The following is a 72,089-nucleotide window of genomic DNA, read 5'->3' on the forward strand; positions in this document are numbered from 1 at the left end:
ATGTATTTTTCAAATATGTAAATATATTACAAAATACTTGAAGAATCATTGAAATTGAGTCAAAGAAAGAGTTATTTGACCCCCAAATAGATAACACTCGTATACATTGAGACGGAGAGACTAGTGGAACAGGTGATATTCCCGAAAGGCTACGAAATAAATACTTTTTTACATTGTTTTTGTACAAATTAAAACTCATAAAAAATAATACTCTCTCCATCCCAATTTATGTGACACTTTCGTTTTTCGAGAGTCAATTTGACCAAACTTTGAAATTAAATTGGATTAGATTAACTCAATATTTTAATATTAAATTTTATATATTTGAAAACTACATGAAAAGTACTATAAGTTGCGACTTTTCCTATATCAATTTAGTGAAAAAATACATCTTAAAACATTGATCGAAATGCATATAATTTGAATCTCATAAAGCAAAAAGTGACATATAAGTTGGTACGAGTAGAAAATATAGTTATGAAAAAGGAGACTTGGAGATAGCATAGCCTCATAGAAACCCACCATCTACGCTCCCCACAAGACATTCACTAGGCAACCCAAAGCCACACAACGAGTTGCGCGCATTGCGACTGTTCCACTTGGGTGACAAGCTTGTGCTACCGAGCTCAGCATTCTGTTCAAATTTGTTGGCTCTTGTAAACCAGGTGTGTTTGTATTGGTGTGGGACAGAGAGCCGCATCTCAGGTCGCAACTTAACTGCATCGGTTTGTGGAATAAGTAGGTCCACAGAGTCCGGACCAAAATAACCCCAAAAAAAAGGGTATGGCAAAATATACGAAAAAAAAAAAAGTACAAAAAACGTTTAACGCGTAAAAATCGTACGTTAAAAGGACTTAACGGAGATGGACCCGTTAAGTCCTTTAATGCATGATTTTCATGTGTTATTGGATTGTCTTTTTTTAATTTCTTTCTTTCTTTCTTTCTTTCTTTTCTTTCTTTCTTCCTTTCTTTCACACTTTTTTACATACTTTGTATGGATATTAATCATCTTGAGACTCCAAAACTTGAATATTTTATATAGAACCCTATTTATTTGTGTGCGATTAATAAGGTAGGCTCAACACGTCAGGATACACAAAACTTCGGATTGTCGTTTTAGTGGTTGAAAAGTGCTCGAAGTCCATTTTTGTTTGAAGACTTGTTGTCATTAGTTTTAAGTTATTTATGTTTTAGGGTTTCACGTTATTTTTATATTAATGCATAACTTTATTTTTAGTGATTATAACTTTATTTTTATAATCAATTAACAAAATATCAATTCATGATCAATTATTTATGTGTAATTTTTTTTTTTTTTTTTGCGTTATACCCTTCAACCCCCAATTAATTGGAGTCCGCAACTTAAATAACCCAAAAAGTGGATTTGGGTACCAAAATAATCCATTAAAAAACCTTTTGCGCACTATTTTATTTGTAAGTTGGTGAAATTTTAAATGGTCATAACTTTGCGCTCGGATGTCCATTTGATGCGATTTTTTTTTTTGATTTTGGGTATTTTTTCGAGATCTATGCATACGGCGAGCTAGGCTGTTCGCCCGCCTCGAATTTTCCAAAAACATCCGTTATCCCATTCAATTTCAATTTTTCCCCAAATTCGTGCGCAATTTTCATTTATTTCTTTTTTAAATCTAATGGCGAAAAATATATTTCAATTCCATAATCCCGTGATAATGATGTTTTCAATGTCAATTTCAAGGTTCCAAATTCAATTTAAGAAAAAAAGTTAGATAGCATTAGTGAACATACAAAATAATAAAAAGTGTCTACATTGTTACTTTAGCCAACTTGGCTTGGCGGTAAAGCCTTAGGCTTTTGACTTTTTTTTATCTCATCCACCAGGGATCAAACCTGGGCGGGAGCATTGAGAAGATATTATTAGTAAAAAAACGAACTAATTTATTTAACGATTAACATGGGATAAACAAGTAATTAACATGGGAAAAACAATTTCAGAAATAAATATATTAACAATGACATAATTAACAAATATTAACAATGCCATAATTAACAAATAATTAACGGAGATCCATGGAGGTGTCGTATTTGTAAATACTAAATTATTCATTATTCTTGAAATTAACTAAAAAAAAAATCTCTAATTAGAACTTACTTAACTAGGATAAGTTATGGAGGATTTAATTAGTTATTTTGAATAATCCATGATATTGTATTGTTGATTATAATTTACTTAACACATGTAGTTAAAGTAATAACGAACAAAATTTTATATTAACTAACTAATCCTTCGTCAAAAAATTATGTTAACTAACTAATCCTTTTCGGAAATTCTGTTAATGATGTTCAATCCAAAACTAAGGATTTAGCTTATCGTTTGTTATTCAGGATTTAGTTTATCGTTCGTTATTCAAGATTTAGTTTATTATTCGTTAATGGATTATTTTGGTACCCAAACCCACTTTTGAAGTTATTTAAGTTGCGGACTCCAATTAGTTGGGTGTTGAAGGGTATAACGCAAAACAAACAAAAAAAAATACACAGAAATAATTGATTATGAATTAATATTTTGTTAATTGATTATGGATTATTAATTTGTTAATTTTTTATTTATTGTTAATTTATTTATTTGTGAAATTGTCAAAATAAAGTTACGCATTAATATAAAAATAACACGAAACCCTAAAACATAAATAACTTAAAGCTAATGACAACAAGTCTTCAAACAAAAATGGACTTCGAGCACTTTTCAACCACTAAAACGACAATCCGAAGTTTTGTGTATCATTGATGTGTTGAGCCTACCTTATTAATCGCACAAAAATAAATAGAGTTCTATATAAAATATTCAAGTTTTATAGTCTCGAAGCATGATTAATCTATGGCTAAAGTATATAAAAAAGTGTGAAAGAAAGGAAGAAAGAAAGAAACAGAAAGAAAGAAAGAAAAAAAAAAATAAGACAATCCAATAACGCATGAAAATCATGCGTTAAAGGTACTTTTGTACTTCTTCTTTTTCCTGGGGTATTTTGGTTCATACCCTTTTTTTTGGGTTATTTTTGGTTCCGGACCCTAGGTCCACAGGCATTTTTGCTTTTTAATATTTTCTTCATTAACATAAGCAATCTTCTTTTATTACGGTCCTGTTTAGTACAGTAGTCCCCATTTTGTTTTTTGATTCACGAACAAAGACGAGAAAAATTATACTCATTCTTGTATCACAAAGTTGCTACCTTTGTTTGACTTGGTACGAAAAGATGAGTTTGGAAATGCATGGTACCTAAACGAAGAGTAGGTTGAAATATAACAAAAAAAAATTGTTTGAGAAGTAGAAAAGTTGGGATGGTGAATTTTATTTATGTACCAATTTTGATAAGCTTGTTTTACAACTTAAATAAGTACTCATTTTTTGGAATAGATTAGCCGAAAGAAAGAGAACGTTTCCAAACAAAGGATTGGGTCATGATTAATTTATTTGGGTGGGAGATTTTTTGAGTTTTAAAATAACTTGTTTTTATTATAATAAGATATTCTTCTATGAATATTAGTCATAGTGTCACGATCCAATTTGGCTAAGTCGTGCGGGCACTTATCTTTCTCACCTCGGTAAGAGAACCTGCATAGTCTGATCAAAAGTAATTTCGGGTTGTGTCCGTGTTGGGACCACATCCTCCTCGGCGGCTTGGTCTCGATCCTGCTGGACCCCAGGTTCTGGAGATGGAGATCTCTCGCGCGTTGTCGTCCGCCGGGGAGCCCCGCCTCGGCTAGGCGACCCCGCGGCCTCTAGCTCTGCCGTGTCCTCGGGCTGTCGCTCGCCTTCTGGTGCCAGCCGCAACCGCATGCTCTGGCACCTGACCTCGGGCTATAGTAGCTCGAGTCCTCATCATCTGTCAGAAAAGAGATAAGAGTCAGATACCAATTTGATTGTTCCATATACCAATTGGAATAAAGTATCACGAAATAATGAAAGAAGTGAGATTTCCTAAATGTCCTATAGCCTCTCGCAGATAATACGGAGCTCATCGTACCGATCCATGAGACTCTACTAGACACGCTCTTGTATTATAGACTGACTAACATAGGGCTCTGATACCAACTTGTCACGATCCAATTTGTCTAAGCCGTGCGGGCACTTACCTTTCCCACCTCGGTAAGCGAACCCTCAACCCAACGATAATAAAGGCATAAATGAATAAATCAATTAAGCGGAAGAGAATAAATCACGTAAGTCTTACGATAATAATATAGAAAAAGTGCAGAAATAAGGAAATACACCCAGGGTCTGGTCTAAGCCATACAAGAGCATCTAGCTAGAAATATACAAGTCTAGAAATATAACAATACATCAATATATGTATATGTCTCGAAATGGAAAGTAAGACATAAATAAGAGGAGTCTTCAAGGTAACGAACGTTTCGTGCTCACCCTGTAAACTCTAAGTTGTACTGATAGCGACTATCAGCCACGGGAAACGGAAGCAGATCCAACCTGGAACTCTGCATTCATAAAAGAATGCAGAAAGTGTAGGTCAGTACAAAATCATAGTATTGGTAGGTATCATAGGCCGACTAAGTATAGTTAACATAATTCAGACAATAAAGCAAGATAGGCAGATAAATTAACAAGTATAAGTCAAACATAATCAGAACCAAGTATAGGTCATCACCTAGGTGGAAGCATCTAAACCCAAGTATATCAAATCTCAATATATCCAATCCAAACCAACATCACAAGTAAAACACCAGATCATCACAATATAAGCCATAATGCAATGCAATGCAATGATGTAAGAATGCAAATGCAATACAAGTTGTGTACACATGTAATCTGGACGGAAGTATCGACGTCTCGGTAGCACAACCCATGGAGGACCCATGAAGTCCATATACTCACTCAATCCACGATTCCGGGACAACTATTGGACATCAAACTCTCACATCACTCCACACAATCCACGATTTCGAGATAACCATCGGATATCAGACTTCTTACATCACTCTACATAATTCACGATTCCCGGATAACCATCGGACTTCTCACATCACCTTCATGCAAACTGAGCCTAGCTCATCATAGTGTTTCATCAAGAATCAATAATGTATCAATAGTATATCATGAGAGATGTGAATGCGTGCAATATATGAATCAACATCCATAATCAGGTCAATATCACAAGTACGAAGCATGGGTACGCCAATCATATCATGAAAGACTATACAAGTCATATGGAATACTATTCTCGTATCAACATCAACAAGTGAGGTACCACAATATCATAAACAAGATATATCAATAGTCTCCAATATCTGCTATTACCACGCGGCATCAAGCCAATAACAATAGAGCAATCAAGTCACAACACAACGGGGTGGCTAGCCCCAATCACGCAACAGGGCCCAACCTAAGACAATATCCAACCTCGAAGGTTTACATGCTTTCTCCAATAATATCATCTAAATGTATGCTTCGCTGCACGAAGTCTCACCAAGTGTAAGCCATAACCTACCTGGATGGCCGAACAACAATACACCAACAATCACTTCTTAGAAATCATAAAGATCGATACCTATATTGCTATCATTCAAATTAGGTCAAAAACCAATCCTAGAATTTGGGGAAATGGGGTCCACAAGGTCAAAACGGGAAATTCGGGGGTCAAACATCTAATTAAACCCTAGGTGATCAAAACCCATCAACTAATTGCTAAATTAACTCGAGGATACATCCAATTGTGAAATCCAAGCAAAAACCCCAATTTTGGGTATAAACCCTAACTCTTAGATTCAAGAACTCAACACTAATAAGGGAAGATATAAGATTAACAACATTAGATACATCATAATCTAGCATAAACCCAATCAATTTCATCATTAAAAAGCCTAGATAGAATATCCATTAAATCCACTTTTTATCTTTCATTACTAAGGAACTAACAAGGAAAGAGGAATTCTAAGATGACTAGGAATAATGAATTAGCAGGGAGATTAGAAGGACTTACCACCAAGGATCTTCTCCAAGAATCCTTTAGAATAGTTCCCAAGAGCTCAAATTTCGGAACGGTAATAAATGATAGACTAAGGGATTTTTTAATACACATTTTATGAAAATAACATGCCCCATACTAATATGGCGGCATCGGGACCGCCATGTCGTCACCGCCCCGACGTCCACTCAAATCGTCGGGACGGTCAGGACACAACAAGCTTGGTCGCCTCAGCGGCTATCCCACCGCTATGACGGTTCTGCTGGGACGGTAGTGGTGCCGCCCTGGCAGGCACCAGTACCAGAAATCCCAAAAATTTTCCAAGTCCCAACCGAAATCCCAACTAACTCCCGAGGACATCTGCTCACAAACCACATACATGACACATATAAAAACATGCTATGAATGCACTCGTGGCCTCGGAATTCCCAACGAAGGTCTCGATGACCAAGTCAAGCCCCGATACCTCAAATCCAACTTCCCAACTCAAGTCCTAAAATGCATCCATGTGCATTGGGAACCGAACCAGATATACACACAAGTTCTAAGCAATCATCCGGACCTCTCCGAACTGATGGATTTTCGAAAAAGGCCCGTTTTCCCAAAAGTCAACTTTGAGTCAATTCTTTTTCGCTTTAAGCCCAAATTTCACAAAAAGTTGCCCGAATCAAATCTAGACACCTCAAAAAGCGTGTCAACGGTCCCCTCGGGTCAAAAGTGAGCTAACCAAGCTCGGAAAGGGGCAAAAGTGCCGGAAAGACTATAACGACCAAACGGTTTGTTACACATAGTCGAGTGATTTATGGTTACAAAAATTTGTTTGAAAACTTTTCGCAAAAATTAACCCTCCGAAATTATAGTAAAATGTTGAAAAGGATATTTGATCAGTATTATTTCAAGTGCAGTAGTGATTTCTCATTGAAAACTTTCAAACTTTTTTCCAAGTCAATTTCGTCTCAAAATGCAACTTCAATTTTCAAGTACTCCTTTTCAACTTTAACATCAGGTAATCTTTTGTTTTTCCAACTTCAAATAAATCTGTGTAAAAAGCCTAATAACCGGAATTCTGTTGGCAATAATTATACTTTTGTAATCCATAAAAATTACGAAAGGTCACAAAATGTGAAGATGACGATTTATCATACACGTCTCCATTGTGTATTACGCAAAGATGTGTTTATTCAAAGACTTTACCAATAAAGTGTACATTGAAAGGTAAATATGTTCCTGGCAGCACTCCACCAAAACATAAAAAATAGAAAAAGAAACAAAAAGAAAAGAAAATAAGGAATTATGGATTCGTCTGGATAAGAGATTGTAAAAGATTTTTGCCACTCTTCTCTTTTTACAACTCGTGAAGCATCAAATCTTATGATGGATAAGTGCATATAATTGATTCCGACATTTGTGGAACTGATTGGATGAACAATACAAAAGGGCAAACATGGCCTGGCCCAACTTTAAGTGCTTTATCAACCCCATTAACAAAACAATAATTTATTACATGATTAGCCTCATTGGCTCTCATCCCACACCATAAAAATTTCTTAATTAGTAACTACTTCTTGTTGCTATTTTTTTCTTGGAACATTTACGCGGTGTGTTTAGGCAGTCAAAATAAATTTATACAAAGAATCTCATTTTGAAAGATATTACCCTCTATACTTATTTTTTTTTTTTTAATATTTACAAAACATACAGTATGTGCATGCATATAGATGAATAAATATTTTATTTCGCCGGAATAATCATAAAATTCCCCTTTTTTTCTTCATATAGTTCTCATGGAAGTACATGTCTTAATTGAGCAGCATCAACAAGAAATCTCTTAAGATTCAAACTCATAACAGTAATTGAGCCGTGACGATAGGAAATCACTGAAAAGCTTACTATGTATATTTAACTAGTGGCGTATGAGCACTGATTGTTCTTTTAGGTCAACTGCTAATTGAAAGATATATTAGGAGTGTACCTCTTTTTATTTTCGAATTCCCTTTTATTAATGAGAAAATTATTCATTTGTTGACCTTTTCATTAATTGTTCATTATGTTCAACGTGGCTATTCGTTTAAATTTTGCTAATATATACATTGATTAATCCACCATGGATGATTGGATGTGGAAAAAATACACCAAGCATACCCTAAGTCCCTGACGCACACTCCTTATTTCTTCTAAAAGTCATATTTGTTTAAATAAATAATTCATTTAGTTTGGTTTCAAAGATTAGAAGCTGAATTATGAAACAAATTGGAGTTCTATTCTTACATGGAAATTTTGCACAATCATTTAAGTATCGGAAAATTATAATTTTAATTCTTTTTACCTCGCTAAGCATATTTCAATTACTTGAAACATGCACTTTTGATCCTCCTCATCCTCCTCCTTCTTCTGAATTTTCACAAAATTACCAACTATTGACCATCGCATCATTTAATTACTCATATTTTATGCTTGTTGGTAATATTACATTAATATTTGAGGGCAATACTGTTCTACAAACAGTCTAGATATTACACATTCTCGATATAAAAGAATAAACAACGCACAGTTTAATTATTAAAGGTTATATTTACGTAATCATATAAGAATTTATCAATAACTGAGGAACAAAAAATGATATATTATCCTTTTTTACATATACCATAAATTGTCATTTTAAAACAAAAGGCAGAAGTTGCAAAGCTAAGAGGGAAAAGTTTGGGCTCTTGAGTAGACAGGTCAATGTCTGGGCTTTAGAATTGAGGCAGAAGGAAAGAAAAAGTTTGAAAGAGGGCCATATGCTTGGGCTCTATAATTGGGCAAAAGTTGTGCAAATTCAAATGTGGTTCAAGTTTGATGACTAAGTGGTATTTGCACAAATGGCATTACCATTTACCCCTCAGTGTGAAGCTCTTATGAACTATTATTAGACTGTAAATTTTGGTGATCATCACACTTCCTTTATAGCTTGTCATGTCAAATCTCCAAGTCTTGACAATTAATACAACCACCCTATTGGAAACAAAAAGGATCACTATGTTTACTGGAGCCTAGAGTTATCATTATTGGCAATTGGCATGATAAGATCTCTCAATAATTGATGTGCCGAACTTTGAATAAATGCTATCTTATCAACAATTAAATGCATCTCTCCTGTTCTTCTATTCTATAGAAAAAGGCTTAAGTTAAGTTTCCAAGTTTCGACATGTCTGTTTTCATGTCAATTAATTTCAAATCAAGGGTATATTGGTCATTGTTGTTATTAATTGATAATGCTAACCTATGTGTCTTTTAGTTATGTAGCCACCTCTTTCGGCCCCGCCACCCGATCACTTAATCAATTCTTATGTCTTTAATGTTCTCCAGCCTTTGTTAAACTTCACTCTTGCTTAGATCGTCTGCGGGACTTCATGGCTTTGAGGGAGGTTTAGCCTAGCCCAATGAAAAGCAACAAGTGTTATATAAGAGCATAAATTAGGCAGTTGCAAAAGATCTCAACGTTTTATGCCAAAAATGTGAACATACTGGGCCCGTGATAAGCTCGGAAAAAAAGAATTGGTCTCTATAATTTCATTAGTTAAGGCTGCGTATGGACAACGAAAGATAGTCAAGCAGAAGTAGCGTTCGAGAGAGAGAGAGTTGTTGGCTATATAAACCCAGTAAATAAGGAGTATAGTAAGAATTTTACTTCAGCTCTATGTATGCTCTATATATCCCCGTGAAAACTAAAATAGATGCGGGATCAACCATTCAAATGACTTGATCAGACACCCCTTCAAACATACACACCTCTTGAAAAACGCCCACCATTAGAGTCGAAAAGAGGTGTACGATCAGTCATTTGAATGGTTGATCCCGCATTTATTTTAGTTTTCACTATATAGTAGCATACATAGCCGAAGTAACATTCTTACTATACTCCTTATTTGGGTTTATATAACCAACAACTCTGGGATCATCACACTTTGACTATCTTTCGTAGAAGGTCTATATGTCTAATGAAATTGCACTATATATATCTTGAGAATTACCAATTCCATTTATGGGAGCTTATCGATGGAGACAAGCCAAGGAAAGAGGTGGCTGTGTTTTATGTTCACATTTTGGCATAAAATGTTGAGATCTTTAAACTGCCTAATTTATGCTCTTATATAACACTTGTCGCTTTCATTAAGAAACTAAACCTCCTCAAAGCCATGAAGTTGAGAAACAGCGAAATGCATTGGAGAAAAAGAATTGATTAAGTATTAAGTGGCCGAAAGAGGCGGCTACTTAACTAAAAGACACATAGGTTATTATCAATTAATAACAACAATGACCAATATACCCTTGATTTGAAATTAATTGACATGAAAATTAAACTTAAGCCTTTTCTATATAATAGAAATATATATTTTCTTCTTTGATAGAGGAGATTTTTGTTGGTAGTAGTTAATGCTCCTTGGATACTTGCGCAGAAGTCATAAATCTTGTACGTGGCATAATGTGACCAGTACCATATGCATTATGAAATGTTTGTGCAATCAAATTGTTGTCTTTATTCTTTTTTTTCCCTCAATAAAAAGTGATTAATAGTTGTTGGGCCCGTGCTGGGCACGGGCTAGCTCCACCCAGTATAAATAACAAGACCAACCGTACAAGTGATATGCTATTAGTGTAAGCGGAGAAACATTTAAAATATTTCAATATTTGAAGCACTGAAGTTCAATAGTATCTGTAAATAATGATTTGAACATATTAGAAGTATTTGAGAAATATTGAACATAACTAGTTTGCTGAATATTACAAGTTAAATGATTTTACATCTGCAAATCTTCAAATTTCACTTTGGGTAAGATTCATTTTTTTTTTTCTGGGTCATTAGAGATTACCATTTGGGTAAGATTCATATTCAAACACAATTTGCAATTTCTAAAATTCTTTTCAGATTGCAACTTTAAATGCTATTTTTTCAACTTTAGCTGAATATTTTCCAAATGCATCCTTATAAAATATAAAGGTCTCCCTTTGTTACGGGAATTTACTTGCTACCTCAAAAGTGAAATTCATAGAGTGATTTTCTCCTTTATAAAAGTTAATCTTTCATAATTCGTAGTACAAGGCACAAGTTCAACTACATCACATTTTTCACATTTAAGAACACATGAAATGTCGTTATTTAGTTTAGAAAAATAAACTTATATTGATTTAAAACACAATTAACAACTCTAGTTTTTTGCAAGACTTTTTTACTTTAAATTATTTTAATTAAATTAATTTTATTGCCATTGTACAAGAAAACCATTTTACACTACTAATAACAATCTTTACTTTAGAAATAGCATTATTTAATCAATTATACAATAATTTTTTGGTTAAACTATTTAGAATCGAAGCTCATTGTTCCAACTAATCCAATTTTACTTCGGATAAGTTTACTAAGAGAGTCCAAGAAGAATTGTGGTCTGATGGATAGGGTCCGCGACCCTCAATCAGACGGACCCTATCCACCAGACATCTCGCTTTCGAATCACGAATATGGAAAAAATCACATGGTAAAGACTTCCTTTTAAATGGGTGTTATATTAGTCAGGACCGTAATGATCGTACTGAACACCGGATGAAAAACAAAAATAATAATGTTTACTAAGTGAAGTATATAATTTTTTAATGAAAAAAATAATTTCAATATGTGACCTCTAATTAAAGTGGAAAAAAATTCATCTAGTCCTGATATTACTATATGTAAGGGACAACCAAAGGATATTTGTAGTCCTCACAAAGATTTTCAATAAAATGTCAAACTTTTCAATTAATTACTTTTAGGTTCTTATCTTATTTTTTAAAAGTCAAAATATTTTTTGTTCTTATGGTCTATTTTCCAAAAGCTATCTAACCTCCTATCTTATTTATCCTTTTTTTTTTTTTTTTTTTTTTTTAAATTTTCTATTTGGTGTACGTGCCGGCATTAGAGCTTGAGTAATCTAGGTTCGCATCGTGTAGGGCCCAAATGGGGGAAGCACTCCCGACTAAGGATTTTCCATACTCGAGCTTGAACCCGAAACTCCTGGTTAAGGGAGGAGTAGCCCCATCCGCCGCACTTTATTTTCCCTGTTACTTTCTTATATTGATCTTATCTATTAACCTAAAAAATAGTCACTTCTTCACTAAATATTTTTGCTTCTTGTTACTCTCTCGTTTTCTCCTTTTTCATTTGTTGGTTATTATAGATTTTTACATGTAATCATTTCTCTTACTTTATATTTGTATTATGAAATTTGAGAATTTCTAAAAATTCTATTACTTACATGTAGACATTTCTTTTACTTTATATTTATACTTTAATAAGCTCATATGTGTTTACAAAGATTTGTACTAAAATGGTTTTCAGATAGTTTTAAAAATTATTAAATGATGCCATATAGTGTTGAAAATGAAGATAATGTTATTTTTAAAATCTCTTATTTAGTTAACTAAAATTAATATTTTAAACACAAAATGAATGTGAAGCAGGACGGAGTTAGAGTGTCAGCTATGATTTTGATCGAATTCGGTAGTGCTTTGGTTCAAATTTTGTATTTGTCTTAAAAGTTCATTAAATATGTATAGATTATTAATTTAAAACTAAATAACCTAAAAGAACATATTTCAGAACTCATAACTTTAAATTCTGGCTCCGCATATGATTTGAAGTAAATAATTTCATCAAAATGAAAATTATGATATTAAATGAGTGAAATTAAAGTTTTTCTTTATATATTAAAAATGAAATGTAATTATTACAAACATAGATTATATTTCTTTAATAAAATATGTACTTTTATATTGAGCAAGCCCGATCCTCCCGAAACTAGTTTAATCAAATAAATCTGAAACAATTGTGATAATCTAAACCAAATAAAACAAGCCTATACAACAATATTGTACTTACTACTTACCTCGATTACCTCACTCTTCTACCAATAGAAGATAAGCTCACAAAACCAAGCAACAACAGTTACCTCCTTCAAAAGAAATTAAAAAACAAGCCCTTCCTTTTTCCTCAACTTTACACAAACACCCTTCCCTCCCAAAACTTATAATTTCCCTTCTCTTCCAATTCAATCCCTAATAATAAAACCTCTCTTCTTTCCCTCCCTCTTTTTTTTCTGTTAATGGCTTCCGTTACCGTCACCGACGGTGGTCCGCTTCATTCAGAATCAATCCCAACCGTTGATCTCCATCTCCTCTCTCAATCTGAACTCTACACTCTCTCCCTATGTTCCCCTTCCGCTTTTAACCCTCGCCGTGATGACGACGTCATTATCCCTAAAATCGACAAATCCGTTTTCAATGAATCTGCTGGGTCCCGCAAACAAACTTATTCCCGTCTCCGCCTTGCTCCCGCCGCCACCAACACCGCCGCCGCCACGTCAGCCCTACGTAGCCGTACACCTCACCTCCGTAACACTCTTCTCAATAATCCCTCTCTCAATAACGGACCCGAAAACTCCGAAAGTCACCAAATCGTTACGCTTCTTAAACAACTCTTCGGTTCGGGTTCGGGTACCGAACCAAGTCCCAAACCTATTCCTAATCCTAATCCGGTTGATTTAGTCCCTATTCGGGTCGATTACTCCAATGTGGGTTCAATTGGGGAGAAAAGGAAACGAGGTAGAGGTAGGCCGAGGAAGAATGAGAATGACGTGGCGGGTGAGGTTAAGGTTAAGGAGGTTGATGTGGGGCCCACAGAAGTGAAGGATATTGTGGTTTATCAAAATGTGGATGTGGATGATGGTGAGAAGGAGATATTGAATAAGGACGGGGAACGGGTTGATTTGGCGGGTTTAGGGGCGTTGGAGGATCCGTATGGGGCGGAGTTGAGGAGGAGGACGGAGGGTATGAGGAGTCAAGAGGAGCTGTTAGGGTTTTTGGGGAGGACGAATGGGCAATGGGGTAGTACGAGGAAGAAGAGGAGGATTGTTGATGCGAGTGAGTTTGGGAGTGTGTTGCCTAAAGGATGGAACCTTTTGCTTTCTATTAAGAGGAAAGGAGGACATGTTTGGTTGCATTGTCGACGCTACATAAGGTTTTTTCTTCTTCTTTGGATTGTTGTTGTTGTTTCTCTTATTGCTTATTGTCAATCCTAAATTATTGCCTATATAGGATTGACACATAGTTGATTTATTGATCATATATGGTAGGGTAGGGTAGGTAACTGGATCTTGATTACTCTAGGGAGAGGATGCTCATCAAAGCCTAACATAGATGATGATGAAATAAATGAAGTGATTTTTAGTGACCTTCTGCATTGGGAGTTTGAGTTATACTGCTGGCACTTTGTTCCTATCATATTTATCTGGTTAATATTTTTCTTGGGGATACAATTAATTGTTTGTGTATGTCTAAGACTCCTTAACTTGTGTCTAGTTCAACTTTATAGAAGTTACACTCCCTCTATTTCATTTTATGTCTTAGTTTGACTAGGCTTGAAGTTTTAAGAATGTATAGAAGACGTTTGAATCTTGTGGTCTTAAATTAAATATGTGTATAACATACAAAAAATGCCCTTTGAATCTTGTTGTCTTAAACATGTTGTATTATTCCTATAAGGAAGTTTCATTAAGGGTAAAATGATTATGTTGGAATTAGAAAATTACTAAATTTAGAAAGTTAAGTTACATCATGAAGCAGACTATAAAGGAAAGTAACAACAACAACAACAACATACCCAGTGTATTCCCACAAGTGGAGTTTGGGGAAGGTAGGATGTAAGCAGACCTTACCCCTATCTTTGTGGGGTAGGGAGGCTGTTTTCGATAGACCCTCGGCTTGAGGAAAAAAGGTTTTAAAGTACGATATCAAGAAAAATATGGCAAAAAGTAGCAAGATAAAAAGCAAAAGAAGAAACGGATAGTAGTACACCTCGAAGAAAAGAATCTACGCGATTACTAACTAATACTACTAATAAGGAGAATACTCGGCTACCTACTAACCTCTTATCCTAATCCTCAACCTCCACACTTTTCTATCTAGGGTTATGTCTTGTCTAATCACCTCCCCAGTTCTTTTTCGGTCTACCTCTACCTCTCCTAACTCTTGTTATAGCCAAACTCTCACACCTCCTTACTGGCGCATCCACATACCTCCTCTTCACATGCCCAAACCATCTCAATCTCGCTTACCTCATCTTGTCCGCCACAGGAGCCACTTCCACCTTGCCCGCATAACTTCATTCCTAACCATATCCATCCTAGTATACTCACATATCTACCTGAGCATCCTCATCTCCGCTACACTTTTCTTCTGGACGTGAGCGTTCTTGACTGGCCAACATTCTGCTCCATACAACAAAGTCTGTCTAACCACCACTCTTTAGAATTTACCTTTAAGCGTTGGTGACACATTCTTATCGCACAATATCCTCGATGCGAGCCTCCATTTCACCGACCCCGCTCCAATACAATGAGCGACATCAATCTCTCCGTCTTCTTGGATTATGGACCCATAATATTTGAAAACTATCCATCATGGGTAGGACTTATACATCGAGCTTCACTTCCACCTTTGCTTCTTGCGTCACCACTGAACTTACACTCTAGATGCTCTCTCTTAGTCCTGCTTAGCCTGAAACCTTTTTACTCTCGTGTTTGTCGTCAAACTTCCAGCCTATCGTTAACTCCATCACGTGACTCGTCAACCAGTACTATGTCATCTGCGAATAGCATACACCGCGACATCTCCCCTTGAATATGCCGTGTCAATTCATCCATCACTAAGGCAAATAGAAACGAGCTCAGGGCTCGGGTGCATCCCCATCATGACCGGTAGGTGCTCTGGGTCGCCACCCACAGTTCTAAAAAGGAAAGTAACACACATAAATTATAACATAGGGAATATTTGCTTTAAAAAGGGTTCATGATACACTAGGTGTGGCCTAGTGGTCAATGATGTGGGTTGAGCACCAAGAGCTGTCAGGTCTTTCTGTCTTTTTAATCTCTGCAGTTGGAGCAATCTATCCCCTGTAAATGACATATTACCCCTTTTAGACTTCATTAGCTCCATCAATATGGCTTAGAGACCATATTTTTGCTTTCTGGTTCACTCCCTGATTTAGATTTGAAGTTTTTGTTCTCAGGAGTTAACCATGATTCTTTTGTGTATGTAACATGCATCTACTTGATACCTTCCTAATACAACATCTTATTTCATCAAAAAAAGAGGTGTCAGATCTAATTTCCAACAGAGAGAAACACTAGGTGATTTCTTCACATTTGTTCTAGCCTTCCGGACACCACGGTTATTAAAAAAAAAAAGAGTTAAATTGCTTAAGGTATGGGTCTATCGTTGAGACAATTAGTCATGTCATGATTTTATTTAGGAGAGAGAAAGCTAGAGAAAATAAGGTGTTTTTAGTGTTTTCTCAATTGCTTGATTTAATGAAGCATCAAAACTCATTTTTCTTGAATTTCCGGTTATAAAAAATATTGGGATGCAGAAGGTCCAAATAGAGTATAATGTATATTAAGGATTCATATGGCGGACCCTAACTAACTTGATCAATAAAAAATTAAAAAATGGTTGACCCTAACTAGTTTTGGGATTGAGGTATTGTTGTTGTGTTACTCATCTTAAAATATGACCATCTTCATCCTTGGGCCTCCCATGGTACAACCAGCGCAAAACTTCTCACTGAAGTGGGTTAAATGTTACAAAATCATCTTGCAGTTGCAATTATTAAATGTAATAGTGCATCTTAGTCTCAAGAGCACATCAGCCGTCCCTCGTGTATTAGTAGTCTGTATTCTTTTCGGGTCATTTCAAGATAAAAGGAAAGTTTACCTTAAGTTACTTTTGCCAGTCATCTCCCTGGCCATTAGTTTCTGTAATAGGGTCTTCTTGTTATCATAATTTTTCAATTGCTGACTTTTGTAGCTTGAACAAAAGTCGAGCTTATCCAACAGTTTACACATGATTTTAAATTATTACTGTGATATTTGTTTACTCCTCTCTCTATTATATGCATCCAAGTTAGATGGCTTAAGACATTTAACTTTTTCTCAGCCCTAATGGACGGCAATTTGGAACATGCAAGGAAGTTTCTTCATATTTGCTCTTTCTTCGTGGTGAACAGAATGAAAATCCTCCAACATATGCTAAGATTAGTGAAACTGTTGAGACCACTAATGCATGTGCTTTAGTTAGTGTAAGTTTAGCCTTTTTTTTAAAATACATTTTTCTCTTCCTGCTATATTTTTTCCTTCTACATGGAGCTTTGATTCATCAAATATGTTTCAGACTTCGGACCTCAGAGTTCAAGATGGTGGCAAAAAGGAAAGCCCTCTTTTTCATAACTCATCCTCTGCTGTTGGTCATGGGGAGTTGCAAGTTCTATTGAATTTTGGAGAACTATCGGAGGTCCAAGTAGGAGATCTTTTGCACTGTGACAAATGCAATGTGACCTTCAATAATAAGGATGATTTATTGCAGCACCAGTTATCTTCTCATCAGAGAAAGAGATCTAGAAATGGTGGTCAATCCGTTACTGACGGGGTAATAATTAAAGACGGAAAATTTGAATGTCAGTTCTGCCATAAGACATTTGAAGAAAAGCATCGGTACAACGGTCATGTTGGAAACCACGTTAAGAAACAGGTAAAGACTGCGAACGGATCACTTCCAATCAAAATGGGAGAGTGTGTTGAACCTGTGGTGTCTAGCGGAGCCATGCTAACGGAGCCCATTATGCAGGATTCAGTTGTTCCGCCAAGGAACCTGACAGAAAATGCTGGTGTAAGTGCGGATGACGGTGACAATCCTGCACCTTCTAGTAAAATCCAGGAGGAGGGTCACATGGAGACTGACGATAAATTAGAAGGTCTGGGTGAGGCTATGGTTACTGCCCCTAATAAAACTACTTTGTGTTTAAGTTCTGAAGCGGTTACATTTAATAACAACAGAACACCACGTGACTCACTGATTGTTGATAGTGTAGCTGAAGGTACCAATAAGGATTGTCATAACCAGGAAGGGAGTTCTGAGAGCTGTTCCCTTATGTCATCGAATGAAAAAACATGTGTTGACAAAAGCAAAGTAGTTGTCTGTTCCAACATAGAAGAACCTAAACAGGAAGGTTTACTTTGTTCAAATGGCACTGTTGATATGTGTGGTGTTAGTGTGGAAGATGGCAAGTTTTTCCCTACAGTTAATGAGAGCAAAGTAGAGAGTGATAGGGGTGTGGATACTGAGTCAACAACTGCTTTATGTAGTGATGTCAGTCTGCCGGATGAGAATAATTTGATAAGTGCCAGACAAGTTCCATGCACTGAAGATCACTCTGGGAAGAACATTGATGTTCTGGATGGTGTATCCTTTCTGGCAGAAACATCTAAGGAAATAAAAGGTTTAAAGAGCAGCACAGGTACCCCATCTTGCGACAAGGAAGGATCCGTGGTAGATTATGTAAGAGTTCTTTCTGGCAGCATAGGTGAGCATAAACCTAGTAGCATGATGTCTAATGTAGAAAATGATGAGTGTGGCAGTCTTGTTGATTCAAATGACAATAAGCTGATTATGAAGGAGGATAGTTATTCATTTGTTCCACATTCAGATAAACATGTAAATACAGCTGAAAGAGACGTGACTGATGTTTCTGCTTGCTTTCTAGAGGAGCCTGAACAGCACAAAGGTGTCAAGAGCAGTCTGCTTTCTCCGGCTTGTGACAATAACAGTGAGGTTGGAGCTCATTTTTTTAATGATTCGAAAACAAGTACAGATGAACCCAAGATTAGTGAACTGCACAGTGTTAGTAGTAATACAGTGGGATTTGCTTCTAGTAACAATCATGCTGTGCAAAAATCTGATACCAGTGACATAGAGAAGGAAAAAGGTCTTGCATTCTCCTCGTTTTTTCTAGCCACGAATGTGAGGGCATCTTGTGCTGAAGATCCCAATATCAAAGTTTACCAAAGCACAATGGAAGTTAATGATCAGCAAAGCTCTGCAAGTGCATTGTTTTCTTCAAACAATGTGCCAGAAGCTTCTACCAAGGAATATACCATGAACAGAATCTATAACAACTCTTTGAATGAATGTAAGTTTGATGGTCTTGAAAACTCTAGAAATCATGATCTAAATGTTGCTTTCGGCAATTCTCATGTGGATCTAGGTGCAAATTTGAACTGTACAACTTTCCAACTTGGCATGGAGGAAACATATGGAGTTCAGGATAATCTCCATAGAAGATTGGAGACTGATAAACAAGGAGAAGTTGGGATTGATTTAAGTGATTCGACTTTCAAGGGAAAAACAGGGGATTTTGGAAGTAACTTCAACACGGTTTTTCATAACCAGTTGTGGGATGAACATAAAATAGATGAAGTTGATGAGTCTGGAAAGAAGATTATTAGTGGTTTCGGTTGTGGAGATGCCAAACCTAATGAGAATGTCATGGCTGGAAGCATTTGGAGAACAGGTGTAGAGAATGTCATGCAAGGTGGCTCAGCAGACAATTCAACCTCAGTAGCGCAGTCATCTAACTGTTTCCAGAACTATGATGTTATGTCAAAGGTATTTATTAAAATCCATTTACTTGAGGAAAAATGCTTTTCAGATACTTGTAGATTAAATTGCCATTTTCCTATTAGAACAAGATCGTAAAAAACTTGCAGATTTTTTTTTATTTTTTAGTTATGAAGATTGTTTGTTGTGAATTTATTAGTTTAAAGTTTTTTGTTGATCTATTAGCAATTAAATTTTGCTAGATGCCCTTCTGAATTTGATTCTGACTTTGACTGGAGACTGACAATAATTTAAATATGCGGTGCGAATCCGGATATAGTCGGGCTCCAATACGGGTACCGGACATTGGGTGGGAAACCAAAAAAAATAAATTTAAATTGGTTATGTTCGACAAACTTATCATATATTTCTCATCGTGCTATTCTGGACAGGTTCAAAGTCTCTTTGGAGAGAATGAGAAGTATGATGGCAACACTGGCTTTGATGGGTTGAGATCAGACAGAACTGAACCGGTGGAATATAGTTTCATGGGCACACAAAGTTTAAATTCTCTTCAAGAAGAGCCTAGAGTATTGCCTTACGATGTGGATATAGAACAAGGATTTAATTCGTCATTTTGGCTTGGAAAAGATGATTTGATGCCAAATTTAGCAGGCAGGAATCAGGTGACCTTGGTATGCGTTTGGTGCAGAAACGAGTTTTATCAAGAGCCTAACCAATTAGGAGCAGAAGCCGGTTCAATTGGTTCAATGTGTCCAACCTGCAGTGGAAGGATCTCAGGGCAGTTTAGCTTTATGTAGAACTTGTCATTGACCCTCAATGATCCCCATTGAACATAGTTTTCAGACAGAGGATTAGGTCAAAGGGAGGTATTTATTCATCCAAAACTGAAAAATAATTAGTAACTCTAGACTATGACTGGATCTAGATTGATGTTAGTTAAGTTAGCAGCTAACCTTCCCTATTCTTTTGGCTGAAACAAGTCAAACGACTGACTGTTTTAGAGAAGATAATGAGATTTTTAGCTTCTTTAGCTATGTTTCTTTAAAGTCCCAAATATCTGTTTTTCCCCCTCACTTCATACAGGATATGGTAGGATCTGTCAATAGGACCCAAAGTTTCCTGATTATTAGATTATTAGGTGGGTGCTGTTACAGATTATGCTGCATTCTGCTGAATCTGTCTCTGATTTGAGTTGTGGATGGAGAATGCAGAAGCAAACTTTGATTGCGGTTCGCAGTGATAGAGGATGGATGAAGAAGCAACTTGAAATCAGTTTGCAGAGATGAGAATGATAATCCTGCTGCCGGTATCTCATTGAGATTCTTCTTTCAAATGACTCTGTTACTAATTTGGACATTTTTAAGTTTCTGGTAGAAGTTGATTTTGCAGTTGAGGGTGATACTGCAGTTGTGTCTTCTTTTTGCCTTTTGTTACTGATGTGATTTTTAAGGCAGGCAATCGCATCAATTGTCCAGGTGATGAGCAGTACATCATCTCATCTGCATTAGCAGCTTAGCTAATTAGTGATTATATTATGAACATTACAATGTGGTAAGAGTGTATATTAATATCTAAGATCTAAACTAACACCACCCGTGGGATTACAGTACACCGAGTATGTTGTTGTAAGATCTAAACTATGTAGATTAAATCTAAGTAAGATCTAAACTAACACCACCCGTATGTTGTTGTAAGATCTAAACTATGTAGATTAAATCCAAGTAAGATCTAAACTAACATCACCCGTTTGTTGCTGTAAGATCTAAACTAACAACAAAAGAACTTAACTAAAGGCAAGTACATGCCCTGCGATTTTATTAAGAACTAAATAAACAGAGGGATGATGTTGGGGGATTGGTTTCACTTTTTTTTATTTTTTTGATCCTTTTGGACAAGAGGATATTTTTTCTAAACCAAGCTCTAGGCGTTAATATTCATGATACTATACGATTCATCCAATCATAATGCTCCCTTGACTAACTTATATATTCATGATACTATACGATTCATCCAATCATAATGCTCCCTTGACTAAGTTTGAAGTTTTACTTTGGTTTAGTCAGGTTAAATCAATTCAAAATACAGTACGTTTTATGGAGTTTTTGGTTTTCAACTCAAAATCACCATTAAAATTGCCTAAGATCCATTTCTCTTTTTGTTATTCAATACCGGGTTGTTTTATGGCAGGCTTAACTAGTTCAAGGATTAACATTTAAGATAGTTATTTAATAATTTAGTTTAAAGTTTTTTTTATTTTATTTTATTTTTATCCATCATCCAATCTATACTGACCTTGTTAGGATGAGGGTTTGGCTAGACCCCTACCGGTATATATATTTACTCAAAAATATACACGAAGGAGAACATAAATCTTAGCCTCCACAATAACATGTAAGACGAGTCCTCACCTTAGAGGAATAATGTGCAAAAGAGTGAGTTCTGGTAGAAGAGGATTCCTCTTCTACTTCTACTTTACATTTAGAAAGGATAAAGAAGGAAATAGTTAAGACGTAGTCGGATTCATCTCAGTTTTCATCATCAAAATAGAATTGCCCCTTCCTGATCTTGTTTCTGAAGTGGATGTACCTTCTTTGATCATTCTTCAAAAAAGCTTTCGCCTTCACAGGTAGAGTCAAAGCTTGTGTGAAGAACTTTTCTATTTTCTTGGTCAGACCACTATTAGCCATTGTATCAGCCATGAAATTCGCTTCTCTGAAGCAGTGCACTATTCTGATCTGTCCCTAGTTCATCAGGTCTTTAATTTGCTGAATGTAATCTCTCAGATAAGCTTGGATATTGTTGGAACCATTGATCATATTTACAAATAGCATGGAATCAGTCTCTAGAATCAGATTGTTATATCCTGCAGTGTGACACCACTGCAAACCTTTCAAAAGAGCCAATGTTTCAGATTTGTTGTTGCTGCAGATTCCAAAGTAAGAGTAGAAACTCATCACTATCTTACCTGTATAGTCTCTAAGGATGCCAACCCTGTGGCCTCCCCAGGGTTTCCTTTGCAACAACCATCAGTATTAAGTTTCCATGTGTTAATGGGAGGATTAATCCATTTGATGAGACTAATATCGATTTTCTCCCTAGCTTTTTCAGCTTTGTCAAAAATCTTAGTCCAAGTATATAAGCTTTTAAATGAAGGAAACTGACTGTTGGCAATCAATGCTATCAACCTCCCAACTTGAGAAATGATTTTGTTGGGGTTAATAGGGATCTGTTCAAACCTTTTGCTGCACCTACTCTTCCATATTTCCCAACAAATCACTGAAGGAGTACATTGGATGATTAGATCATGAATAGGGTTCTTTGGTTTAGTAAGCCCCCACTGAATAATGATGCTCCTCACACTCATGTTATTGCATTTAATCCCAGCATAATTACAGAAAAAAAAAAGCCAGATATGTTTCATGTCACCTTCCCTAAACAGATGATCAACACTTTCCAGGGAAGGGACTCTACAACAATCACAAATAGAGGGACCATGGATTCAAAATTGTTGAACTTTGTCATCCGTGGGAATTATATAGTGAAGTAATCTCAGCATAAAGAAAGAAACTTTAAAAGGAGTTGACACCCAATTTTATCCCTCCTTTATTCCAATTCTTTTTCTTGAGCTTCTAATATTTATTAATAAACTAATTATCTTATTATTATTATTATTAAAGTATTATTATTTATTAATACCTCGTACATCGCTACTTACTAATTACGTATTAATCATAAGATATAACCTGGATAATATTTTTACTATATTATTACCTTACTTATATTTTATCCACTAATAATAAGATTATCATGTAATGCTAATTGCAAAATTATTATTATTATCACACACAGATATATATATAGTATTTGTTTAATAGAAAGAAGCTCAAAGAAATACAAGGAAAAGAGGTTTAAATCCTAAAATAGGCCAAAATGCCCAGGTTTTACGACCCAAACGAAGCCCAAAATTAGTCTTCAAACCCACTCGGACCGAGGCCCAATTCTGATAAGGGTAGCCCAATCTTCCAAGAGTCAAACTAGGTTTACCCTCTCTTTAATTTTCTCTCTCCACGCCTTCACTACGTCACTTCTCCATCTTCAGCCAAAAGCCAAATTCCTTCATTCATAAAACAGAGTTTGTCTTGTGCAAGAAATGATATTACCCTCTCTCTCTCTCTCTCTCCTCTTTCAACTACAAGATTCAGTCAAAAGATGACACAGCCTTTCTTCATAAATCTCAGCAAAATCAATACTTTTCAGAGATTGAATTTTTAATTTCAAACGGCTCTACACCCGTGACTCTCTTTTTTGGTGCTCAAAATTTCAAATCTGAAAACCCTAACTTTCTCCTATAAATACCTTGTTAATGCTTCAGCTGAAGGGGGGGGATGAAAAACTGTCTCATTTAAGCTATTGTTACTTTTCTACTGTTTCTAAAAGAAAACTTTAGTATTTTATTATCCTCAATCACTGTCCGTTTCGACTTTGTTCAAAGGAGAGTAGATCTGAGACCACAAAGCCTCTGTTCACTGCACCCACAAGAGGTAATATTCGTCCCTTTCTATTTAATCTCTTCTATTCAATAATGATGCATTCAGAAATCATGTAGTAATAGACATTTGTTACTATCGTGATATGTTCGAACCTATTTTAAGATCGGTATAAATTGCTTATGTCAAAAATGACCATGTTTGAAATACTATAATCGTGTTTAGAGTATTCTTTCCCTAGCTGAATCAAAAAATATAAATGAGTTATGTTTATGTTTTGGTTGGCGTCAAATGAGACTTTAGAGCTGTTCTTTTAGGAATCTTTCTCTAAATCCCGGATGTTGTTTGGCCTGTGATTTTAATTGTGTGTGTGTGTGTGTTTTTTTTTTTCCGAATGATGTAGGATACTTATTTTTGTGGTTAAGTATGTGATAAGAGTATATGACCTGAACTTTCTTTTATTTCAAAGTTAGAGGTCCTGCGTGTACGTTCAATTAAATTGTTTGGAATATATTTAAACATCACTATAGTTGGATATGCAAATCTGGATATTGACAAGTTGTATTAGAAACAAGACTTAGGATTATATGCAATTGACTTTGACGCTCATTTTGAGTAATGCCTGATGTTATAATCTGTCTCTTACGCTATCTCAAAAAATGCAAACTTTGTTTACTCTTTACTTTATTTGTCACTTGGGAAAAACTTATTTTAGGGTCTCACTTGAACAGAGAATGAAGTATTTATCTTCTAATTAGAGAACTACTTAAGAACCTTTCTATTAGAAAGAGCTGGATTTTTTATGGTTCTAGTTATCATGATATTTACAAGTATTTGAGTTTATTTAGTCAAATTTTGGAGCCTTGGTTTATTTAGAAAATGGCACGTTGGACGACTTTAATGGTTCTTTCAACGAGGAACTTAACTTCTATACAAAACCAGATTTTAAAATATTGATTACCTTGTTTTTTTACTCTTAAACCTTGAATTCATATGTAAAAGTGTTTTAGCTCAACATCACATTTTTTTTTATAAGGTCAATTGGATTTATATATAAAGTTAGTCACCACTTTTCACTTTTAAATACTAATTCCCTCTTGTTTTATAATTAACCAATTATTTTATACATTATTACTTATACTTTACAAGGCCCTTTAATTAACATAAGTCCGGTCGGTTAACCATTGTTAATAGATCTTAAAGGATGCTTAATACCTTCCCTTTAGATTAATTGAACCCTTACCTAGAATCTTTTGGTTTTGTAGACTTTAAAACGGGGTAACTTTAAACAATTACTTTAATAAACTTTAGGTGTTCTAATTCACCATAAATAATTAGGTGGCGACTCCTTTACTTTAATTAACCCCGGAATTACCGGAATATTGTAAACCATTTTGACTCCGATTAAAATGGGGTATAACAAAAGGAAGTTTAGGGTACCGACTTTTTTTACCTGTTAGGGTCACTCCTCTGGGAGTTTTGATAGCTTTCCATGCTGATTTACAAGTGAACTCACCACTTTCATCTGCCAAACAAACAGGGTAATCCTCTTTGTCAATCTCAATCTTAGTATTGATCACAATCTTCGCTAAGCTGTTAGAAATAAGTTGTTTAACATCCACCAGCTTCCATCCTCCATCCTCTATAAAAACTAAAAAAAACAACCTTAATCTTTTTAGATCTGTTTCCTTGTAGAACTAGACTAGCTGAAGGACCAATTCCTGTCCAGTTATCCCATCAAAAAGACAGATCCCCTTTGCCAACTTTCCATAGAATATATGTTCCACTCTATTTCTAGTTTCAACAAGCCTTCTCCAAGAATGAGAATCAGCATATGTCCAATTCTTGGACACTGAATGAAACCTTTTGCAATATTTGGCCTCAAGGAAGCTTCTGAGAAGGGATGACTTATATCTAAAGTTCCACTAGTTCTTGGCAGCAAAAAAAGTCACAGTAACTCTGAATGGTCCTGAACCCTGCGCCTCGCTCATCTGTTGGCCAACATAACTTATTCCAAGAGATCCAATGATGCTTATTTCTCCCATCATTCTGGTCCCAAAAAAAGTTACTCATGACCATTTTCATATGCTTGATAGGGGCTTTAGGGAGTTGAATGACTGAGATAATATGCAAAGGAAGGCAAGCTAAGACAACCTTAATCATAATAGCTTTCCCCCCAAAAGACAGAGATTTAGTATGCCAACATGTGACCCTGTTGGATAGTCTAGCAACAAGTTCACTGAAAAAGGAAATTCTTTTCCTTCCAATGTAAATAGGACACCCAAGATACTTGAGAGGAAAAACCAATTGTTTAAAACCAGTGCTGTTTTTGACTAACTGAGCAAACATTTAAGTGGCTTTTGGGTGCACTAGGAATCCTGACTTGTTTTTATTGATGAGCTGACCTTAAGACTTCTCATAATCTTCCAAAACTTTCATCATCATGTCAATAGAGTTAGGATCCCCATGAGTGAAGAGAATAGTATCATCTGCATAACTTAGATGGGTGATAATAGGGCCCAGTGACGAGCGCAAAACACAATATAAATTAAGCGCTTCGCTAGTCAAAGATAGTATTTTAAGATCGTCTCCACAGGGATTGGTACAAATAATTACTCAAACGGAACCTTGCTCAGTATTATTCAGGAAATAAAAACTTGAGTTTGTTGTGGTTATAAACCACGATTATCGACTACAACGTAATTAAAGACAATTGACAACGAAAGCAAAGGTTACTATTAATATGAGAAGTAAGGGTAATAGACAAGACAGATGCACGATTTTAGCAGTTAGCTTTGATTCGTTTTATCATTCTCCTCTAAATTTTATTGAGTCTCTCGAATTCAATAAGTAATTAGTTTACTCTAGAATCTGATAAACATCTTCCGATTATTTATATAGATTTCACAAATTAAACTAATGCAAGCCCTGAGAATGTTAAAAAATTATGGATAGAAATAGATCTTCAGACGACTTCTCACGAATATCGTCAGCTTAGAACCCAAGATAAATTATTCAAGAGTGTCTTCCGATTACTCAATAAAATCATTCAATCATGAGCTAAATCAGATTTATATTAAGATAATTCATAAAACACTTTCTCTTCCGATTAAATCATCCAAAAATATCTCAATAATCAAATAAAACTATGAGTAATTTCTCTTATAAACTCATCCAAAATTCTGAACAATAGGCTGTCTAGAATTATGAGTAAGCTGATTTCTCAGAATCAAACAGGATTCATGAAAGGAAGATCCATTACTGAAAATGTCACCTTGGCTCACGAGATGATCCACAACATGAATAAAAAGGATCCTAACTCAAATGTGGCTTTGAAACTTGATATGACCAAGGCATATAACAGAGTGTCCTGGTCCTTTCTATGTGAAGTGCTGACGAAGTTTGGATTTTCTGACACTTGGATCAGCTTGATATGGAAGGTGATTGCTAATAACTGGTATTCAATTAATATAAATGGTACTAGGCATGGTTTTTTAAAATCTTCCACAGGACTTAAGCAAGGAGCTCCTATCTCCCCTTCAGTGTTCTTCTTATGTGCTGAAGTTCTTTCCAGAAGTTTGGACAATATTGTTGGCAATAACTTTGTGCCATTTTATTGTGAACCTCTAGTGATGAGTGACCATAAATACGGATTTTTAGCTACAATTCACCTTTTATTTACTACACTTTAATCATGTTTGAGCTTGAATATTAATATTTTATACTTATTACGTGTGTTTTAATGTGCAGGAATAAAACGGTAGAAATTTAGCAGAACTTGCTGAAGTTGACTAACAAAGGAAAAAAATAATTTCAAATATCATTGGATCTCTTGGAATAAGTTATGTTGGCCAACAGATGAGCGAGGCGCAGGGTTCAGGACCATTCAGAGTTACTGTGACTTTTTTGCTGCCAAGAACTAGTGGAACTTTAGATATAAGTCATCCCTTCTCAGAAGCTTCCTTGAGGCCAAATATTGCAAAAGGTTTCATTCAGTGTCCAAGAAATGGACATATGCTGATTCTCATTCTTGGAGAAGGCTTGTTGAAACTAGAAATAGAGTGGAACATATATTCTATGGGAAGTTGGCAAAGGGGATCTGTCTTTTTGGTGGGATAACTAACTGGACAGGAGTTGGTCCTTCAGCTAGTCTAGTTCTACAAGGAAACAGATCTAAAAAGATTAAGGTTGTTTTTTTTTTTAATTTTTAAGGTCTACAACTGTTCCAAATATCATGGCGAAAATCATACTAGATTTATTAAGTAATGCTTGAATTTAAGTAAACTTCTCGATTACCAGCATGATTCATGGTAAAGTTCTACTGATTGTTCAAAAGAAAGTGTTTGTTATTTCGACTTATTTACATGTTTAGTAAACACCAAAAGTGCTTATATTCAAAAACCGTTAGTTGGTCATCCTTAAATTATGATTTTATAGCTTATAAGTACTTTTGGTTTGAACAATCCTTTTATGAGTTTATCCCTAATATCTTGTAATCTCCAAAATACTCCTCCTAAAATATTAATAGCTTTTAATTATCTCTCTACTCTTTTTCGCCTTTTGTCCCCTTTTATGTAATAGTACCTTTAAATTATATTTTTTATGAATAATTTTAAGGACATTTTAACTTAAAATATCCACTTTTAATCGCCTAATCCAAACGGACTCTATATCCACTGACCTGATATTGATTAATTTTGTGGATTTACTTGGTGATCATGGTACTTTTGTCTTGCTCCTAATGTTAGGATTGAGACAGTAATGTGCTATGTTCTTTAGCCAAATCAAAACATAAAATGAACGGGTTTGAGTCTTTTGACTTCTTCTCACAGTTAAAGATGAATGGATTTTCTTATGAACTGGAAAAAAAGCAATCCTAATTTCACAGCAGCTATTTGGTTAATTATTATGTTTGAATTTAGCGGCGAAATCAGGATTTTCATCAAGAGGATTCAAAACATAAATAAGTAGACATACAAAGAAGTCAAGGGAATTCAACATCTACTATATTTACATAAAAAGAATTAGCCTTATATATATTGTATAATTTTTCGAGGAAGGGGATCCGAATGAACCACCTTAGGGTACCCTAGCTTCGCCGACTTGCATTACGAGTAGTAGGGGTGTAGATGAACCAGGTTGGTTCGAGTTTTTCAAATACCAAACCAAACCAATTGTGTCGGGTTTTTAAATCTACAATCAAACCAAACCAATAAAAGTCGAATTTTTCAACTCCGGGTTTTCTCGGATTTTTCGTGGTTTTTCGGGTAAAGTCTTCATACAAAACATATAACTTGTGCTCCAAATATTACTGTAGTCCGAGTAAGATACAACTATCTAATTAAGGTGTTTCTTAAGAAAATAGCACAAAATGTGAGACGAGTGATGATGTTGTACTAAAATATTCAACAGAAAAAATAATGATCATGCTAAAATAAGTTCGGCTAATTAATAAGTATTAATTACATGACTAAATATTAAAGAAATAAATTAAATTATGTATTTCACTATCTAAATCAATGCAAAACTAAGATTAATAGATGTCCAACATTATTATTATTCCTAGTGTTAGAATTGAATTTCTTTTGTTAGTATTAAAATTGATTTGAGCTTTATTTGTATTACTAACATTTATGGTCTATAAAACTTATTGGACTATTCAAAATACTAAGTCCAAGCTTGAAATAATATATGAAAAGACAAAAACTATGAAAAATCTCAGAAATATTTATAAATTACATTACAAATAAATGTTTTTATGTATAAAATATTTTTAAAAATTGTATACATATAATTTCGGGTTGGTTTGATTCGGTTTGACTTTTCTTAGTTAAAATCAAACCAAACCAATTATGGTTGGATTTTTTTTCTCCAATACCAAATCAAGTCAAATCAAATCACTAGTCGGATTTTTTTTCTCTATTTAACTTGGATTATAGGTTTGTTGCGATTTGTCGGCTTTTTTTTTTTCGCACCCCTAACGAGAAGAATGAGTCGTACTTTTAAAATGTGCAAGTGGGAGGCAGCCAACTTGTGTGTCGGTATTGATCTTTTAGGACTTGTCGGACATTCCATACACTAACACTTTATGATTGTGTTTGGCTTGACATATATATTTTTGAATAGCACAGAGAAATTATAAAGATGGCCTCCAAGTTGACATAGTTTTGGGACCGAAGTTTTGATTTGGAATGCGAATGTAACTCCCACTGAAATTTAAAGCTTGGATTTGAAGATAACTTTCTCATTCCACTAGGACGGGTTCTGCAAATTCAACTAGCTAAATTTATTGCTTTCAACTTAGATTTGGTATACATATGAAAAGAATACTTTAAAATGCGTACATATATGATAGAATTATACTTATTGAAGACCTATTAATTTTAAATATGGAATGAGTTTTTGATAGCCAAGATTTCAACAAATTAACAATAATATCAAATGTTTATAACCTATAGTTCGGAGTTAGCCGACAGAGTCTCAAGCAACTTGCTGTGCTCATCATTGATATCAACTACCAATCATTGTCGTAGGCCAATAAACTAGCTGTGAATAATGTTGTTGCTAATTGTGTAACATTTCTTATTTGAGAATTTGAGCTTTAAATTGTTTCTTCATTCTGATCTCAACTGTGTGATCTCATGATTGAGTAGGTAATATGTTTCTTTTTGTTTTTTGCATAAAATTCACGGAATTTAGAACATGGAAGGTGTTAGAATTAGATATATTAATTAAAACATGATATTATTATTCTTTAATTTTGTTTATTTAATAAATTATAAGTTTAAGTTATATACATGGTCAGTTTAAAAATATTTTACACCATGAGATCATATTTACCTATTGTATCACATTAGATGTCTTATTTACAAGATTACAAAATCCACATTTTAAGAAGGTCTATCTGTAGATTTTTTTTTTCGAGACTTGATAGTATAAAAAATATTTTACACTGACGATGAATATAATTAGCCTTTGATATACGTTACTTGAGCCGGGATCTTTCAGAAACAGCCTCTCTACCTCCACGAAGTAGGGGTAAGGTCTACATACACTCTACCTTCCGCAAACCCCACCTATGAAATGTCACCAAGTATGTTGTTGTGGTTGTTGAGTATAACTTAAACTCATAAATATACCACGATAAGCTACTATATACTCTCTCCGTTCACTTTTACTTGTCCATTATTCCTAAAATATATTTTCATTTTTACTCATCATTTTTCACATATCAAGATAAGACAAATTCTTTTTTCCCGTTTTACCCTTAACATTAATTACTAATTCCAAATCATTTTCCAAAACCAATACCATTATATACCAATTAATATGGGCATCATGGTAAAATACACACTTCAATTATTATTTCTTAAACAGCGTGAAAAGTCAAAAGTGAACAAGTAAAAGTGAACGAAGGGAGTAAAATTTATCTCGATGACGACTCAAACGCAACGATGCAAATTAATTGACGAATTTGCCAAAGTATATTAGGTTAAGAATAAAATAAAATCTATTCTTTGTCCAGTGTTTCACTCTGGAGGATATCTAAACACTACAATATCATTTACTGTCTAGAATAGCCAATTGTGTCCTATTTCTAATTAGTACTCTGTTTTATGTTTTTTTTAAACTCTGTTTTATGTTACTATTTGATGCAAACTTAATTTACTTGAACCATCTTCATATTTTGAATAAAGTTGGGTAGAGGAAAAAAGATTTTCGGTTCCCCAAACATTACCTTTAATTCAAAGCTACGTTTCCCCCCACCATACCACTAGGTTCATCAAAGCTAGCTCAAGCCGAAATTGCATTTTAGGGATTTCTTGTTGCATGCACTAGATGCAAATGCAAAAGTGGAATAGCAATGTTTTCCCTTGACTAATGCATAATTAAGTAATAAAAGTTTGTCATCTTTAATAGTTTAGATTTTTAGATAATATATAATTAAACAATCCATATATAGTATCAAAACAATCGTCTAATTGGGGCGCGTTAAAGATAAGTACGTAATAAAAGTATGACATGTAAAACTATTTAAGTTTTAGTATTTAAAGTATACATAAGTTACACCTTAATTACAAACATATAAGGATTTTCATTCCAGTGAAAGATATTCAACTCGCTTATTCCGTAGCCATCTCTAACATATGCCATATTTTGTAATATGACATAAATGAATACACACTATATATATACATATGTCAATGTTCTTTTGACCATCCTAATTTTAATATCTGACGAACGGTATGAATACTTACATAAATATCAAATAAAGATGTCTCTTATAACAGTTTATTTTTTATGAGACAGTTCATACAATTTATCCAAAAAAGGAAAATACTCAGATGTCTTTGATGTTATCTTCTGGAGGACAAAATCAGAAATAACCAAAACGAAAATATCTCAGACATCTGCAACTGCAAATAGGGGTATTCAAATGAGACCGAAAAATCGATCCGAACAGGTAAATCGAATCGAACCGACTTAATGAACTAAAAACCGGCTCGGTTTGGTTTGATTTGGTTTTAAATTTTAAAAAACTGATTGACATTTGGTTTGGATTGGTGTTACATAAAAAAAAAAACCGAATCAAACCGATAAATACATACTATTTAAAATATTGTGTTGTGTATGTTATATATATATATATATATCTATCTTGCATATTAATTAAAAAAATTATCTATCTTCTTTATAATTTTGGTTATTTCAAGTCCAATACTAATTCAAATAATTGGAAAGAAAAGTCTAGCCCATTTTCTTGGGTGGTGTTCTTATTCTGTTTCCCCCACTTTCTTAGGGGAATGAAGCTAAGAGCTTCTGTGGTTTTTTTTTTTTATTTTTTTTTATTTTTATTTATTTTTATTTTTTATAAACAAAGAGATGATGAGACAAATTTGTGTAGTATTTGCTTGCATTCTCGGTTATGTCTCTACTGCTGCTGGGAGAGGGAATAAAAACAAAATGGTTCCATAAGTATAGGAGTAGGTTTAAATATTTGATCCAATTTGGAGTTACTAAGTCCCTCAAGCCTGGGGTCATATCTAATTCATAACTATCCAGTAATTCAAGGTTAGCAACAAAACCTTTGGGCGTAACTTGAAGTCTTTAAACAAAAGAAGAAGTCCTTAAAGAAAAATGATAGGAAAAGAATGTTTTAGCATTGATGTGAATGTGATATTGTTTTCACCATAATTGTTGTATCTCATTTTCATTTTTTGCACCTTACTTGTATCAATTTCTTTGCATTATAAAATACTTATTTCATGACGCAAAATCACGAAGGCCATACCGATAAAACCAACAAAACTAAAATCGATTGAGTTTATACTATAATTGTTTGGTCTGGTTTGAACATAAAAAAAACCTAGTTTAATTGATTTTAACCAAAAATCCAGTCAAACCGGACCATGAGTACCCCTATTTGCAAGTATTATCCTTAATGTTTGTCTCCCAAAAAGAAGCAAATTCAGTACTCTTAACAGGTCTACGATTTATCACTCATAACCAATCTAATCTGCTTGTCTACCTGAACCTAAAAGTTGGGCGAAGAAAATAGTATGCTTCATGTAGGTGGGAGGGCAATTTTGTCTTTGACATAAAAGGGCATATTTGTCACGTAATAATTCTTTCATTCACAATAATAAATAAACATTAAAAGAATTGTTTAAAAGAATTAAAATAAGAGAGATAAGCCTAATATCACAAATCACAAGAAAAGTCAGTATTAAGTAGCAAAACCCGAAGGGTGATCTTCGAAATTATCCCTAAATATTTAAGATTTCATAAAGATAATTTGGAATTATTAATTGTATTTTATATATAATTAGAAAAAATTACTAGTGTATTGACTCTACATTTGATAAAACACGTGTGGACTATGGTAAAAGGCTCCCAAAATCATTAATTGCATTTTACATAATTAAAATTACTACTAGAGTAATAGAATACTACTGGTAGTACATTACAGGGACAACATATGGGACTCACATGTCATTATCACCACCAAGAAAAAAAAATCTAGTAAAGGTATACCAAAATCAGCAAAAAGTACAACCTCACAAACCCACAGTGGTCCCCATATACAGAGTGCATCTTGATATTCCAACAATCCAACCCAACACACAGCCAAAAAAAAAAAAAACACTGTTTCTGCCATTAACCAAAAAAAAAAAAAAGTAATAATAATTCTATCTCTTCTATATTCTCTTCTCAAACAAAATCTTGAGCCTTAACGCTAACATGCGCTGGGCTCTCTTATCCATCACCACCACCGTCACCATCGCCACGTGGATCTAGGGTTTCTTGAAAATATTCTTGATCTAATTTTTGTAAAAATAAAGAATATTTAATTCTTGAAAAAATGGGTATTTTAAGGGTTTGGGTAGCTGGGTTTGTGGTTTTATTGATGTTCTTTGAAGGGATGGCTGTTAAAGATTCAGTTTGTCCGTTGAAATCTGTTAAAGATTCGGTTTTTTGGGGGTTTCAAGATTTGACTTGTTCATTTGATGGGATCCAATCTTCTTATATGGCTGGAGTTATTCAGGTATAGATATTATTTGTTTTGGGATTGTATGTTACATGATTTTTTCAGCTTTTTTTTGTATGAAATCTGTTATGTTTTGGGTGTTCCACCTTGTTAGGTAGGTGTAAAGGTAACACTTTTTTTTTTTTTTTTTTTTTTTGTTAATGAAAATTAAATAGTGGGTATGAATTGGCAGATGTAGTTGAGTTTTTTTGTTAGTTGGATATATATAGTGAAGAATTGGTGGTGATTCTTGTGTTGGTTTATGTTTTTTTGTGACATTATTTTTGGATGATTTACCTGCTTTTAGAGAGTGAAAATTGACTAGTCCAGATATTTGTGACTTTGTTGCATACTTTTTAGGCTTGGTTTTTGAAGTGAAAAACAATGATGTAAGTTCCACCGGCTTGCTTTGTACTACTTTTTAGTTCTGTTTAGAGGAAGAAATTATGACTAATTGGACCATGTAGAGAATCAGGATATGAAGTAGGATAGAATGCCTATACCATATTTGTTCTTATGAGTTTGAGCTCTTAGATGAGACATGGTGAATCATTCTTCCGTCATATTTGGGTATTCAAGTCATATATGTTACAAGCTGAAAAGTTTTGTGAGCTTCTGTTATGCTTATTTGTCAACCTCCAAGAAATAGTGAATGCTGCATTGGATGTAGTCTGAGCTTCAAATTATTTTCGATAGTTGTTGCTAGTTCAAATTGAGTTGGTTTGTGTAGCTAAATCTTATTCGGTGTATAATGAATATACTAGTTTTATTAAATTCTACATGTAGGGAAAGTTAGAGCACACCAAATTGAATCACTTTGGTTATTGAATGTGAATTACTTGCGGGTACACCCTGTGTCATATGTTTAAATTAGAATTCTTTTATATGGTGGAATTGTTGCTTCCATCTCCATTAAACGGCTTTCCTATCTTCTTATGATGTGTGAAGACGACATATACAAGTTTGTTTAAACACCCACCATGCCCTCAGCCACAGAAAATATATTCTCCTTTCCATTTTTATTTTCTTGAGAATTCTGACAGTTCTGCGTTTTTTATTTTGAAGGGAGATGAGCAGTCATTGCAGAGGGCGCTAAATATGATTCACCGGAATACACATGATTATGTTGCTCTGCTTTTCTATGCTTCCTGGTGTCCTTTCTCTAGAAGTTTTAGGCCAAAATTTTCTATCATGTCTTCTTTGTTTCCTTCAATTCCCCATTTTGCAATTGAAGAATCAGCTGTTAAGCCAAGGTTAGTGTGAAACTAATGTTTTATATCATATTGCTTTCTCTATATTTTGCTGACAACGAAGGATGTCTTTTCAGCACTCTCTCAAAGTATGGAGTTCACGGGTTTCCTACTCTCTTCCTTCTAAACTCAACAATGCGCATGCGGTATCATGGCTCTCGCACCCTTGATTCAGTGATTGAATTTTATGGCGGCGCTACTGGTAAGCGTGTCTGTTAAACTCTATTATGGTGTTTGATTTAGTGCCCCTAAAGACGAAATTTGTATAGAATAAGTAACCTTGCCCAACTCAACCCCCTTTCCCCAAAAAGAAAATACTCCAAAAAGGGAAAATTTCCTATGGGATCCCGAGAATTTCAAAAATCAGAATGAATTGAAATTGTTGGTGACTTTTTTGCTTTTGCTAAGGTGATTTTGCATCTTGAACATACTCCAAAAAGGGAAAATTTCTGGATGGGATCCCGAGAATTTCAAAAATCAGATTGAATTGAAATTGTTGGTGACTTTTTTGCTTTTGCTAAGGTGATTTTGCATCTTGAACATGCATTTTGACTATTTTTATGTGTCGCCTTTTCTTTTCAGAGCTTCCATTTCCCTCTTTGAGCACTACACTTCAAATTGTTAAGGAGTCATAAGATCTATTTGGTAGCCATGCACGTATGCACTTAGCTATATTTTTTAGCTCCAAGTTTGTTTCGAGCTAATGCATGTTACATCAGAACTGTAAAGTATGCTGTCCATTTATTCTTTTAGGAATTCAGCTTATTAAGTGCTATCATAGAATCCCACAATTGTTTCTTGTGACAACTGACATCCACTAATATGGGAAGACACTATCTTAAGTTGTTCTCTTTATCTTAAGCCTTTTTTAAAATATGAAACAGGTTTTCAGAGTGCTGCAGTGAATCCCACTTCTCTTGGCAAATCGGGATGCTCCTCAAATCATTTGAAACTGCATGGAAGTGACCAGGACAACTGTCCATTCTCCTGGGCTAGATCCCCTGAAAAACTTCTTCAGCAGGAAACTTATTTGGCCTTAGCCACTTTGTTTGTGCTGATGAAAGTGCTTTATAAGATATTTCCAGCTTTACGTAAGATTGCTCAATTTGGCTGGGGAAGTTTCGTTTTACATATAAGAATAAGAAGCTTGTGGGAGCTTCCTCTGCTATATCTGGACCGAGCTGTACAATTATGTAATTCACTGAAGGAGCCATGCAAGAGAAGCAACTTGCAGGAAGGAGCTATGAATGCCAAGGCATGGGCTTCCAAGTCTTTAGCTTCTGTTTCATTTGGAGAGTCGAGCACTAGCCGGGTGGTACCAGTAAGCTCAACTGACTAATTGCTTTGATGGCCAATATCTAAAATCATAGTGCTCTTTTAGAATTATTTTGCCACCGTCATTGGGGTTGGTGTTATCTGATTGGCACGGCGTTATGCAATATCAAGCTTTTGAAACGATCTGCTTCAATTTGATGTAATCTAGATTAGAATTTTTTTTCCCACCGTCAGACAAATAATGTATCCACATTGTATATAGCTTTAACTAGTAGGCAGAGCTTTTGAATTCAGATCTGTGTTTATTTAGTTGAGATACTGTCTAGTTCAATTTGTATGCTAATTTTGACTTGAATTAGATCCATTGCGGACAAAATTCAGGCAACCCATCGAAACTCAGAATATATGTTTTTGCTTCTATTTGTATGTACTGTGCTCACAGAGACGCTGACGGGACAAAGTGCAGAAGCAAGAAAATCTATTTTGGAGAACTTGCTTGAAACAATATGCAATCCAGGAAAAATTAAGTTTGGTTGGTCCTAAGAAGTGGTGAGCTTGAAATGCTTAAAATTTATAAGTTATTGAGTTAAAGGAAGTTCTGAGGTCTGCCTCATACTAGAGGAAATTCCTTCCATACTAGTAATCGTAGTATTACTCTTGTTGTTTCTTGTTCTGCTATTTTTGTTACTATCTGTTGTTTTTTGTACTTCGATTATTGTATTATTTGGTTGTAGTTACTCTTCCCATTTTATAGAACGCTTTGTCATGCTTTCTTTAGTATTTCGCTGTGGCTTCTTCACTTCCGTTATTTCTTTTCTGGAACTGCTTTGAAATGCTTTTCTTTGAGCCGAGGGTCTATCGGAAACAACCTCTCTCTGTGGGATCACACTGTGTGTTCTTGTTGTTGTAAAGATTCTCATTTCCTGTTATACCCGAGTGTCGAAACTTTCGTGTGTGATATGGTTAGCCTCGACTCCGTCTTTTACCTCTTCTATTAGTATCAGTTTTACTCTAGGTATTAGTTGAAACTTAAAATAACTAGAGGTCATTTCATAAGGCATAAAAGATAAATAGAACTTCCCCTTTTCCTATTTAGGCATTCAAAGTGGTTTGGAACTGACAAGTAGTGATTTTTTTTACCATAAGGTACTGCCTTTTGGTTATTCCTTTACTGTGTCACTTTTGAATTATTGACACATTAACTATACATATTTGAAGTAGTATTCTGTATTATTCCCTCTATGCACCATGGTTAGAAGAAAATGAGAAAAATGAGGTCCTTATCAAAGAAAATATGAAAAAGGAGTGCATGCATCTTAATCCTGAATAAGAGGATAACTTTTGATCTTGTTTGATTTGTGGGTATTTGATTTGGCATTAATTAATTGATTTAGATAAGAAAAAAGCTGATACTAGAGTCCAAAGTTTGAACGCCCCCACCGCCCCCACCCCCCCTCCCCTTCTTGTTGAGCGAAGCAGTGATGATTCAGGTAGCCGATTCCAATTTGTTTGGGACTCATGCGTAGTAAATTCACTGCTAGTTGTTGCTCGCCCCGCTCCTCGTCTTGCTTAACAATCTGATCGCATTGGTGAAGTTGGTGGTCAACAATCTTGCAGGCCGAGTGTTTGCGATTCTCGCTTAATTTTGTACTGCGACAACCAACTTTAGCTTCTACTCATGGTACCTCCCACCAGCACTGCTACGGTGGAATAGTCAAGATATTCATAAGCATATCCGCGAGGAAATACAGTGGGAAGGGTATTAATGCATAAGGTTGTATAGAGACGAAGTTCGTATGACAGTTCTTTATACACAAATTGTCACTTCTCTTTGGTCTCGAGTCAAATGTCGCATTTTCTTTTTGCTATATGAGTACGTTTTGAAATATGAAATGTTTCAAATTTCACGTATCTTGTGCATCATCTTAAGTTATATTCTCTTGGGGAGGGAAGCTTTGTTGGTCAAACGAGTAAGATATCGACCAGGCATGTTTTTGGCCAGCAAACAGTTGAACAAAATCATCTCCTATAGTTTAATGTGATATTATTTGGTTGATCACGTATTCAAAATATAAGTTTTAACTTGTGTTTTACGTTATCCGTCTACTTAGGCATTCGAATTTGACTTTGAATGTTGATTAATCCATTTAAAATAACGTTTGAAATCAACTTCAAAGGACAGAAATACTATCGAATTGATAAAATCTTAAGTTCCAAAGGTTAGATACACTAAAATGAAATAACAGTATGAAGATTGGTGTGATGAAAAAATTAGATCGCAGTTTTAATTTGATTATCAATGGAAAAAGAAAGTCATGGTGTGTTAGAATAAGCACTCTCTTCATCAATTAGTAAAACTGACCCACTTCTCATTTTGGTCTTCTAGAGTGTTGACCTTTTCTCTTTAGTGGAAAATTCTCCCTCAACATTCAAGTTAATGTATAATGACACCTGTATTGGGAAAAAAGTGCCACCGGGTGAGTTAGCATATCTAGAGACCACAACGACTAGGGGACATACTATAGTTGTCCCCCATTTCTGTCAACTCCCGTCACATCCACCCACTCTAGTAAGAGCGCCATAATGCACGTGGGCATGGTGACGTCCGCACAGTCTTGTCATCATGACTTTTAGGGTAGGACAGCCTAGTTTGGGTCTATATAAACAAAGGCTTAGGAAGAAAGCGGAGAGGCAAGATCTGGGACTTTCCCCACCATATTGTAACACCTATCACTGGATTATTAATAAGGAAATTCATGGAAGTTTGTCTGGATGAACTCTTGAGATTATGTTCTATTATTCTTATTCCTCGTTCGTCATATTTATGCTTGCCATTACTCCGAACCGAGCTCATAGATAGAGTTCTCGGGATTGGATACGACTTACTTGTCTTCAAACCCTATGAAAACAAATCTCTAACTGAATTTTTGGTTAAACCCGATTTCATAGGAAAACAGTTTGGCACCGTATGTGGGGATAGACAACTGTGGTGTCGTCCTGATTCATAGCAGAAACTCTTAAAAGCCATCGGCATTTGGAGCTATCCTAGTGAAACGTGTTTGACCGTGCCTAAATCGGCTAGGTAGCATTCCGGAAGCAGCACTCCCGTTGAAACAAGAAACCCATGGGGCCTGTGGTCGGAGGACCGACAAAACCCTTGTAAGGGGAGAAATCAGGAACTAGACAATCAGGAATGAGAGGAAAAGGCAATGACTCCTCCAAGGGAGGTTCGAGGGAGGTTCGCGATAACATTTCGACTAGGAGAGACCATCTTAACAGGTCGGTAGAAAGCAAGGAAGCGCTCCCCAGAGGACGTTACTTCGGAACGAGGGAAAGACGCCCTCACTCTAAGGTGGAGGGAATATGTAGAGCGGAGGACCCTCCATCGGAGATAACGTTGGCGGCGATCCCAACGTCAAAAGGCACAGTGATGGAGTGTAGGGGAAGTCATTGGATTTTCTGGCTAAGAAGAAACTGGTCACCTCACCTGTCGAGTAGCTCGGAAGATGTTGAGATACCCGGGACCCCTGGGATAAGCGCGGGGTAGAAGGAGTAGGAGCCAGATGGACAGAGCTGGAAAGGGAACCTCATGACCGGACGAGCCAGATACCTGGGGCTCCCCCTGTGCTGAAAGGGACCAGGGCGAGGAAATATGGAAAGGTTCCGTATAAATCAAGTGTGGTTTCCGCGCTCATCCCAAAGAAGTTCAAAATGCCGGATATTTCCAAACATGATGGAACACAGATCCGAAGGAGAACGTAACGATCTTTGAAGCAGTCATCACTGGACAAGACTTCAAGCGACATGAGATCGAATCAGCATGAAAAAAAAATTCGGCACATACTCGTTAAATGAGCACTTCTTGATACAATCTCTTGCTCTTTTGCTGGTCTTGCAAATACGTTCATGAAAGCTCATGCTGGGGGTCGAAGAGTCGAGATGCACAAAGAAGACATCTTTGCTACAAAGCAAAAGAACGATGAGATGCCCCGCAACTACACAGAAAGGTTCCAACAGGAAAGGATGTCGCTGCCCGCCATACTGGAAGATTGGTTGCCGCGACATTCGTAGATGGATTGGACTTCGATGGTTCAGAGGCATTGAGAAAACTAAAGAAAAGTGTGTGGGAGTTCTTAAATGAATGGTCCGAATGAGTGAGGCAAAAAGACTGGGACTCCGCACGAACAGCGGATGCCCCGAGCACGACCAACGTAATTTTCGAAGGAAATGCCGTCGGAACTATGATTCGAGATCCTCATGACAAGAAACCCTCTCTTTCTAGAAAAGGAGAAAGGAACCACCCCAAGAAGCACGTTACGTTTGAAGTTGTGGAGGAGAGAAACGTCGGTAGTCTATGTACCGACGCACTGGCAATAACCCCTCAAATTTCTAATTTCTAACATAAAGCGTGTGCTTGTTGGTCCAGGAAGTGCTGTGAATGCGGCGCAACTCCGAGCTCTCAAGGAGACATAGAGCAGGCGGTCCCGGTGGTTAAAATCCTGACCCGGTGTAACTTGTAAGCTCGCTCGAAGGTAGATTGAGTTGACTACCCAGGGGAATTGAGACCAACCCCGAGAATACCTGAAGATATACCGAAAATTCTCGATAAAACTGGGGAGGTGCATTGGCTGATCGAAAAAGTAACTTCTCCAGATGGATGCATATCAGGGTCATTCGAACGTTACCAAATGGTCTTTTTTGCACACTAAAAAAGAATGACCCCGGATGAACCCCAGAGTGTCTACAAGCCTCAAAATATTTAAAGAAGTACCCCCCGAATCCGCCGTTGTTCGTCAGGCTGGAGGTAGAAGAACCCCAGTTAATCTATCTGGTCATTTTAGAGGTCATGGTAAGTGCTAAGTTGGTACACCAAGAAAAAGGCACACAATTATATGCTTGTTTAGCTAAAAAGGCCTTATCCAAGGCCGAGACGCGTTACCAACAAATCAAAAAGGCGGCCCTGGCTTTAACTGCTCGAAAACTAAGACCATATTCCCGATGACGACCTGATTTGTGCGGTGGTGACTTTCCCTTTGTGGACCACCTTGCATGAACCCGGGACCCTCGCGGGGGCAAGCAGGGAACTAGCTGGGAAGGTCCGTACCAGATCATAGAAACCGCTGAAGAGTGATCTCACCGATTCAAGAACGAATTTGGAAAAGAGTTGAAGAACGATCGGAACGCCAATTTCCTGAAAAAGTTCTACCTTTGAAAGCATGTCCTACCGAGGTATGTCCCTGAGCTTCGACACTATTCATGTTTGGTTAACTTGGTTTCTCTCATATACAGGGACTGGCCTCGAGGTCGAGATCACATCATCACCTGAAGGGACAGATAAATGTATGCTTTTGCGACCTTCCCCAGCAAGGTGATTTATGAGGCCACAATTCAAGAGCATACCGGCTCATACCCCGACACCTGCATCCTCTAGATTTTGTACGCTAATGTCGGGAGGGGGGGGGGGGAGGTCCCAAATGTTCAAAACATGAGGTTTCCCTGAGGACGAACCCAAATAGACTGGACTGATGGCAATCCCTGCACCTGCCCCGTTACCGCTTTGTTGTCATTTTTGTGAAAAACCCAAGAGGGAATTATGTACCAATAGGACGAGTCGTCCCGCATAATCTTAGAAACGAAATAAGAATTCCACTTATTTTCGGTTGTTATTAGCAAGGCATTCTTTGCCTAAATTTCTGAAAGGGTTCGAGGCATAATCGGACTAGGAAGCCGCACGGCTCCGTAAACCGCTTCTAACACATGACACGACCGTAGAGCCTCCGAGCGTGCACCTTTGTGCCATTAAATAGGGTCGAGATGTCCTCCCCATCAGCATTGAAAACAGAATGCCTACTTCATTGCTAATTGGATTTTTAGATCCCCAGTATCGCGAAAGTGTTTCCGAAAGTGACATTCTCGGATTGGGTTTTGAATGATGACCTCAAACACAAAACGTGAAAAATATAGGCATACACTGGTCATCATGCCTCATCTTAAACAACAAACGCTCGAATATTAGAATAGTTTCGGTAGACGAGCATAGCGGTCACGCCTCGACGGTTAAGTGCAAAATAAAAAGCCAACAGGTCATTTTATGATCACAATTGTTGCAAAAACATAGCGCATGTCAAAGCGTAAAAGTTGAGACTGAAAAAATAAATTGATGATTGTCACTAAACGGGGAACAAAGAGAGCGTATAAGCTAGTACAAAAGGTCGCGCAGGCCTTAGAAATTCTAGAAACCAAACACAAAATTTCAAACTAAAGTTAAAGAGGCACACAGGCCTTGAAGTATCCACTAAAAGCAAACATCCTGAAAATCCGCAGCACCGAATGCTAGTTAGCTTCCTGAGGCATGCTAGATAAAGCCTCCAAACCAATGTTCAGAGGCTCAAGACTAACAAAGCTAAGTTGGGGTAGGGGCATCTTTAACATCAGAAGAACCAGCGGAGGCATCGGAAGAAAGGGGCGTGTCATAATGAAGATCGTTCATATCCGCCTCAATTGCGCCCAAGTACACCTTCGCATCTATCAAAGCTGAGAAAACATCAATTTGTCCCTCCTCAATGCCTTGAAAAATCTCGTGCCGGGTGTGGAGGACGGTATGATCCTGAAGCAGGGAGGCCCTCCACCGCTCGGCCTTTCGGCAAAGCACCAGACGCTGGTTCCGGGCTCTGAACAGGGTATGGGAAGTTTAAAGGGCTTGCACCCTCCCCCGAGCAGCATCACGCTCAGCCTCTACCCGATCTAACCTATCTCGCAACAACTGACGAGTCGTAGTCATAATTCGGAAGGTATTCTCCAGAGTCGCCAGAGCTTGCTTGGCTTCGTCCCACTGAAGCTCCATAGTAGTCTTCATAGCTTGAAGACCTTTATTCGCTGTCCGGAGCTGAGCGAGATCATCCGGGAACCGCTGGTTCTCCTCCGTCATCCTTTCCACATAACGAGAGGGAGAATGAGGGGAGCTCTTAAAGAGCTCGAGGGCAGAAGTAACGGTGGCCTAATCTTGGTAAAGGATAAACGAGCAAACTTAATGCATGCGTTTACTCTAGACATAATTGATAAGGCGTAGAGGATTCGTGGTACCTGAAGAAAAATACTCGCCAAGTGAGTCAAGGAAGCTTCCAAACTAAGGCCTGAACAAGTAGCAGGGGCAGGTGGAATAGAGAGGTCGGCGCTTGCATCCTCAATATGGCTGACCCCCCCTCCCCCCCACACACGTTTTCTGGATGGCTTTCACTGGCTCCTATCCCCACGACAGCCTTGATAGAAGGGTCCCTCGTGCCCCAGGGCTTGTCAGCCTCTCCATCACCATCCTCAACGTGAACCATCCTCTGCATCTATTCCCTCAAGCATTCGCTGAGTCGGCGATGCGTTCTTAAACGAGAACCGATCCTTTCGGAGGAAGATGCCTTTCGAGCCGGAAGACCTTACAAATGTGAAAAAAGTCAGAGTAATATCCCTAGATTCAAGAAACAAGGGAATAAGGGTAAGAGAAAAGCACTTACTAAGACTTTTGCCTTTCCACCTATCGGCGGTAATAACTCTCCAGGTCCGCTCGGTACCCTTGGAGGCACGGAGCATGCCCATCACTTAGTCAAAGATATCAGGCAAGGGTTCAAGTACAACCGAGGCCGCTGGAAGAACATGGAAAATCAAGTTAAGAAAGACACCCGAGGGAAAGAAGGGATACATTACGGAAAAACAGGAGAACGGATACTCACGAGCATTGTTCCACTGCTCGGGGAGAGGGCCAAAGACGGGGTCGTGAAGCGGTCGGTGCGTATCATCACAAACCGGTTGCAACATCCCCAGTCATGATTGTTCTCGGTACTTGTGATGAGGCCGTGAGAGCCTCAAAAAGCAAACTTTATCACCCTCTCCCCCCCCCCACCCCCCCACACGGAGCACCCGGGGGGAATAGAGGTGAATTAGATGATCCAGATTAAAAGAAAAGTTAGCCCGGTCCTCCAGGTATTGCAAGCAGCGGACTATTCTCTAAGTTTGGGGGGCCAGTTGCCTAGAACAGACGCCATACGCCACAAAAGGCCTCGACAACCTCGTGGATCGGGAGGCCAAACCCGATAGTAAAGGGATAAGTGTAGACCAAAGACATGCCCGGGATATGTTAGGTAATGCTAGCAATAGCAAGGGTTGAAATATATCAACCTCAGGCCCCCATTCACAGTCGATGCGAACTTGGGGGATGATGGAGTCGTCAATCAAAGAAGTAATACCTTCCACAGACTCGAACTGAATATTGGCACAGAAATCCCTCTCAAAATTAATACTAGAGGGAATGATGTTAGATGTGAGGGAACCCAAGTCTATTATTAGAGTAAAGTCAAAAGATGAAGATGAAGATGTGGATGATGAAGACATTGCAAAAAGAGAGGTCTAGAAAGTAAAGGTGCTGGGTTTGCACACAGGTGAAGAATGAGAGCAAGAATGGGAAATATGAGCGTGATCACCCGCTTAAATAGCCCACAAAAGTAATCATTAGCCTTGGGGAACGAAACGACGTGTCCTGTCAGTGAAGCGTCAATCGGTGTCTCTGAAAGAGTGTCATCGAATGAGTGTCTGTGTGCATTAAATGCCGACCTGATGAAGCGTCTGATCGAGGGAAAATATGCACCGTCTCGATTCCCGCAAAAATTTTAGGGAAAGAGCGAACTCTTCCACTTCCCGAGCTTATGAAATGAAGGGCCCAAAAAGTGGGGGTCTATATGTATTGGGTAAAAAAGGCCACCGGGTGAGTTAGCATATCAGGAGACCACAACGACTCGAGGACATACTACAGTTGTCCCCCATTTATGTCAACTCCCGTCACATCCACCCACTCTAGTCAGAGCGCCATAACGCACGTGGGTATGGTGACGTCCGCACAGTCTTGTCATCATGACTTTTAGGGTAGGTCACTAGTTCGGGTCTGTATAAACAAAAAGCTTAGGAAGAAAGTGGAGAGGCAAGATTTGAGACTTTCCCCACCATATTGTAACACCATCAATGGATTATTAATAAGGAAATTCATGGAAGTTTGTCTGGATGAACTCTTGAGATTATGTTCTATTATTCTTATTCCTTGTTCATCATATTTATGCTTGCCATTACTCCGAACCGGGCTCACAGATAGAGTTCTCAGGATCGGATACGATCCACTTGTCTTCAAAACCCTATGAAAACAAATCTTTAACCTATTTTTTGGTTAAACCCGATTTTACCGAAAAACAACACCATTTTGTGTTATTATTACTAGGGGTGTACATGGACGGGGTTGGTTCGGATTTTTAAAATACCAAATCAAACCAATTGCATCGGGTTTTTAAATTTATACACCAAATGAAACCAATAAAATTCTGGTTTTTCAACCTCGGGTTTTCTCGGGTTATTCGGTTTTCCCGAGTTTATCGGGTTTTTTTCCGCAAAAGTCTTCATACAAAACATATAACTTTTACTTCAAATATTTCTTTAGTTCTAGTAAGATACAACTATTTAAGTAAGATGTTTCTTAAGAAAATAACACAAAATGTGAGATGAGTGATGATATTGTATTAAAATATTCAACAAAAAGATGATAAAATCGGTTAAAATAAATATTGCTAATAATAAGTCATAAAGAAAATGACCATAGTCTAAAAAATCTAAGTCATGCTAAAATAAGTACGGCTAATAAGTTTTAATTACATGATAATTAAAGAAAAAAGATTAAGTTATGTATTTTCACTCTCTAAACAAATTATGCAAAACTAAAGAATATATATCCAACATTATTATTATTATTATTATTATTATTATTATTATTATTATTATTATTATTATTCCTAGTGGTAGAATTGAATTTCCTTTGTTAGCATTAGTGTTGAGTTGGTTTTGGTTTGGACTTTATTTGAGTTATTAACATCCATGGGATATAAAACTTATTGACATTCAAAATTCTAAGTTCAAGCTTGAAATAATATGATAAAAGACAAAAAACTACAAAAAAAAATTTAAGAAATAGTTATAAATTACATTACAAATAAATATTTTTATGTATAAAATATTTTAAAAATTAAATACATGTAAGGTCGGGTTGGTTGGTTCGGTTTGACTTTTTTTAGCTAAAACCAAACCAAACCAATTATGGTCGGGTTTTTTTTTCCAACACCAAACCAAGTCAAACTAAACCACTAGTCGGGTTTTTTTCTCGTTTGATTCAGTTTATTGGTTTGGTGTGGTTTATCGGTTTACTTTGTACACCCCTAATTATTACCTACTTGAATTTGATATCTGACCAACTCCAATTCCTTACATTTGAAATTATTATCTTAAACACTTCTCTATCACATGAATTTTTATGTCAAACTTGGCCTATTTTTCTGAAATTGAGGGAGTAGGAAAGAAGGTTCGGGCATGAATTTCCAACTATGGAAAAATAACAAAAGTTGGGAAAATGAAGATTTATCCACTCAAAAACAATTATTGGCAGAGTTTACTTTGATTAGGACCCGTCCCAAATATCAAAGAACTTCTTACTTAAACCCGTAATCAGCTTAGTACTTACGTAAAATTTTAACATCTTACGACTTATATTGTATAGCAGTTTATGTAACACAAAACTGTGTTCTAACTCGTTTGGGAGCTAGATTTGTCTCAATTTTTTTGTCTCCTTCTACCATTTTCACATTAGTTTCCGTTATTTCAAGAGTTTGTTGAGCTTCTTGTGAATCAATATTTACTATCTTTCTCTGCATTATTTATGCAAACCATGATTTAATTATTACCCATTCTAGCAAAATCACCCAACAGAGCCATTGTTAACCATTGGACATTAAGACATATTCTCAAAATTCTTATATCTACATCTGTGGCAATAGGGGCATGATTTGGTAATCTGCATTCCCAGAAGGATTAGCAAGCTTTTTATATGGTTAGTCTACGAACCTTACAGCAAGGAAAAACATTGCAAACTTTGATTACATAAAATAATCAAGAATATCTAATTTTCTAACAATTTAAACTTTTGGATGAAACAATTAAGGTAATTCAACGGTTTTCTTTTCTGTCTTTGCACCAAATGATTACAAGAAAATGTAGAGAAGTCAAGAAAACCAGCCTTTAAAGTCCGGAGAGATTCAAAGACTTAATTGAAGAATTGCAAGATCTTAAATAAGGCAAAGTTGACGTTGACAAATCAGGCATTGGTTTAGTGGAGGTCTTGCAAATTCAAAAAGACTTATTGGTAGCACCAAACATATAATCATCGATGACTTGACTGGCCCCGCCTCCCACGTTCGTCTTAGCTAATTTGGGAGAAATGGTCAAGTTCATCATTGATTGGTAGCTGGGACCATGATTTTTAATTCAATCAACTTGTTCCTCATCATTCAATTTTTTGGCGTTCAAGTTGGTTTGTTTCTTCCTGTTTTTGCATTTGGAATCTACAAGCAGTCATAAATCTAGATTAGATACAATAAAATCAATTGCGTTTTTATATATATATATATATAGTGTGCGCGCGCGGGAGAGAAAAAATGTTGGCACATAAATTCAAATTCTAAATTCGTCACTGATTGTAATTGTAATTGTAATTTATAAACAACGGAGAGAGAGAAAAGTCTAACTAGTTGAAGGAACGAAATTGTTTTTGGGCTTATGATTAACTTATTGGATGTGAATACTAAACAATGCACGAATGAAACAATCAAACAAGTATAGTGGTAAATATAAACTCAAGAAAACATGCGGATGATGACTTTGTGAAACGTAGTGCTTGTTTTCAATAATAACTGCCAAAGAATTGGCTTAAGATTGTAAATCTCTTATTGTCCTCTATAGGAAATTCCAATTCCATTCATGATTATGAAGGAGTTAAAACAACATATAAAGTTTCCGAACTACTCAAAATTCTACATTTCAACATGTCAACAAGCAGAGGATCGAGCCCGATGTACGCAAAAATGGTTTGCTCACTGCAGCCTGTGATGGTCAGGGGCGGAGCCAGTGAGGGGTTAGGGGTTCATCTTTAGAGAAAAATTACACTGTATGTATAAGGTTTAAATTATTTTTTATGTTTATACAGTAAATGTTAACCCTCACTTTTGTGTTCTTTCTTTATATTTTGAAACCCCAAGAAAAGCTCTTTTTACCCCACTGATGATGGTTAAATAAAAAATGAACTTGAGAGAGTTAAATGGTATATATAGTATAGCCAAAGGACCAATGTCCTCGTGAAAGATCAACTACATAATATATATAAGTGAATGTTATATGGTTTATAAAGGAGGTGAAGCTACTTTGGTGGTTTGATTACACCTTTTATTGCCTATTAGTCTCATCAACACACGAATATAGAGTAGGCTTGACGGATTTAACGAACTCATTAATTATTGCTCGAAATCTCAATTTCTACAAATATGTGCAAAAAGGATTTTAGAAGTGTTATACAATCGATTACGCATGTGGATAAGCGGCAAATATTTATTTCACCCATGAGCGTTGGCGTGCTATCATTGGTGATAGCGTGATAACTTTATGAATAATAAGAACTTTAGTAGCACTAGTACATAGAATGACTTGTATTATGCAATCATATTTGTTTGATTTAGTTCTCTAGTTTTTACTTGAGTTTGTAACAAACTAACTGTTAAATATTAGGGCAAGCCCGATGTCTCTTTAATTATCCTGATTTGTCTGAATAGATGATTGATAGATGGCCAACATAGAAACTTTAGGGTTTTTTTCTTTGTTTTATTTTGTCCTCTGATGTTATTTGGATTGATATTTACTACTCTATTACTTGTGATGAAACTTTAAAGGTCAACTTGCCAATGCTCACTAATCATGCAAGCCATGCTCAGCACCTCTATTTTAGAAATATCTTTGACTTGAACGAGAAAAAAAATAGAAATTTTTCATAACAGAAAAAAGAAAAGGAGATCAAAGAAAAGAGAGGTTAATTCCAACATAATATCCGTTTAGTAGACGAATGTTTCATTAGGATACAAATACCCTTTGATATAGGTGTTTTCAAATTTAAGGTAACTTTTTAAATCATGTAGTTGACATCTTTTCGTTAGAGTTGTGATAGGTATATCTCCCTAGAAAAAGAAAAAGAAGAGGAGAACAATTTTGTCCAGAAAAAAGAAACAATTTTTAAATATCCAAAAGTGGAACTTAGTAGGCGTTTGGACATAGAAATCAAATATTTTTCACTTTATTTGGAGCTTGTGAAGTTGGAGTTGAAGATAAAGTTGTGTTTAGTTATAGTTTTTGCAAAGAATAGTTGATTGTTCGAAGATATTAAAAGTAAAAAAAAGTGAAAACAGAATTTTCAGAGTTTTTCAAATTTCAAATCCAACTTCAGTTATATTAGAAATTTTCAGGGCCAGAATTTGGAAAAAATGTGAATTATTCTAATGACCGAACGGTCCTATAATGGTCCAGAAAGGTTTAAATTGCGTTTGTTTGGTTGACTTTAACAAAGTTTAATGATTTTTTATCTTCACCTTAGGTTATTTGATGGTTATGAAAACTATTTTAATTTGATTCTTGGAAATGTATTTATTTATGTTAAACAACTTTTGTTTCGTTACTGACAATTTTTTTTTTTTGGCCAAATATGTCTTGGGTTAAAGGCAATAGTAGTACAGTAGAACACTTGCATTACCTGTTTGGCCATGAGAATTTTCACTTTTTCGCGGATTTTATTTTATTTTATTTAAAAATTAGCGTTTGATTATGAAAATTTTAAATACCTAAGTTATTTTTTAAATTTGAAAAACATTTAAAATCCTATTTTTACTTCTGCTTATTTTTTTATTTTTTTTAATTTTTTCAATTTCAATACATTCAAACAAACAAATATTAAATTATAATCAAACACAATTCCACTTTCAACTTTAACTTTAAATTTCAAATAAAGTGAAAAACATTTGATTTTCTTGGCCAAACGCCTACTGATATTGCTGTTACTTTATATAGAGTATTTTAATTATATTGGAGAAGTACAAATTATTTTTCAAAAAGAAAAAGAGATTTATGTACTTTTTTTAAAAAAAAATTGTGTCTTAAATATTTTTTTCTTTATTATATAATCCGACAATGTTGAAAGCAGTTAGATAGTAAAATCTTAGTCAAATCCGACACCCATGTGACCGACAGCTTCCTGTTACCATCATCCTCTGCATGCTTAATCCAACGGTTAATGTTCTATCTAGCCTCAGCATGGACGGTCCAGATATAACGGCCGGCGATATGCGGAATCCAAGGCAAGATTTAACCGCCCATTGTTCCCAGTGTAAACCAGTAACAGTGCATTCCCCTTTGAAAGCAGTTACCAAATGCCGCATACGTGGAAAAAAGTTAAATAAAGAAAAAGAGGAAAGGTACCTTAATTTAGTCATTTTCTTACTAGACAAATAAAAAGAAAAAAGAGTCCTAAGAAAAGGTAGACGTGTTCACATATAAAATCGTACTCCAGTATAATTCAACAAGAACATCCCCAAAGAAAGAGAGAGCAAAAAATGGAGAAGGAAAGAGAGAAACAGGTTTACTTGGCTAGGTTGGCTGAGCAAGCTGAGAGATATGATGGTATTCTTTTTAATTGTACTTGTTTTATTTCTGTCAGTAAATATTTAGTGTTTGTTCTTTTATGTTCAAAGGGGTGAATTTTTTTTTGGGTTGCAAAATCTTGAAAGAAATAGTGGTTGTTCTTTGGTTTTGTGGCTGGATTTTTTTTGTTTTTGTTTTTGAGTTTGCCTAAAGTTGTGAAATTGTTTGCCCTTGAATTTGTAATGTACAATCAAGTGTTCTTTCTCGTTGATTTCTGTTGTTTTTGTTAATTTCAAATTTTTTTAAAAAACAAATTAGACTGGAAATTGCCTTGTTGAATTCTTGGTGTTGTCTGTTGTAGATGGTTTTAATCCTTCATGAAGACTGAACCGTACCTTGTATATTAATAACCAAAAGGAGAATACATGTGCTCGAGGTATGAAGTGCCTAACCTCATATACAGTTTGTTAAGGCCTAGTGTTGAAAAGTTCACAAAATTAGGACCAAAGGTCACTATACAGAGGATGAGAGTTCATGAAGAAAGAAGCCCTTTCGACCAGAATTATTTTCTCTAAGAGTACTGGTTAATTTTGAGATCAATTGAGAGAGCTTTTACCAAGGTGTATAAACAGGGAAACTATTAGTGAATATTTTGCTATACTTGGTAAATAGAGTAAAATGGTTTTTTTTTTTTGGTTATATAGAAGCTTTTGATTTCCTGGACATAAGCAGAAATTCTAGTATAGTAGTGAAGGGGGTTCAAAAGTTGCTTTAGATCACAGGTTCAAATCTCAACTATCACATTTTAGCTTCTTTTTTTTTTGAAATCCCCCTGTATAGGTTTCTCGCTCTGTCACTGACCGAAGATGTCAACTGAAATGAACTTGGAGGAAAAACATTTGCCTTTATATTTGTTGTCTAGGTTTATCTATTATATCACATAGCAGGACATGTACTTGTTAGGTAGTATGAGGTACTTGCACTGGAAAATCCTGTGGAAGTTATGTGAATGTATATCTCGACATTTAAGCGGAAATACCCAAGAACTTGGATTATGCTGCTTTGTTTTCCTTGAGAAAGCATTGCGTCCTGGCTCATGATCAAGTTAAGGGCATCCTCCTTATCCAACAAATGATGAAGTTAAGGGGATTCCAAGATTCTAGTGGTTTTGGAGAATGCTGATTGAGGTCCGAGTTACAATGTTAGCGCATCATTTTGCCAAAATGGGGTAATATTTCATGATTTAGAAACACATTTTATGATCGATATTTGGTAATATTAATAGAAAACAAAGTTTTAAGGTACCTGATGTCATGTTGAGAGATGATAGCCTTTCTAATTATTCTCTAGGATGAATATTATAATGTAAAGTCAAGAATGGATGAAGCATCATTTGAGCATAAAGAGGGTAGATTGTCTTGATCGAGTAGGTTTTAGCTTTTCTTATTTAGTCTTTCTTGATCGTGGAATTAGTCGAGTTGCACGCAAGCTGGCCCAGACACTTATTAAAAAAAAAAAAAAAAATTGTTTAATCTTTCTTATAGAGAAGAAAGAGGTCGGGAGAAAGAACTGTTGCACTTAGAGGCAAATAGTGCGAATGAGAGGAGGCTTGAAACTTTCAAATTCTTAATAGAAGTGCTGTTGTGCTTATGGGCAAACAATACAAATGAGAGAAGATTTGAACCTTTCCGATTCGTAATAAGCTTGTGCAATCTTGTGTTTACTGATTCTATTCGGTTTCTTTGAACTTCTGATAAATATGTTGTCTGCTTTTTGCCCCAGAAATGGTTGAAGCAATGAAGGCGATTGCTAAGATGAATGTCGAACTGACTGTTGAGGAGAGGAATTTGGTGTCAGTTGGTTATAAGAATGTAATTGGAGCAAGAAGGGCTTCATGGCGGATATTGTCTTCAATTGAACAAAAGGAGGAGAGTAAGGGTCATGAACAGAATGTTAAGAGAATAAAGACTTACAGAAAGACTGTTGAAGATGAGCTTACAAAAATATGCGGCGACATTTTGTCAGTGATTGATGAGCACCTAGTTCCTTCGTCCACTACTGGAGAATCAACTGTCTTCTACTATAAGATGTGAGTTGCTGATTTATTTGTGATGGAGATGAATACATATTTGTTTTCCACGTGACCACATTTTAATTTATTTAAGTTAGTTGTCTTTCTTCCCTTTTTACCCCAAAAATTGATTGCTGAACTTACAAGTTTACCCCTCCTTTTACTTCACCTGCAGGAAGGGAGATTACTATCGTTATTTAGCAGAGTTCAAAGCAGGGGATGATCGTAAAGAGGCGGCTGATCAGTCACTTAAAGCTTATGAGGTTTCTTTTTCGTTCCACACTATCAGATTTGGTTTAATCTTCTTCTATGCTTATATAAAAGATCTGCAGCATTTGCTTCCTATATTTGTTGTTTATGATTGCACATTATTTGTATGTTTTATTTGGTTGTATGTCTTATTCTCGATTAAAGCTTATTGCTCTATTTTTGTAGGCTGCTACTGCCACCGCTAGTTCAGATCTTGCTCCTACTCACCCAATCAGACTTGGACTTGCTTTGAACTTCTCAGTCTTCTACTATGAGATTCTGAATTCACCTGAGAGGTTAGAGAACTATCTTATGAACAGAAGTTATAAATGTTATGACTAGACAGAAGCTGTTAAGTTACCCTTGTTTCTTGTTCCTCATATCACAATGAAGCTAGCTTGGAGATAGTAGACAGGAGGCTTTTGAAAATGGTTTTTCTCATTGAAATTGTGAATGATTTGATGATATTGAACTGTTGCCTTTTCAAATAAAAGTATAGATAGAGTTCAAGAGCAATGAGGAGTTAAATCTAGTGTAAAGAGGATCAGTGGATAATTTTGGTTATCTATGAGAGTATTTGACCTTTCTTCTTTATATTTGCACATGTGATCCTGCTTTGGCGACGTAATTTAACTTGTAATCTGCTTTTATTGTGGATACTTCTCGTAACTTATTTCATTTTCCTCTTTCAAACCAGGGCGTGCCATTTGGCCAAGCAAGCTTTTGATGAAGCTATTGCGGAACTCGATAGCCTAAGTGAAGAATCCTACAAGGACAGTACCCTTATCATGCAGCTTCTAAGGGATAATCTCACTTTGTGGACATCTGATCTTGAAGAGGGAGGTATGTCTTATTGGGATTTTTCGAAGTTAATTCCCTTCGTTATGGTTTGCTGTGATTATGATCTAGGTTTATATGCTTGCATTTTGAAAATAGGGGAGAACCTGTTGCTTTTGGCAATTAAAATTCGCATCTCTTATGCTGCTTGGACCCATGAATTAATTTTTAGAATGCTATATATTGATCAGATTTAAAGGGATATATGATGAGGGAGCAAAAACGGGTGTTTCTTTTGAATTCTCATTAGTGAATAGGATTTATTGACTCATCCTTTTGCAGAACAAGTTAAACATATAGATGTAAAAGATTTACCGATTTGAAGAAGTTAACCTGTGATTTTTTTTGACAGGTGAACATTCTAAGGGTGATGAGCGTCAAGGGGAGGTATGATTTCTAACAGTTCATTTAATATCTCTTGTATAACTGGTCTTTGAAGCTTTTCCATGTGGAGGTGTTTACTACTTGTGTACCAACTATTGGGTAATGGGCATAACTCTAAGTAGTAGAATTCTCAGCCAAGTGAGGTTCCGATGTCAAAATGGTGAAGTGTGGCTTCTTACTTGTGCTGTACAATTGTGTATTTTCTGGCTATATTTTTGTATAGGCTTTTAGGCATAAAACATAAGGCAGGACCAACCGACCAATACATTAGTCTGGAAAGGAGTAGATTCTTTACAATGTGATCTTCATGAAAGAATTTTACCTTTTTTTTAGCTCTCGTCTACATGCTCCATATATCGCTAGGTAGCTTGGACAATTGACGTCTGTCATGTCACATTAGTCACTTCTTTTTTTTTTTTTTTTGTGCGCGTCTTTGCAGAATTCGGTGAAGCTTTAGAGGAGACGAATCATCGTGATGGTGGCTTCTCGGAGATGTTAGCTTGTGGAAAGTCTCTGTTTTTCATATAATGTTCAGGGATTCATGCCTATTGGCTTGTATTTTCATCCTCCATACATAAACATTCCCAGAGTACTTGTCGTTTTCAGTTGAAAAATTGCTGCCTTTTTTGTTCTTCATGATTTGCATGTACTGGCCTACATTTAGATGCCGCAAATGGGAAAGTTGGGTCAAATCAACAAATGTATTATGACCTAACCCATCTAGCACTGTCTCTAGTGAATATAAGTTGTGTCAAGATGGGTCAATAACTCGGTTATGACTCCACACGCCTAACATGAATTGATTTCTTCTCTTATTCTGCTTCTCTCTGAAAAAAAAAAAAAAAAAAGAGTGCGCGCTAATATTTTTTTCTTAAATTGCTAGCTTTAGTTCTTTCAAATTTAGGGTTCACTCCGTTGGGTCTAGTCGACACATGGTTCATAATTTAACCAGTTTAAACTTGTAAGGTTTACTAAAATGGGTTGATTTTGTCTTTTCTAGCTACATCTCTGTGCTTAAAGCAGGATAGTATTTAGTACATGATCATTAGATTTGTGATTTTAACATATATTTGTGTTGCATGGAAACAACCATGCAACATACTACGGTGCTTCTTCGAGATCACAAAAGTAAAAATCATAGCTGGGACAAAAGCCGTGTGCTTGAGAACCGTTGGACTGAATATATAGAAGTTAAAATCTTCATAGGGTGGTGTCTCAATGAAAGCTACAAGAATTGCAAAATTTGAGATCATACATTATGGTTTTCACCACTAATAGATAATTTTCCCAAGTTACATAATTAAGATGGCTAGTTAATCATGTTTGGTTCTGAGCATTCTTAGGAGGAGGAGATTTTGTGGAACCCAAGAGAAAGGATTTCAAAGGCTTATGGAAGTCTCTGGGTTTCTCATAAAGAAAAGCATGGCCTGCATTCTTGATTACTACCATCTCAGCATTCTCCCCTAAATGCCTGTCCAAAATATTCACATGTCAGTCACCAATCCAACAAAGCATATAAATATAAGTGAAGAGAAGTACAAATAGATATCAACTAACCCAGTTGGGGTAATGAACCTTTTCAATCTGTGACCTAATTCTAAAGGAAATATCTTGTCTTGATCTCCCCACACTATTAACGTTGGCTGCAAATTCAGGAACAATATTAGGAAAAATTCATGATCAATGTTGTTATTAATGTAGTAGGGGGTGTGTAGACACCATTATTAAAGACAAGGAAAAGGGAAAAGAACCTGAGTGATCTTAGGTAGATCAGATAGCTTCCTGTTTTTGGCAATTGCAAGAAGCAATTCTTTCTTCTCCTCTACATATTGTGTGAACATTTCCTGCTCATATATAACACTAAAATACTCATTTGCTATTTCATTATAATATTAGGTTGAAGAAGACATGAACGGGTAAATTCTTATTAAAAATGGGCATGTAGGTTACATTTGGTTATCTTCTTCATCTAAATTTTGCTTCGGTAAAAATCTTAAAAGACGGATAACATAGATTGAAGACCGCATTTCCCATCCTTCATCTGTGAATTGTTAGAATTACTTACTAGCATAAGTTAATTTCATTTTCGAGGTTATAGAGGTTCGTTTTCTTTTTATTTTTTATAGTGGATGACAAAGTGTTTGACCTCATTTGGTTTCCCTGTTCAATAAAATTAGACCTTCCTTCTCCTTGTGATAAAGAAGAATGAAGATCATGGCCATTTAATTTATTTTTAATAAATGGATTCCAAAAATGATCTAACAGAAATTGGTTTAGGTAAGCAATATAAAAAGGAAAATATATTTTTAAAATAAAAATAATTTAAAAGTAAAAATAATAAAAAATGTAGAAAATAAATTAAAATTAAAAATTAAAAAAGAAAAAAAAACTAACAAGTGACCATGTAATTATAAGTGGGGATGTCATTACAAGTGGTTGATTCAATTCTCAATCCTTTTGGTAAATGCGAGAAGAAACTATTTTTTTTTCCTATGTCTGCCGAGTTCAATCCAAAAAGTGAAAATCCTATGCTTTTATTTAAGGAAAACAAGCTAATTGAACTCACAATCTTCGATTTAGAGGTGTGTGTTATTATTTTAAAATTTTAATTTCTTTTATTTTAATAGGTCAAAAACTGATTGAAACATTAAATTGGTAGATCTATTTCCTCAACAGTCCGTGAGGAGGCATTCAATGTCTTTGCTTCTCAACAACATATAGTTCAATTTAAGAAGAAGAAAACATTACTCCTCTATTTCATCTGATTATGTGACATAAGTTGGAATACTAGAAACCAAATTACGTGAATTCGAGCATAAAACTTTCTAATTTTTTTAAAAATTAAATTTACATATTTTAAAATTATATAAAAATATTATAATTCAGAAACTCGTTACTAGGTGGAGTGATACTGATCAATTCAGACAGCATTTGTGAAAACCGCAAGATAGATTAGAAAATAATATTTAAAAGGAAAACTTCTTGTAAGCTACAAAATAAAATGAGAGATTATATATTACCGAATATACATCCATTTCGGCTAAAATTCCTGGATTAATTGGCACTAGATCATTTTGTAGTGGAATTAACTTATATACACAGTCCATAAATATTTATATTTTCAATATAATTTAACACTAATCAGTTTTATTTTACGGAATTCCTGTAATTATTTTTTAACTGATATACTAATAGATATTTTATTTTCTCATTCAATACTCCTATTACACCTTTTGTCTGAAAATTAAGGTGCCTCGTCAGGACAGGGCAGCAGAAAAATATGGTAATTATGTAAGGGGCAGACAAAGATGTAAGAAAAAATAAAATAATTGAAAGATGAGACTTACATCAATGAAGTCAGTAAGCAAGCAAGAGGGCAAAACTTTGGCCGGAGCTTTAACAAAAGTGTAACCCATCAGCTCTCTCATTTGGTCCGCCGTCTGCGGCAGCAGAATATTGGCCGCATCCTCCACGCTGCTCACCGCAAACAATCCTTCTTTCAAATCCTTCTCCTCCAAACAAACTCCCGCGCAGCATATCACCACTTTCTCCACACAATCCCTAATTATTCAAAAACATAATTTAAAGTTGTAGGAAATCAAATTAGCTAGAATTTGATATTTTAATTTATGTATTTATAGTCAGAATTATATAGAAATAGAGATTCCAGTTTTTAATCAAAGTATATTTCATGCTATTATAAATAGAGATTTTGCTAGTTGTTTTATACTCTCTCCCTCAATTTTTACTTGTTTTGTATGGACTTGACATACCATTTAAAAAAATCATAAATAAAATAATAATTTTACTATATTACTCCTAATAATTACTAAGTCATTCAATGATTGAAATCAAACCAAACATATTTTAAAAGTTGTGTCCTAATAATTACTAAGTCATTCAATGATTGAAATCAAACCAAACATATTTTAAAAGTTGTGCCGTCATTTACAATTCATTGATTCATTGAAGTTCTCAACCCAATAATTAATAGCAAAGGTAAAATAGGTATACAAGAACATACACAGTATAATAGCACAAGCAAGGTCTGGTAGGATAGAGTGTATGCATATTTTACCCTTATCTGGGTAGAGAGTTGATAAATAATCTCTTGATTTTTTAAACTTGACAAGTTAAAATTGACATGTAGGACAAGTAAAAATGGACGGAGGGAGTATTGTAAAGAATTTTCAGATATTTTTAGTAGATATTTCCTTCACCTAAACTGCGCCGCCATATGATACGCCACGAACCCACCATAGCTCAACCCAACAACGCTCATCTTGGTCACCGAGTTGGCCTCCATAACTCGCTTCACACACTGAGCCTGAAATGACTCGGTCCGTTCAGACCGAGTCGTGTACGAGTCACCAAAGAATACTAAGTCCGGGACGTACACGTTGAAGTGCTTCGAGAGGATTCGGACAGTTTCGCTCCATTGCCACATGGAATTAGCTCCGAACCCGTGGATCAACACCACGTCGGGTCGGGTCGGTTTTCTTGATTTGGGTACCCAACAATGCATTATGGTTCCATCTTTAAGGTCAGTGAAAGTAGATCGGAGACCTCGACTGGTGAAACTTGATTTGAGGCAACTGTTCTTTGTTGCGGTAAAGCTAAAACACTTTGGCATCACTGAAAAATGGATTTTTACAACATGCAAATTAATTTAACACAGTGTGTGTGTGTTTTGTGAGTTTGAGAAGAAAATCTAAGGTTGTGGGGAATTGTAGTGAAGAAAGAGAGAAAGGGCAGGAAGAATTTTCTATATTTATGAATTATATTTGCAAAGGTCAAAATGAATGGTCAAAAGACATAGATGAGTGTGTGTTTTTTGTTTTTAAGTATTTGAATAAGGAAATGTTTCAATGCTGTTGGCTCCACTTCATGTCTTAGGTATGAATATTTTGGGAAAACAATTAAAAGAAGAAAAAGAAGAAGTAGAAGCATAAATGCATAATTTATAAATTATACACGTATATTTCCTTTTTTACAAAAATTAAATATTTTTGTTTTTAAATTTCTTTTTATTGTGAGCCTATTTGGAAAAGCTGTAGAAACGTCTATTTTGAAAAATACTTCTTATCAATAGTGATTTTTGAAACAAAAGTGTTTTCAAATAGTTGTTTTGGTCAATTATTTGTGATCTATATATTTAAAAAAAAAAAAATGAAGTGCCACTTTACAAAAAAAGAAATGAAATTACTACTAAAATTTATTTGATACACATAAACTTTATATGCTTAACTTTGTCCAAAAAAAAATCAATTTTTTTTTTTTAGGAGGAATTAGTTTTTTTCAGTTTCTACTTAAAACTACTGCAATTAAAAAACAACTTGACCAAACCCTTACATTCTCTAAAATAAGTGTTTATTTTGATAAATGAGTGTATTTTAGCCTTTTAAAAGTTTGACCAAATAAATTATATTACGCTGTGCGAATTCGGATAATCGGATTATAACGTGGATATCAAATACCGGATGGAGAAAAAGAAAAAAAGAAAAAAAAGAGAAGCAAGCATATCATGATAGAAAAATGAATCCACACTTATTGTGTAATAATTCACCCTTAATTTCAGTTCTAGATTCTTGTGGCTAAACCCCACGCTAGAAAATAGGTTTGAGTTGTAATTTTTTCCAGTTAGATCACCTGTTTTTTCTCTTTGGTAAAAGCGTAGAGTCTGGAGTTTAGACGGCTTTTAGGAAACGTTTCTATATAAGTGCTCTAGAAACTTCTATGACAAATACTTTGGTACCTTATCACCAAAAAGAAATGTAACAATAATAATAATTGATACCTAGTTATCATCGTAAGAAATTTGGCTTTTTTTTTTTTAGTATTGCTTTTAAAATCTAGTAATTTAAATAAAAAAGATATCATCTCATACTTAAACTCTTAAAGAAGAAGGAATCTAGATCCTTTAAAACCATTAATCATTTGATAATCAATATCCTCAGAAAAAAAATAGGATGAGCCTTTCAAAAATACGCGTGACACTTTTTTTTTCTTTAATGATCTATTTTCTCTAAATTTATTATTATCATTTAATCAGAATTTGCATGGTTAATTTACGCGTGACACTTATTTAATTTGATCCAAACAATGTGCGAAGAGAAACAGATGAGAATTTTCAAGCATTAAAGCCTCGGCAGTCACGAGATTTTATCTTATATTTGATACTTAATTGATTATTTAGAAAATGGATTACCACCTTGGACAGCTGTGCCAAGTTGGAATAAAAAATAATGAATTACTGTCATCATTTCAACATAATTATTCTCAGAAAATTTTCAATATTTTAATACAAGGAAAACGAAAGAAACAAAAAGAAAAGGATATGGTTGAGTAAGTGGTTGTCGTTCAAGGAGAAGAAGGGGTTGTTAAACAAAACTAGATCTACATTATTTTTTCTAGAACATTTTTATGACTTTTCAGTTTTCACTTATTTTTTTAAAAATTAAAGAAGCATGGTTAATGTGAATCGTGACATCCTCAAGCTCCATGCTTTCTCGTTTTGAAAACTTTATGAGTACTAAGTAATTATGTGATTCATTGAAGTCATCTTTCACGAGCTACTTCGACACTAGTCAAAACTCTTTACCAGAATACTCAATTTGTGTACGCATTAATTAAAGGTGCCATAATAGATTGTCACTTGTCAACAACGTGGCATATGGATTTTGGACTGATCCTTTTAGGGATCACTCTCGAAATTCTGTCGAAGTTAATTCAATTGGCTAAATTTTCCTAAGAAAATGTCACCCAGCGAAATTTAGTCCGTCAAATTAACTGGGAACAAAATTTAAAGCGGGCTTCAAAAGGCCATATGGTGAAAATAATTTGTTAACAACCGCTCCTACTCATTAGGCCTGAGCACGAATCAGTTCGGTTTGATTTCGGCCATCATCGAATTGAAATTTCGAATTTCGACTTTCAAAAATTCTCAAACAAACTCGATCCGTTCCAAGTTCAATTCGACTCGTGTTTTATTATTTCGGATCGATTACACAAATCAGTTTGCTCGAAATTTAAACAAGCAACTATTTGATTTCAATTTTAGAGTAAACATAACCAAAAGTAATGAGATTGAGGAATGAACACATAGTGGCCGCTTGAGCGTTGAGATTGAGGAGGGAAGACGGTGTATTAGGATTTAGGGTTAGTGAGAGAGTGAGTTTGAGAAGAGAAAACCGGTATATTTCTGTATTAGAGAAATTAGGCCTAGGAAATATTGGGATTTGGGCCTGTTGTAGAAAATCTGAAATATTAAGTGTGTTAGACTATTAGTCATTAGTGATAGGTAAACAATTAGGTTTGTCGGTCGGTTCTGTTTATAAATATACCCAACTGTATCCGAATCAGAAGCCACAATAATTGACAATTGAATTCATAAATCGAAATCGAATTGTATTGTCCAAATTGCTTCAAATCGGTTCGAAAATTTGGGTTGAACCGATTTGTGCACAGGCCTACTACTCACCCTATAATTAATATATGAAAATGGGTCACATATACCCATGTACTATTGAATATAGTTTAAATATACCTCTCGTTATCCTTTCGGTCCTAATATATACCACTATTGCTATACTTCAGTCCAAATATACTGCTTCCCATTATACTTTGGTGCTGATTTGACCTTAATTTTGACGGAAGGACACATGTCAAGCTTAGAATCAAATGACTCACACTGAATTTTAGTAGGTATTTGGCCATGAAAAATAAAAAATTATTCACTTTATTTGAAATTTTGAAGTTGGAGTTGAAGATGTAGTTGTCGTTGGTTATAGTTTTTGCAAAGATATTTGGTTGCTTGAATGTAATGAAAGTGAAAATAAGGTTTATGGTATTTTTCAAATTCCAAATACAACTTCAGTTGTATTTGAAATTTTCATGGTCAAATACTGATTTTCAAATAAAGTGGAAAAAAAATTCGGAAGAAAGTGAAAATTTGCTCATGGTCAAACTGGCCCTTAAGTACTCAAATTTTTAAAAATCCACACGTTTCCCATTTTCTTTTCTTTTCATCTTTTTGTTCTTCTTTTGACGCACTATTTTTCATGCATTATTCTATTCTTTTCTTTCCCCATTTAGCTGGTGTTTCAACTTTAACTTTTCTATCTGGGATTGTATTCTCTGCTTGTTTTCTCCAATTTTTCTTCAAAGTATACTATTGCTGAAATTAAATTTACAAACAATAATTGTTGGGTATTTTCATATTTCAGCTTATTTTCTTTTGTTTCGATTTTCTGGGATTCAAAACTACTAAATATTGCCAAACTAATAGCTTTCTTTCTAGCTCCTACAACTAATGCACAAATCCACTAAATGACTTTTAATCATCAAATTGGCTTGACGCTAGGTATAATTTTTGTTTAACGATCAATTTTTCTGCTAAATGCTATCGCAACTTTATAAACGTAATTTTCTTTTTCATAATGTTTGTAAAAGCAAATGCGTGTTGTTAACTCCAATCAACTACTTCTCCCTCCGTCCCAATCTATATATAATATAAAAGTTTAGCGTAAACAATTGATGTGTGCTCTCTCTACGATGGCCATCATTTCTATTATCTTTTTTTTTCTCCTTTTTTTGCCATTTTATTCTTTAACTTCTTACCAAAATCTACTTATTATTAATTGGATAATCATAAAGCTCAATTAATTCTCTCAGTCAACCCAAATTAATGAAAGGAATACAGGTATTGTTTTTGAACCTTTCAAATTCCTTAGAATAGAATCCGAATAGGTATCAGTACTCACTACACTTATAAATATGCAACCGTGCAAAAGGTGAATCAAATTTCCTCAAGTAGCTGAATATTTCAGAAATCTATCCTTAACAATGCTCCTTCTTGTGGTTATTATTCTGAATTTCATTTTTTATTTTTTTTGCGTCATATCGCCAAAGCTTATTATTTAACATTCACTAATTAAAGCTTTGATCTTCTGTTTTGCGGGCAGTGGCTAAAAAATAACTTCAACGGATTTCTGCGGACAAGTTTCCGGAATTCGTTAAACATATGCTTGAAATTCACAGAATTTATATTTGGAATATGTTTATCAAGAATTTCGATTTTTGGGAAGTATCATGATCGTCTTTCTTAATATCTGTTCTTTTCCTAATTGTAAGTCAATATTTTATGTATCTGTTAGAATTTTGTCAAGCTTTTCGCTTATCAAAAGAAAGAAAAAATGCTCAGCTTTTCAATTATTAAAGTAGAGTTGTAGCCTTGTCGTAATTGGTAAAGTTACTGTCATGTGACAACAGGTCAATGGTTGAGCCGTGGAAATAACCTCTTGCAGATACAGGAAAATGCTGCGTACAATAAACCTTTGTGGTCCGACACTACCGCGGGCCCCGCACATAGCGGGAGCTTATTTGTAGAATTTTAATACTCCTTGATCATCTTGCTTATATGTTGCTTATAAGTATTTCCTTATCATATAAAATCTGAATTCATAATTGGCCTATTGATCATTTCAATAGTGTTTTTTTCGACTGAACGAAGCGCGTTTGAACTTTTAAAACTTGTTGGACAAGCCATAGATATATGTGTGATTATAAATTAAGTTATTTCTAAATATAAAAATATATCATTCTTTTTATTTTTGCAATAGACTAAAATAAAATGTACTACACAAATTGGGACAAAGGGAGTACATAATTATCAAATCAATGCTTGTATAATAAATGGAAAAACGTGACCTACACATAGTATTCTATCCGCCCCAAAATAAGTGTCATCTTAGAAAAAATTACGCTCATTAAGAAAATAATAAATACAATGTGGAGTTTACTAATCAATTTTCGTCTTTTAATACTACGGGCATAATTAGAAACACATGCCAATATTTGTCTTGAATTCTCAAATGACACTTATTTTGGAACAAATCTTTTTTTTTTGCTAGAACGACACTTATTTGAGACGGAGGGAGTATTTATTTTTTCCCTACTGATTTACACCGTTACCTAGTATTTTTATCTCTAATGAAATTTGAATCCTAATATGAGATTTAGATTAACTGAATTCGGGTGAAACAATATTCAACCTTTTAAAATATCCCAATATCGATGTTTAGTTAATAGTAAAAGGATCATTTCAATAGTTTTTTTTTAAATAAGTCCCCTTTATAGAATGTGATTATAAATTAAGTTGAAGTAATTCTTTTTATTTTTGCGACTAAAATAAAATGTACTACAGGGGCAAAGGGTACATGCAAATGTCTGTGATCTTATCTTGCGTTTCTAATAAATACATGTGGAGAAACGGGCATAATTAGCACATACCAATATTTATGCTGTTCTCAAGCCTTATTTTGCAAATCCCGGCGATTTGAGGCGGAGGGAGTATTTATTTTCCCTACCTAGTCGCGTAAAGAACTTTACAATAGTATAAACGATTAATTTCCTGAAAAATCGACTTAATCAATTCAACTAACGGTACTGTTTTTGGTCAAAGAAACTAGCATTAATTAAAAAATAAAAGAATAAGGATATACTAACTAAAATAGAAATGCACCAAGACGAGGGAACCCAGAAAAAGAAAGGAAACAAAATCTGGGAAAAAAATAAACCCTCGAACTGAAATAAATATAAGCCCCCAGAACAAAGCCACAAGAAATCGATCCTCAGATCTCTGCCCTTGTAGCTGAAAGAAGAGGCTATTTTAATTACACAAAAAAAAAAAAAAATACTATTAACTTACATAACCACGTATTTTTAAAAAATCCGGAAACAAAGAAAGAAGAACAAGAATCAGAATAGATTTCAAGGGTTGAGAACATAGGCCTTTATTTATAAGGTGGGGCTAGGGTTTCCATGGATCACCTTTGACAAACATAACATCTTGTTGTTGCTGCAACGGCAAGCCACTCCCTCAAGTTTCTATTATGTTGGAAATGTCCATCGGAATAAGGCTTTTCGTCCCTCAGTTATGATTAATTTTTTTTATTATTATTTTAATCCTTTGTAATATAATATGATTCAGCACATGTAATATTTCATTAATTAAAATTTATGTTTTAGTCCCTTTATGTAGGAAATGTGTTATATTCGGACTATATTTAAAAGCATATCGTCCTCAAATATAGAGTAACATACAAACTTAATAAGGTTATGAGTTAAAGGGGTATATCTGCTCAGAAATGAGGATACTGAGGTGGATGTGTGGACATACTAGGAGAGATAAGATTATGAACGAGTGCTCGGAAACGTATAGGTAGGCCGAAGAAATATTGAGAGAGGTGATTAAATAGGACTTGACGCATCTTGAGCTTACCGAGGACATGACCTTAGATAGGAGGGTTTGGAGGATGCGTTTAGAGTAATGGTTAATTCTTAGTTGAGTATTCCCTCATTTTCTTGCGGGATAGGCTAGGTGGTCGTATTTGTACCTACTTTCTTACCAATAGTAGTTAGCACTGTTCTCATAGTTTTTTGTTCTTCGATTTTTGTTACCACCTGTTTTTGTTGTGCTTCAGTTATTGCATTATTTCGTTATTGTTACTGTTCTTTTCCTGAATGCTATGTACTTCTTTTTCATGTCACATTATTTCATTGTTGCTACCGCTTTTATTTCTGTGTTTTTTTCTTTTTCAAACTGCTTTGAAATACTTTACGTGAGCTGAGGATCTAACGAAAATAACCTCTCAATCTCTACGAGGTAGGGGTAAGGTCAACGTACACTCTATCCTCCTGCACCCAACGTACACTCTATCCTTCCCAGACCCCACATGTGAGGTTACACAGAATATGTTGTTGTTAGATTGTAAAAATTTGAACTTCCATAATCGATCCTGAAGTTTGAAGTGATAAACGTTCGAACCCCATTAATCATTCATGAGATTCAATTTTTACAATCAAATTGTGAAAGTTTGAACTCTATGAATCATTTCTGGAGTTTGAATTGATAATATTTGAACTCCATGAATGATTCATGGAGTCTGATACTCTAGCAGTTTTTCAAACTCTAGCAAGTTGTGTTGGAATTTCACTATCAGAAATTTTAACTTTAACATAGTGTGATGAAGTTATTCTATATTTTATCTAGGGATATTCTTATACCAAAGTAATGTCTACCTTAAAAATTGACTAGTTCTCAATTACATTTTAAGTGATGGCTAAATATTAACACGATCCAAAAACTAATCATCCGAACTAATTTTTACAATAACATGCAAAGAAATTCATGACTTATGTTAGATTTCAGAATTAATATTCTCCCCATTTCATTTTATATGATAGATTTATCATTTATTACTAGCAGATTAAACTATTTTGATTTTAAAAATTGAGACTTATACATGTGGTTCTAATTTACAAAAATCATTATTCCATCCAACTTTATGTATATATAACTAAAAGAAATACACCCTCAATGTATTTAAAAGGTACACTAGGAATCTAGGATACTAGTGGATAGATAATCCAACGCTCAAAACATTTTGAGAATCTCTAACAACAATTCAATGGCTTCCACAGTAGAGCATAAAAACTTGCCTATAGATGTGGTGTTTTCGTTATTAGCAAGAAGCACTTCTTGAATTTTGCAAAAGGATTTATGAGAAACACTACCCAATTTTGGACTGAAAAAAAACTCAAAACATTACAAAGAAATTGGTAGAAATCACACTCAATATCCTAGAGCTTCACATAAAATTTGAAACTTCATGACAATGATGATTTTTCAGTTGCAGGGTTGACATGGCAATCTGTGAATTTTAGTCAAAATTTTGTCTCTTCATGGAAAAGTAACAATAGTTACAATACAAAACAAGATGTAATGAGGAAGGGACAAAACTACTATTACCGTATGAATACGAGCTGTGGCTAATACCAAAGCATAAACGAATCATTTTTTCCTCTTCCCTATGGAGAAGGGACCACAAAAATTGCTCTTGTTCTATTTCCAGGAAACAGAAAGAAAAATAAACAAAGATTATTGGTACCACATGAGTGTTCATCGTTTAGGCTTCTAATTACAACAATGAAAATACCAAAGCTAATTACAAACATACTCCACTTGTAAATGGAGATTTAAACCTCTTTAGTTGTTTAGAAACAACACCATATGTACAAGACCAGAGACCAATAAGACCTCTAATGAAGTAAAAAAATATCGAGCTTCACATGTCCTGCAGGCATCTCTATATACTCCTAAATTCGACAAATATACCAGATGATGTAAATATGTCCACTCTGAATGTTCAAATGAACTAAGTGACCTGATTAATCATGTCTTATGTTTTTTTTGTCATTTGTTCCACCAGCCTTCTCGCAAGCTTCACTCAAGCGGTCAAATTCGATACCCTGGTATGTTTCTAGGTTATTATACTGCATGCAAATCAGTTATCTCTGAAACTATGAAAATATGGTAGGAGAAGTAAATCACCTAAATCTGACGACGACACAAGATATATCATCTTTGCTGTCTCTCTTCAACGCTTCAGCTATTAATTGCTTGGCTGCTTTCTGGGGATCTTTAATTCTTCTAGCTATATCGACTGCCTCTTGATTAGACATCACCTGAATTAATAAGTCAAATGATGGAACTCTTGATCACAGCTCTGGAAACGATCACAGCTCTGGAAACAGAAAACTAAGGAAAAGACGCATACCTTCCAGAGGCCATCACTTGCAAGGATAAGAATGTCACAATTGACATCAACGTAGATATCGAGAATGTCTGGATCTGATCGCAAATGTGACTTAAGACTCTTATCTCCGAAAGCACGAGAAACAGCTAGCTGCCCGTTCACCCTTGCAACATCCCCTGATAAAAATGCAGCAAAGTCATCAATAAAAATACATCAAATTTTTTCCTGAAGAACATTGGGCGATGGAACCTCCAACCTATTGATATTACATCAAGATACATAGAGCATCACTCGCAGGCCCTTCGGGCACCATTATACCAAAAACAACCACCAACTACTACTACTACTAATAATAACTAAACATAATGTGATATGGGTGCACGTGAAGCTACTAATGCAGGCAGTGTAAGCAAATAGTTCCGAAACATAGGGCAACCAACACAAACCTACAAAAGGCAAGCAACTAAAGCAAAAAAAGTCACAAGCAAACGACAGCAACAACTACACCTCAGTCCCAAATAGGTCACAAGCATAGTGCAGATATTAGCAATAAGTTTCTCCCGATGATAAATGGTGCATTTGAAGTGTGTTAATTTGAGGAGTATTAAAAAATAAAAATAAAAACTGTTCCTGCACTAAAGAGTGCAGAGAGTCAATTTTAGCTACTTGCAAGAAAGATGACGAAAGGATGCAAGAATAGTCTGCCAAATACATATGGGCTCAAAAAACAATACTTTAGTCCAGAGAGCAGAAGCAGGGTTACGTATACACCTACTGGCTGATTACTGAAGTGAAAATCCCCTGTGTTAACTCAATATAGAAGTTATTGACGACGCTTGACCAGACAAGAAAAGAGAAAGGAGAAGAGGAGAAAACACAGAGATAATTAAGAGGACAATATGATGCTATTGTATTGTTATATTCTTCCCTTTTTCAGAAGCAAATACGACAGGAGCATCTATAGGTACCTGAATCCTTTTACTTGCAACTGATTAGAATTCCACAGACAACAATCAACAGTACCAGTGAAAATTTAAGCATAAGGACTTAGAGACAGATTAAAGTATTAGTGATCAAGTTAATGGGAGTTGATGAAACATGTCCGCCCATTGATACGGCCATATGGATTTTAAGACTATGAACGCAAAGTTTTCCTAAGATCTCAGTTAAAAGTTCAAAAGTCCTACTACTAATTTTGATAAAGTTACAGACAGGAATTAAAGTAAATCAGACCTATGAACACATCCAAAGTTTTAAGTAGGTCTAGTCACACTGGCGCAGCCACCTTGTTCAAAGGGTGTGAATTGACGCCTCTCGCTGGAAAATTACATTGTTTGGATAGGTAAATTTTAATGTACATATACTATATTTGAATCTTCTTGAATTATTCGTGTGGTTACTCCTTTATATTTTGGATCCCCATGGTTAAAAGAATTGGCTCCATCATTGTGTCTAGAGCTTATTAAAGGGACTTCGGTTTTCATAAAGTCTTATATCTTATTACAAAGTCCTATATGACCTAATTTCCGAGCATTTAAACAAGTAAAGAATAATATTAACTGAGAAAGATATCCTATCAGAAGCATATTTGCAGATTAAAAAAGCTACTCCCTCTGTTTCAATTTATGTGAACCTATTTCCTTATTAGTCCGTGCCAAAAAGAATGACCTCTTTCTATATTTGGAAACACTTTACCTTTATGCAATGATTTACAACCACACAAAATATATGTGACTCATTTAGGACCACAAGTTTAAAAGTCTTCTCTTCTTTCTTAAACTCCGTGCCTAGTCAAATGGGTTCACATAAATTGAAACGGAGGGAGTATTATTTTGGTTAATCTGATTTCTAAGACATTTAAGATTGACTATCAAGGTCAAACAAGCATGCGCAACTTAACACACTAGCGGTACTTGGCAAACATTAAAAGCAGAGCCAAGATACAAGGGGACAAAACATAAAGAATATCTTAACTGAAAAATGTTTACGAAGAAAAAAACAAAAAGAAGAATGACGCACTTCCTCGGGAGTTACTTCAAAATTTATGGAAATTTAATAGCTAATAATTTAAAAGAAAAATGCAAATTTTCAGGGAAGATTTTGAATGCTTGGAAGGCAGATTCTATATTGTAATCTATGGGTTTGAAAACTATAGTTTGTAGAATTTTAAATTTTTAATGCTGATGCGGAACTTCGACAATTACATAACGGATTGCGCGTACGAGGAAAGTCATTAGAAAGGGTTTTCCAAATCCTTAGGTTTTTTAGCTAAGATGGGAAGCCCATAATGATAGAGCTATTAAACCAAGTAAGTGTTCATCTGCATGCTCTCAAACCACAAGAGCTTGAATCAATTATTCAGGGAAGGATGAAAGAATTTCACTAATTCATGAAGATTTGTCAGAGTTTGAAGAGACATTGTATGAGAGACAACAAAAAAGAGTAAGTCCAGGGGTACTACAACTATACAAATAAAGACAGATCCACCGCTACCTATGTGGGGTAACCTACGCGGTCAATCCACTTAAACTAATATTATATCCTGTAGAGAGTCAAAAGAAAAGAAGAGAACTCTTTTTTGGAATTGGTCATGTTACAATCTATAAGAAGAGCTCCTTACATAGGAGTCTTAGGTTACATACAATGTGGTAAACAATTATTATGTACTCCTGACAAGGTAAGTAAATATTTTACCACAAAATACAAAATATATCCCGAGGAATATTATGATATACTCTCCAGTATTCTACTAGTTCAATTCAATGATGAACATAGAGGTGTTGCAAATCTAGACACGACTAACTTCATGAATTCTCTCGACTTTTAACAGATCATACTTTCCATTGTCTGTAATTTAATTGGATACCGACATTTCATTCGAGTTTGAAATGATGTAAATCATCCAAGATAACTGTATGATGTCAGTCGATATTAGCTTTATATGAATGGACTTGAATTCATAAAACTCGTAGAAAGATGTATCTAACGCTTTTGTTTATAGAAGTGTGTCATTACTTCCTTTTTTTTTTCTTTTTTTTTTGTATATATAAGTACATTCTCTAATGCCACAATAAAGAAATTATGCTCTCATAAAAGAAAGTTGAGAGGAAACGGCAATAAATACACCAAATAGCTATAGATTGAAGTAATAAAACGCATAAGTACAAATCTAACTCAGGCAGCTATAGATTGGAAGCATGGGAAATTAAGCAACTTGTGGTAGGTTTAATTTCATGCTATCTCCACTCCATATTGAGTCGACTAACTTATTGTTTTTTTCCATTTCCAGTTCATGCAACTCTTGCTTAAATATAGAGTCTTCCGCAGACAAATCTCAGAGTAAATAACATTTTGGTTCAGAAAAAACCTCTCCTGAACATTATTTGAAAAATTAGTGATTATCTGAGTATATTTATAATTAAGTAACCTATTCAAACTACCATTCTCAATCTCCTCA

General features: G+C 35.2%; 5 protein-coding genes across 7 annotated transcripts in view; 3 read left to right on the top strand and 2 right to left on the bottom strand.

Moving 5' to 3' along the window:
• The first annotated feature begins 12,962 nt into the window (after positions 1–12,962).
• Positions 12,963–20,456, top strand: LOC132033722 (uncharacterized). The gene is made up of 4 exons (XM_059423768.1): positions 12,963–13,989; positions 16,965–17,106; positions 17,199–19,469; positions 19,853–20,456. The coding sequence occupies exons 1-4, from the start codon at positions 13,076–13,078 to the stop codon at positions 20,219–20,221; spliced, it is 3,696 nt and encodes a 1,231-aa protein (XP_059279751.1). The 5' UTR covers positions 12,963–13,075; the 3' UTR covers positions 20,222–20,456.
• Positions 20,457–34,048: 13,592 nt separating this feature from the next.
• Positions 34,049–37,351, top strand: LOC132033723 (5'-adenylylsulfate reductase-like 4). Its single transcript, XM_059423769.1, has 4 exons — positions 34,049–34,457; positions 35,505–35,692; positions 35,767–35,891; positions 36,574–37,351. Exons 1-4 carry the CDS (start codon positions 34,275–34,277, stop codon positions 37,026–37,028), a joined length of 951 nt encoding a protein of 316 aa, XP_059279752.1. The 5' UTR covers positions 34,049–34,274; the 3' UTR covers positions 37,029–37,351.
• A 14,025-nt stretch (positions 37,352–51,376) lies between these two features.
• Positions 51,377–55,670, top strand: LOC132033724 (14-3-3 protein 7). The gene is made up of 7 exons (XM_059423770.1): positions 51,377–51,532; positions 53,276–53,582; positions 53,740–53,827; positions 54,000–54,109; positions 54,511–54,656; positions 55,003–55,037; positions 55,474–55,670. The coding sequence occupies exons 1-7, from the start codon at positions 51,466–51,468 to the stop codon at positions 55,489–55,491; spliced, it is 771 nt and encodes a 256-aa protein (XP_059279753.1). The 5' UTR covers positions 51,377–51,465; the 3' UTR covers positions 55,492–55,670.
• A 547-nt stretch (positions 55,671–56,217) lies between these two features.
• On the bottom strand, positions 56,218–59,910 carry LOC132033725 (uncharacterized). 2 transcript variants are annotated; one of them, XM_059423772.1, is made up of 5 exons: positions 59,255–59,910; positions 58,382–58,595; positions 56,786–56,878; positions 56,610–56,677; positions 56,218–56,505 (listed from the first exon to the last, which is right to left on the bottom strand). In XM_059423772.1, the coding sequence occupies exons 1-5, from the start codon at positions 59,665–59,667 to the stop codon at positions 56,352–56,354; spliced, it is 942 nt and encodes a 313-aa protein (XP_059279755.1). In that variant the 5' UTR covers positions 59,668–59,910; the 3' UTR covers positions 56,218–56,351. The 2 variants fall into 2 exon arrangements, with proteins under 2 accessions (XP_059279755.1, XP_059279754.1); XM_059423771.1 differs by having other exon boundaries at positions 56,592–56,677; positions 59,255–59,909.
• Positions 59,911–67,816: 7,906 nt separating this feature from the next.
• Positions 67,817–72,089, bottom strand: part of LOC132033726 (probable protein phosphatase 2C 9) — a 7,683-nt gene continuing 3,410 nt past the window's right edge. Inside the window, exons 5-7 of one of the 2 annotated variants that reach the window (XM_059423773.1) lie at positions 68,654–68,808; positions 68,428–68,561; positions 67,817–68,345 (exon numbers count right to left, since the gene is read on the bottom strand). In XM_059423773.1, the coding sequence (XP_059279756.1) occupies positions 68,324–68,345; positions 68,428–68,561; positions 68,654–68,808 (311 nt within the window). In that variant the 3' untranslated portion in view covers positions 67,817–68,323. Of the gene's footprint in view, positions 68,346–68,423; positions 68,562–68,653; positions 68,809–72,089 lie in introns of those variants that run through there. The other variant, XM_059423774.1, reaches the window with a different exon arrangement.

This window comes from Lycium ferocissimum, chromosome 10, assembly GCF_029784015.1.
Source record: "Lycium ferocissimum isolate CSIRO_LF1 chromosome 10, AGI_CSIRO_Lferr_CH_V1, whole genome shotgun sequence".
Classification (NCBI taxonomy): Eukaryota; Viridiplantae; Streptophyta; class Magnoliopsida; order Solanales; family Solanaceae; genus Lycium; species Lycium ferocissimum.

Excerpts from the sequence above, each read along its gene's own strand:
- LOC132033722 (XM_059423768.1), top strand. The coding sequence starts at position 13,076 with ATGGCTTCCGTTACCGTCACCGACGGTGGTCCGCTTCATTCAGAATCA. Across the intron at positions 13,990-16,964 it reads CATTGTCGACGCTACATAAG|CCCTAATGGACGGCAATTTG; the intron begins GTTTTTTCTTCT and ends ACTTTTTCTCAG. Across the intron at positions 19,470-19,852 it reads ACTATGATGTTATGTCAAAG|GTTCAAAGTCTCTTTGGAGA; the intron begins GTATTTATTAAA and ends TATTCTGGACAG.
- LOC132033723 (XM_059423769.1), top strand. The coding sequence starts at position 34,275 with ATGGGTATTTTAAGGGTTTGGGTAGCTGGGTTTGTGGTTTTATTGATG. Across the intron at positions 35,693-35,766 it reads GAATCAGCTGTTAAGCCAAG|CACTCTCTCAAAGTATGGAG; the intron begins GTTAGTGTGAAA and ends ATGTCTTTTCAG. Across the intron at positions 35,892-36,573 it reads ATTTTATGGCGGCGCTACTG|GTTTTCAGAGTGCTGCAGTG; the intron begins GTAAGCGTGTCT and ends AATATGAAACAG.
- LOC132033724 (XM_059423770.1), top strand. The coding sequence starts at position 51,466 with ATGGAGAAGGAAAGAGAGAAACAGGTTTACTTGGCTAGGTTGGCTGAG. Across the intron at positions 53,583-53,739 it reads ACTGTCTTCTACTATAAGAT|GAAGGGAGATTACTATCGTT; the intron begins GTGAGTTGCTGA and ends CTTCACCTGCAG. Across the intron at positions 53,828-53,999 it reads AGTCACTTAAAGCTTATGAG|GCTGCTACTGCCACCGCTAG; the intron begins GTTTCTTTTTCG and ends CTATTTTTGTAG.
- LOC132033725 (XM_059423771.1), bottom strand. The coding sequence starts at position 59,667 with ATGCCAAAGTGTTTTAGCTTTACCGCAACAAAGAACAGTTGCCTCAAA. Across the intron at positions 56,879-58,381 it reads TGCTTACTGACTTCATTGAT|GAAATGTTCACACAATATGT; the intron begins GTAAGTCTCATC and ends ATATATGAGCAG. Across the intron at positions 56,506-56,591 it reads AGGTTCATTACCCCAACTGG|GCATTTAGGGGAGAATGCTG; the intron begins GTTAGTTGATAT and ends TATTTTGGACAG.